Raw genomic sequence first — 72089 nt, 5'->3', positions numbered from 1 at the left:
CTTCTAGGATAATTTTTAACCATAATAGTTCACAAATTTCTTGAGCTATTACTTTAAACTTTGCTTCAACACTTGATCTGGTCATCATATTCTAATTTTTACTCTTTCAAGTTACAAGATTACCATATAAGAAAGTGTTGTAGTTTAAGGTGAATCTTCTATCAATTATCAAATCTGCATAATCAGCATCTGTATATGCCTCTCGAACTAGTTTTGAATTTTTTTTGAATAAGATACCTCTCCCAAGATTGGCCTTCAAATAGTATAGTACATGATAGACAATCTGTAAGTGCACTTCTTAAAGACTATGCATAAATTGACTTATCACACTCACAGCATATTCTATATTAAGTCTAGTATATGAAAGATAAATAAGTCTTCCAACTAATTTTTCTACGATAGCATCTTCATTAGCTTCTCCAAATTTATAATTAGGATCTATAAGAGTATTTGTAGGTTTACATGAAAGCTTTCCAGTTTCTTTCAAAAAATCAATCATATATTTCTATTGTGAAATGAAAATACCATGTCATGAGTGACCTACTTCAATTTCTGAGAAGTACTTCAATCTCCCTAATTCTTTTATCTTAAATTCTCTAGCCAAACACTATTTTAGAGATTCTCTTTTTTTATTCATCTTTTATTACAAATATATCATCAACATATACTAATAGAACTGTGACTCTCCTTGAATTCGAGTGCTTGATAAATAGTATATGATCTCTTTGACTTTGCCTATATCCATCGCTAGCATCACTTTGACAAATCTCTTGAACCAAGTCCTAGATGACTATTTAAGACCATATAAAGCTTTTTTTAACTTCCATATTTTGTTTGTTTCTAGATGACCTCCAAATCCTAGAGGAACCTTTATATATATATATATATATATATATATATTCCAAATCACCATGTAGAAAAGCATTATTGACATCAAATTGTTGAAGTTGCCAATCGTAAATTTTAGCCATGGATAACAAAATCCTAAATATATTCATCTTAGCAACTGGAGCAAAAGTTTCCTGATAATCCACCCCATAAGTTTGAGTGTAGCCCTTAGCCACCAACTTGGCCTTATACTTTTGAACAGTACCATCTACCTTTTATTTTACAGTGAAAATCCATTTACACCTAATTAAATTTTTTTCTTTAGGCAACTATACTAGTTCCTATGTCTTATTTTTCTCTAATGCCTCCATTTTTATTTTCATGGCCTGTCTCCATTTTTCATTAGATAATGCCTTAGATAATATAGTTAGAATATAAATAGTGTTTAGCTCATAAGAAAATTTTGCGAGATGGTGAGATTTTTTTAAATGATATAAAATTAGAGATTCAATATAATGAATGCTTAGTACATTCTCTGGTTCATGTTCAAATGCAATAGGCAAATCATAATCACTAGTTTTAGTTCTATGAGATACATGTTCATTTTGAGAAATAGAGTTAGAGATAGTAGTTACCTTATTTCCAAAATTAGGGTCAATTTTTAGACATGCACCAGTTCAAGAACTGAAACTTTCCTTCTCAAGTATACCTATAATTTCTTCTTAGAATCAAGAACAATATTATCCTTAGTCACAACTTCTATGTTTGAAATAGGTTCAGACTCAAATTCAGTGTTTGATTTGGACTCAAAAGAAACAGGTTTAGACTTAGAAGAATTAATAGGCAAAAATGTTGAAAAAGAAACAAGTTAAGACTCAAAAGAATTAATGGGTAAAAATGTTAAAGAAGAGGACAAGTCAAGCAAAAAGAAATCTTTATCCTTATCTTCTATGAATGAAATCTCTCCTTTAAGATAAGGTTGAGTAAAAAATAGTTTACCTTCTTCAAAAGTGACATTTACAGACATGCAAAATTTTTTAATAGGAGGATGATAGCATTTATACCCTTTTTAAGTTGATGACTACCTTACAAAAATACACTGAACTGCTATTAGATCCAACTTTCCCATATTATGACTGTGAACATGAACAAATGATGTACAACCAAATATCTTAAGCTTAAAGTTATTTATGGTATTAAAGTTAGGACATAATTGTAAGAGTAGTTTCATAGAAGTTTTAAAGCCCAAAACCTTTAAAGGTAACCTATTTATAATATGTGTGGTAGTGAGAATAGCTTTCCCCCAATAGGATTTGGGTATTTTTTAAAAAAAAAGTAAATCTCAGATTATGGCTAGTAAATTACTGTTTTTTCTAGTAGCCACCCCATTCTACTATAGAGTATTAACACGAGATGACTCATGGATAATTTTTTTTTTTAGAAATAGGTAGATAGACTCTAGTTGAAATAGTCTCTTACATTATTTGACTTTTGATTTTCATTTCAAATTGATTTTAGATCATGTTTTAGAAGCTTAAAACACACTATTCACATCTGATTTAGGTTTTAAGTAAAAATATCTAAGAGAATCTGGTACAATCATCTATGAATGAAACAAATAACCTTGCATAAAAAATATTAGAAATTGTAAAAGGACCTCATATGTCACCATAAATCAAGTTAAAAGAAATAGAATTTTTTTTGTTACTAATTAAAAAAGACACATTTATACTTTGCAAGTTCATAAACATCACAATGAAAATTTTCAACATTTAATCCTTTGAACAAATAAGGAAACATGTTTTTCAAAGTTCCAAAAGAAAGATGTCTAAGACAAAAATGATAAAGTCAAATTTTATCTTTATTGGGAGATTTTCAGAAAGAAATAACAAAGGTAAACTATTCTTGATATTACTTATGTTGCTTGATGTCTTCAAATAGTATAGTCTATCCTTCTCCTCAGCAAGTTTAATCATTTTCTTCAAACTTTGGTCCTGAAATTTATAATATGAGGGATAAAAACTCACTTTGTAGTTCATATCTCTAGTAAGTTTTTGTATAGATATTATATTAATAGACAATCAAGGAATATAAAGAACATTATTAAAAACAAATAAGGGATTGATTTAAAATCTCTTAATCCTGCCACTATAGTAAATGAACCATCTGCAACAACTATTTTTTTATTACTAAGACACAAGAAATATGTACTAAACTTCTGTAAGAAATGTGTCTTATGGTCTATGGCTCCTAAGTCAATAACCCAAAAACTCATAATAGGTTTAACTGAAATATTTAATCTATGAGAATTAACGACTTTACTTAAACTAGAAAGCTTACCCAAAGAATGTACCCTAGTAGGCTTTTTAAGGGTTTTCAATAAGCTTCTCAGTTTCTCAATCTTTTTTGTCAAACTCTCCTTGTTCCTGAGACATCTTTAGTATTTCGAAAGTTTAACCAATTAATGCTTCCTTAAATTGGGTGGTAGCATTAGTAAATTCTATTATCTTTGACATTGTTATCTTTCTTTGGATTGAAACAAGTCTTAACAATTAAGATATGACCAAAAATGAGTCTTAGAATGAAGGTTAAATAAAAAAAAAATAAAATGGCTATAAAGGCTTTAATAGGGTTCTGCAATGAATGCCTAAAATAAAAGTCAACAATGAAGGTTAAAAATTTTGCTTCCCAAGAAAAGCCTAAAACTCTGATACCATGTGAAAAAAACTAAAACTAAAAGTGAATGTATATTGAAAAACTTATCTCAAGAATTATACAAGCACATTAGGTTTATATACAACTAACTAGAGGATAAACTACGAAACTAAATTTTTCTAAAATTGATCCCTATAATTGAAGATTGTCTATCCTAATTTTTTGTTCTTAATTTTAGGGATAAAAATACTTAATTCTAAGGAAACAAATTTAAATATACAGATGAGAATCAGCTATAACTAAATGTTTTCTCATCCTTATTTAAACAAACTAGTAATACAAATTAAGGGCGGTAAAAAAGTTAACAATGAGCCTAAGTCAATAACACAAGAAAAACATAGAGATAAGACAACCATCCTTACACCATTGCCAACTATCTCCACTACCACCTCTGAACCACTGCTAGGGAATAACCCATATCACATAAGCCAATCACAACAATTCATATTAGTCCTCAATAAACACAAATTCCAGCCAAATCTAGTCATTAATAACCATAATTTCATCACTGCCATCTTCACATTAACACCAATTTATCATTATTAGCTGTAAACACCTAATTTTGTTCAAATGAATTTTGGCCATTTGTGAAACCCTTAAAATCCAACTTCGTTCAAATCCAACACTTTTTAAATTTTGACATGTTTTTAAAATCAAAATTGGGACCAATTTAACCTAAATGCCTAAAGGTCAAACTCAGTCAAACTTGGTCAAATTAGTTAAAATCAATCAAAATGGATGGTAATCGAATCAACTTTCCAAATTCACAACCAATTGGAATCAATATGGCTTGGAATTGAGATTTATGGTTTTAAAACATTGAAAAACTTGATTGCACTTCAGGAAAGGTAAAGTTACCAAAATACCCTTCAGGGGTTTTTTGTAATTTGGTCTTCTCAAGATTAGATTTTCATGAAAACTTTCATATCATAATTAAACATTATTTTATGATTTTTGATGTATTGAAAACCTTGATCGTACTTTGAGAGGTATAAAATTACTAAAATACCTTTAAAGGTATTTTCGTAAATTGATCTTCCCAAGATAGAAATTTCATGAAAATCTCCAAATCATGATTTAATATTATTTGATGATTTTTAGAATATTGAAAACCTTGATTGTACCTCGAAAGGTATGAAATCACTAAAATACCCTTAGGGATATTTTTGTAATTTGACCTTCTCAAGGTTAGTATTTTTCGAAACATTCCAGATCATGTTTTAAAATTATTTAATGATTTTTTGTATATTAAAAACCTTGGCAATACCTTGAAAGGTATGAAATTATGAAAATACCCTTATAGGTAATTTTGTAATTTAATCTTCTTTAGGTAAGATTTTCATGAAAACTTCTAGTTAATTTCATATTATTTGAGGATTTTTGATGTTTTAAAATCACAAAAATGAAGAATGAAATATTGTTTTATAAGAAAATGGCTTAAAAATTGAAAACTTTTTAATATAGGATAAAATGGTATTTTCACTTAGTTTCAGTAGTATTAAAAATCCAATCTTTGGTAGTGAGCATTCTCAACCATAAGATGATCTTAAGGGGCTGGATCTAATTGTGAAAGGTTGCTCCTTGCAAAGTAAACAAGGGGGAAATATCAATCATTAGATGATCAAAGGCAATTACTCATTTTGCATAAGATTTTTTTTTCTTCATGAAAGGGCTGGAATAGACATGAAAAAGGAAAGGGAGCAGCAATTGGAAACATGGAAAAAAATAAAGGTAAGAAGAGAAAAAAGTTCTTTGAAGAAAGCTTGGAAAAGGTATATTTTCTAGTTTCCTTTCTTACATTTTATTACATTTATCACATTTTCATAACATGTTCATACTGGTTTTCCATTTATTTTTCTATTTTCTTGGAAAAATTTATAGTTTTTTCATCTCTTTTAATCCAATCTCAGTTCAAAATTCATCCAACTAAATAATTGTTTGGATTGAAATCAAAAGAATTAAATAACAAAAAATTCAAAATCCACCATTGTTGGCCATTTTAAGGTTTGGCCAAACATACCATTCCACCATGGTTGAACTTCTCTTTGGTTCTCCTTTGATGTTTTTCTTACATCCAATAATGTTTATGATGATTAGATTGTTAGTTGTTATTTGCATGAATTTTGATGAGTTTAGTGACGTATGTGTGTTTGGTTCCATTATTTCTTCACATTTTAGTTCATTACATGTTTAATAAAATATCTCCCATGATGTAGATGCCTTTAAGTGGCGAATATTGTGATGTTCAATGCAAGCTTGAGTGAAATGGAATGAAAATGGGGTTATGGAAAGCCATGGGAGCATTCGGCCAAGCCTCCCATGCTTGAGCCAAATCTCCCTCTTAATTTTTTATGACAAAATGTTGGCTTATTCATCCTTATTTGCTTATGTTCTTGCATTTTTCTTCTTGTTTCCTATGTGTGTGATTTAATTTTCCATGAATAAATTGTTAGTTTAATAGGTTGTTTGGTGATTGTTATGTTTATTTGCACAAATTTCAAAAGAAAAAAAATTGGTGGAACATGTTTTCAAAGTTTGAAAAATTTTATGTTTGACCCATTGTTCACATGTTTTCACATGCACATCTTGTTTGTAATTTAGTTTTGTAAATGCTTAGATTTGTAATTAGTTTGTTCTCTTGTCATGCACATGTCACATACATAAAAATATTTACATTTTTTCCAATAACATTTATGTAATTTATTTTTGTCACATGCATAATTCCATGAAACCCCAAATTCTGATAAAACCTCAAATTTGAAACCCTAAAACATACCTTAAACCCTAAAACTAACCCTTAACCCTATTCATGCATTTACTTCACATTTTACTTTGTTACATTGATTTTTAAATTACCATGCATTCATATTATGTCATTCATGCATTCATTCATTTTATTATATCCATGCATATCGTATGTTTTTAAAAGAGTTTTTTAAAAGTAAAATATTTTTAAATAATATAATATCTCAAATAAATATAATCATCAAGATCTAGCCTAAATATAAAGGGACTCTTGATGATTAATATTTATGCAAAGTGTTATCTCGTATTTGTGGGGCAATTTAAAACCTCTTAAATTAGATATATTTTTAAAGCTTTACCTAATTATAGGAGAGTGAAAGAAATGTTTTGATACTTAAAGCATTTTCACTTTGATCCAAACATAAAATGTCTTGTTTTCAAAATTTTATTTGTTTCCAAAAAAAAAAAGAATTAATTTTAAACATTAACAAAATATATAACCATTTTTATCAAAATTCAAGGATGACTTACAATCAATTGGTACCGTCTTTAACGAGCACTATGGGGTGCTAATTCTTCCCTATACGTAATCAACTCCCGACCCTAAGCCTAAGTTCGCAAACCTCAATTGGTTCTTTTGATAAAACCTTTAAAAGACTTTTTATAAAACCTTTAAATCTTTTAAATGTTTTATTAAAAAGAACAAAAATTTTAGGTGATCAATCACACTCTAAAAAAATATTGGTGACATTTTTTTTTTATTTTTATCAAAAATGCTTTTTAGACCACCACTTTTCCCATTTATCTGGTGCTTGGGTCACCACCCCCGGTTCTGAAACATCGTAACACCAGCACTTCCATCATCACCCCAATAACATTAACTGTCGAACCCAGACACGCATGAATCCAGTAACCAACCCTCAAGCAATCAAGGAAACGACAACCCACCAATATTCCAACTCCATAATAAACCCAATTTCATAGCCCATAAACACCAACGCTAGGGTCAATCCAACCATAATCGCAAAATCAATTACATTCAACAAGAAAAAAAAGAAAAATGAAGCATGTGGCCTTTTTTCAATTTGTCAAGGGCTTTAGTTTAGGGATTTTTCAAGGATTGTTAGGTTATTGGGATATTAAAGGGTAGGAAAAAGGTAAAAAAGCCAAAATGTGAGGTAGTAGAGTTAATGCCGGTGATAGGAGTGGCAGCAACAACTACGATCGAACAATAGGGGGCACAATGACTGATAGGGATGCAATAACAGGCAATGGTGGCTAAAAATCCCAAAGGAAAAAAAAGCTTTAGTAAGAGAGAAAGCAAGAAAAGAAAAAAGAAAGGAAAATAAGATTTTTTTTTTTTATTTCTGCCTATATATAGCCCTTCAAAATGACATTTGTTTTGATTTAAAAAAGAGTGAGTCAAACTTATCTAAACTGGATTGAACTACTGAACCACTCAAACCGACCCGAATCAGCTTATCCTATTGACCAAAGTTGACTTTTACATATTTTCATTTTTTCTATTCTTTATTTCTAAATGTTTTCTTTTCTTTTGTTTATTTAATTTGATTTCTTTTCTTTTACATCAAAAGTATTTTAAGAAATTTGATTATTTGAAAACAAATAAAATTAAAAGTGGTTTAAAATTTTTTTGTGAAAGTTAATTTTGAGATGAACCCTATCAATATATTTGAGAATTTTTAAAATTTTTTAAAAGTAAAAGGAACAAAACTTTACCAACATATTACAAGGTTTTGAAATTTAAAAAAAAATAATAATATTCAAAAAATAAAAATGAAACCTTACCAACATATTAAAAGGCTTCAAATTTTAAAATAATTTTAAAAATAAAAATAAAACATTACCAATGTACTAGAAGGTTTTGTAATTTTCAAGATTTAAAATAAAATTTTACCAACATATTATGAAACCCTATTGATAAAAATTATATATTTTGAAAATAAATAGTTTTCTTGAATTCTACTTATATATTAGAGAATATTTTTTGATGAAAAATCTTACTAATATATTGAAAGATATTCTTTGAAGTAAAATATTAAATACTAATGTTTTATCACATCTTAATTTTTTTATAATAATTGATTTTGAATCTCCGATGATGGAATTACGCAAAACGTTTCAAATAGTCATTTTTATGTAAATTCATAGGTGAGAAATTTGTTATAAATTTTATCAATGCATTGGAGAATTTAGAAAAAATTTTCAATATCAAGATTTTCACATAATTTACATTTTTCATAAATAATATTTTTTAAAATATTAAATGAATTTGACGATAGAGCCTCTTCAAGTGTGACAAATAATCTCTTTGAATACTCTTGAAATGAGGGAATGTTCTAAAATTATTACCAATATATTTGAGTAATTTAAAGATCATTTCCAATAATTAATGTCATAACGTATAGATCCGGAGATCTATTGCTAGACATTGACTTAAGGGAGTCACCACCAATCTTTTTTATCTAGGTGTGATTGGCCACCTGAAGAATCTGTCCTTTTAGGGAACACCTAAGTTTAAGGGTCCCTAAAAGAATAGGTTCAGGTCTACTAACTAGAACAGGGTTCGAGAGTTCGGTTACGTGTGAGGAAGGTTATAGCACCCTCACAACGCCCATCAAAAGATGGTACCAGCTTAATTTTGTGTTATCCAATAAGCCTTAAAAATTTACCAAGTAATTAGTTGTTGGAAATTGTTCTCAATTAACTCTAATACTTTTAGCAAAAAATTGAAAAAATCTCCTCACCTCAAGAGTATACAAGAAAACTACTGTTTCACTTGCAGAGGTTCCATCGTCGGATTATTTGACATTAAAGAAAATTCAAAAGAGAAAAAAAAATGATTGCTTTTGTACAGGGAAAAATTGATACTTTCAACTTTTTCCTAAAAATATTCTTTTGAAACTTTAATTTTGAGGAAAATTGATACTTTCAATTTTTCCTTAAAAATATTTTTTGGAAACTTTTAATTTCGAGAAAAATTGATACTTTCAACTTTTCCCTAAAATATTTTTTTTATTTTATTTAAATAAAATAAAATAAATAAATAAAAAATAAAAAATAAAAATAAATAAAATCCTAATATAATAATAAATAAATAAAATAAAATAAAATAAAATAACAATAATATAAAAAAAACCTGGGAACGGCTCGGCTCGGCTCGGCCTGAAGAAGAAAAAATGGCTCAGAGCAGTGGCTCAGGGGTATCGGCTCGGCTCGGCTAACGACTCGGGAAGCGGGTCGAAGGCGGGTCGACGCTCGGGTCGGGTCGAATCTTGGCAAAACGCGTATGTCTTTTGGGTTACTTAACGCAAAAACGACATCGTTTTGAGAGGGTATATAAGGCTGGTTCCTTCGTTTTTTTAGCAGAACCCTTCTTCTCTTCTCTTTCTTCCCTTTTTTCTTCTCTTCCTTCTCTCTAAAATCCGGAGAACTCTGGTTGAATATTCACCGGATTCTGAAAACTTTCGTCGGAATCTGAGTTTTTGTCAGAAGTTCATCGAAAAGTTAGTCAGATTCTGGGAATTCTCATCGAAAACGAAGCAGCTGGCTGAAAACTTCAAACTTGGCCGAAATAGTCACCGAAAAATTCAATCGAAATCTAAAAATTTCCAAAAATTTCTAGAAGAAATTCGCAGAAAAAATCTCCAAAAATTTTTCATCGATTCTAAAGCTATTCTAACGCCTCTAAATGCTTTTTCAACTTTTGAATCTCTTCTGTTTGCTTTTTTTTCAGCCAGTAACCCTTTTCTCTATGTTTTTCCTTCTGTTCCAGTACCTATTTATAGGGATTGATCAGAAGAGTTTCTGATCAATCCCTATTCCTTTTTGGATGGAGATTCAATCTTTGAATCCAATTTGGATTCTAATTGAATCTCCATTCACGGTAGGATTTTCAAAAGAATTCAATCTCAGCTCAAAAAAAAAAGGAAAAAAAAATCAGATAAATAAAAAAAATATTAATAGATAATTAGAAAAAAAAAGATAAATAAAAAAATTACAAGATAAATAAAAATAATAATAACAGATAAATTATAATATATAAATGAATAAATAATAATAAATATATAACTAGATAAATAAAATACATATATAAATATTAACAGAAAAGAAAAAAAAAGAAAAAAAAAAGATATATATATTAATAAATAGTAATAATAAATAAATAAATAATAAATACATAAGATACAAAGGAAAATATATACATAAAATATAAAAGAAAAATATAAAATATAAAATAAAAGCAAAATTGGGCTTACCCATTTGAATCAGGCCCAATTGATCCAGTTCTGGACCAAATTGGGTGTCTACAGCTGCCCCTCTTTGCACATTTTCTGTGAAACAGAAATTGCGCAAAGACGTAGACACCCAATCACAGAAATTGCGCAAAGACGTAGACACCTAATCAAGACTCAACTCGACATTTTTTTTTTTTATTTTTTGTTTTTTTAATTTTTTTTGTTTTTTTTGTTTAAGATTTGATCAAAACTCCTCTAATCAGAGGTTCAACGACTTTGAAAAATAAATAAAGCTTCTCTAATCAGAGGCTCAACGACTTTGAAAATTAAATAAAGCTCATCTAATCAGAGGCTCAACGACTTTGAAAAATAATCAAAGCTCCTCTAAACAGAGGTAATTTTTTTACTTTTTTTTTATTTTTTGTTTTTTGTTTTTTATTTTTTTGTTTTTGTTTTTTTTGTTTTCTTTGTTTTTTTTTTAATTTGATCAAAGCTCCTCTAAGCAGAGGCTCAACGACTTTGAGAAACATAAATGGCTCCTCTAATCAGAGGCTCAACGACTTTTAGAAAAATGAATGGCTCCTCTAATTAGAGGCTCAACAACTTTGAAAAATAAATGGCTCCTCTAATCAGAGGCTCAACAACTTTGAAAAGTAAATTGCTCCTCTAAATAGAGGCACCATGACTTTGGAAAGTAAATTACTCCTCTAAATAAAGGCACCACGACTTTGAAAAGTAAATTGCTCCTTTAAACAGAGGCACTACGACTTTAAAAAGTAAATTGCTCCTTGACAATCATGTCCAAAGGAGTTGAAAATTGTGTTTAAAGGAATTTCAGGAGATTATGCCCAAATGCCTTATAAATCAACCCCGATACCAAGAGACATCCCATTTCAAGGATTAGGAATTACCTGACAAGCTTTTTTTTCTCAATTTTGAAAATGTCTTCACATCTATCTCCTCTATGTGGGATTTTGGAATACCCCTGCTTCTTAAATTTATGTAGTATATGTTATGCAATGTATATGAAATTCAATGCATGTTATGCAAATGTTGGCTAATTAACTCCTATTTAGTTTGTGGTACTCAAGCTTCTTAAGCTCTTTTCTTGGGCCCCGAACCCTTTGATTCTTCAAAAACTAGATTACGCTGCTCTTCTAAGATCGAGCCAGTGTAGCTCTCAATCACCTCTTTCGCTCGTAAAAAAAAAATTTCTTTCCAAATTCAATGTCTTTATCAAGAACTGAACATCTCGATTCTGCCTTTATCATTCGGAACCTCTTCAATGTAATGTAAAAATTCTTTCATGCCATTATTCATTTATTAGTCATTATTTCAAACTCAAAAAGTAAGAATGCATTTATCCATTTCTTCCATTGTAGGATATTAAGAAGAAAAGAATAAGAATAGTCGAGAAACAATCACCAAAAAAGACACAAAGAGTGAAATAGAATGTCTTTTATTAGCAAAATATTGGCAAATTTTGACCAAGAGAGAATTACAAGGATAAGTATTGGGACAAAGCCCAAAATGAACAATCGAATAATCATGATAACACATCTCAAGATTTTTTTTTGAAAATCCAACCCTCTGATGTATTTAACAACTTGGAGCTCATTCGAATTTGCTAGTCTCCATGCCAGCGGATTTTTAAATTCGATGCTATATTCTCCTTATCTAAGCTGCCTTTTCAGGTTTTCAACTTAGACACCCCCTATAACTCAAACCGCCCTTTTAGAGTTTTTGCCTTGAGTCCTCCTTTTTCATTCACTTTTTTTTCTTTTTCTTTTTTTCATTTTTTTCATTTTTTTCATTTTTTCATTTTTTTATTTTTTTTTTATTTTTTCTTTAAGCATAGTATTTCTTCACAGCATCAGAATTTATAGGATGGGTTAAATCATTTCCATCCATCTCAGTCAGTATCAATGCTCCACTCGAAAAAGCCGATTTTATCACATACGACCCTTCCTAATTCAGAGTCCATTTTTCTCTACTATCATGCTGGATTGAGAGAGTTTTTTCAAAATTAACTCTCTTTCTCGAAAGCAACGGGGTCGAATCTTCTTATCATGTGCCCTCATCATTCTTCTTTGATATAGCTGACCATGGCACAGTGCAGTCAATCTCTTTTCTTCTATGAAATTTAACTGCTCATAGCGTTCTCAAATCCATTCAGCATCTTCCAACTTAACTTCTTTTAGAACCTTCAGGGAGGAAATCTCTACTTCTACTGGTAGTACAGTTTTCATCCCATAAATCAAAGAAAATGGGGTTACTCCAGTAAAGGTGCAAACTGACGTTTGATATGCATGCAGTGCAAATGACAACTTCTCGTACCAATCTTTGTAAGTCTCGATCATCTTTTCCATAATCTTTTTTATGTTCTTATTGGCTGCCTCAACTATCTCATTCATTTTCGGACGGTATGGTGCTGAGTTATGATGTTTGATCTTGTATTAGGCACATATTTCTTGCATCATCTTACTATTTAGATTCTTGACATTGTCTAAAATAATTCTCTCTGAAAGTTTATATCTATAAATAATCTCTCTCTTTATGAACTTGCAAACCATAGATCGTGTCACACTTGCATATGATGCTGCCTCTATCCATTTTGTGAAGTAATCTATCATCACAAAAATGAATTTGTGCCCGTTAGAAGCCTTTGGGGTGATTGGACCAATGACATCCATGCCCTACATTGAGAATGGCCATGGTGGTGTCATAACATGTAAAGCAGATGGCAGAGCATGGATCTTATCAGCATATATCTGGCATTTATGGGATTTACGAGCATAATCAATACAATCATTTTCTATCGTTAACCAGTAATATCCTACTCTCATGATCTGTCTTGCCATCATATGTCCACTAGTATGTGCTCTACATATTCCATCATGTACCTCTTCAATGATTTTTCTCGCTTCAGTTTTACTTACGTATCTCAATAATACTTGATCCTAACTTCTTTTGTACAGAACATCTCCATCTAGGAAAAAGCTCATAGCCAATCTTCGGATGACCTTTTTATCATTTTTTGTTGCTTGAACTGGGTACTGCTGATCCTTAATATACTGTAGGATGTCATAATACCAGGGCTTTTCATCTTCTTCTTCCTCTACATTAGAGCAATAAGTTGGTATATCTTTAACATCTAACTTGATGGACTGAATGTCGGTATTATCATTAATTCAAATCATTGCAGCCAGAGTAGCTAATGCATTAGCAATCAAATTCTCTTCTCGATGTAAGTGGTCAAACTGGATATCTTCAAATTGTTTCGTCAACTTTAGAATATACTTATGATATGAAACGAGTTTTGAGTCTCTTGTCTCTCATTCCCCTTTTAATTGGTATATAACTAGAGCTGGGTCTCTGAACACTTTCAATGCTCTCATTCTTCTATCTATAGCAGCCTGCAATCTCATGACACATGCCTCATATTCAGCAACGTTATTTATGCAGTTAAAATTTAACCTTGCTGTTATAGGGTAGTATTGCTCTCCTGGAGAGATCAAAATTGCTCTAATTCCATGTTCTAAGGCATTGACAACTCTATCAAAATACATTCTCCAGTATTTTTCTCTATACTCTTTTTTTTCTAGTTGAGAAATAGTCATTAGGTCTTCATCAGGGAATTTTAACTTCATTGGCTCATATTTTTCAGTAGTACGGTCTGCAAGAAACTTCGTTATAGTGCCTCCTTTTATTACTTTTTGGCTCACATATATAATATCATACTCCGAGAGCATTACTTGCCATCTAGTAATTCTTCCAGACAAAAAAAGTTTCTCAAAAATATATTTAATTAGATCCAATTTTACTATGAGCCATGTGGTATGATAGAGCATATACTGTTTGAGTCTTTTAGCAGTCCACACTAATGCACAACACATTTTCTCCAATGGAGAATACTTAGATTCGTACTCTGTGAACTTCTTACTCGGATAGTAAATAGCTCTCTTTTTTTAGCTAGACTCATCTTGTTGCCCCAACACACATTCCATTGAATTTTTGCATACTGTTAAGTACAGAATTAAAGGTTTCCCTAGAACAGGTGACACCAACACTGGAGGGTTTGACAAGTATTGCTTAATTTTATCAAACACCTCTTAACATTCTTCATTCCATTTTCCAAGATTATTCTTGCGAAGAAGCTTAAATATGGAATCACATTTGTAAGTAAGCTGAGAGATAAACCGAGAAATATAGTTCAATCTCCCTAGAAAACCTCAAACTTCCTTTGGTGTGCTAAGAGGTGACAAATTCTGAATGGCCCGTATCTTATCTGGATCAACTTCAATTCCTCTTTCACTGACCATAAAACTTAGCAACTTCTTTGATTTTACCCCAAAGGTGCACTTGGGAGGGTTAAATTTGAGTTGAAATTTTTTCAAGCTCTTAAATAACTTTCTGAGGCTGGTGACATGATCTTCATCCGCACAAGACTTTGCAATCATATTGTCTACATACACCTCGATTTCTTTGTGCATCATATCATGGAAGAGTGTTACCATGGCCCTTTAATATGTTACCCCAGCATTTTTTAACCCAAAAAACATGACCTTTTAACAAAAGGTTCCCCATATAGTCACGAAAATGGTCTTTTTCATATCATCTGCAGCCATTTTTATCTGATTATACCATGAGAAACTATCCATAAAGGAGAAAATTGAATGCTTAGCCGTGTTATCTACCAGTGTGTCGATATGAGGCAAAAAAAAGTTATCTTTTAGGCTAACCTTATTCAAGTCTCGATAGTCTACACATATTCGTACCTTTCCATCCTTCTTAGAAACTGAGACTATATTGGCTACCCACTCTGGATACTTAGTCACTTGTAGAAAACCTGCATCAAATTGTTTCTGCACCTTTTCTTTAATCTTTAGTAGCATTTCGGGCTTCATCCGTCTCATTTTTGCTGAACTGGCTTACATTATGGCTTTAAGGGTAATCTGTGCTCCACTATCTCCGTGCTTAGCCCTGGCATATCCTGGTTAGACCAAGCAAATACATCTACAAATTCTCGAAGTAGGTTTGCCAATCGTTGTCTATCTCCTAATGAAAGTGAAGTGCCCATTCTGACATCTTTCTTATTCTCTTCATCTCTTAAATTCACTAAGTCAACTATCTCTTGGTGAGGCTCAATTGGCTTATTTTCTTGTTCAATCAATCTCATTAGGTCTAGAGGCATAACATATTTCTCAGAATTCTCTTCATTGTCAAGTTCATCAGTATTAATTGAATTCTCAAAGCTAACCTCTTAATTGTTATCATGATTATCTTCATGTTCATTTAAAGACCTGAAATTGGATGAAATGGGATATATTGGCAAGATGTGCTTGGAAAGATGGAAATAATGAAGACACAAGAAGAAATGAATGAAAATGCATCATTCTTATTTTTTTATTAAAAATAATAAATGATAAATAGCCCAAACAAGAAAGATCACCCCAATGCCTTGGACAATAGCTATTGGGATGTTACAATTACATTATATTAGTCTCAAAAGTCACATGCATCTCAATGGCACTCCAATTATTCAGCTCATAATTTGGCGGACAAAGGCGAACCCATTCCTCTTAATTAAGCCCCACTTCATTTTCAATAGTATTAATGGTTAACTGGGCAAAAGCATTTTCCACACTTTTTTCTGTATCTAGATACATGAATCCTCAAAGTCTGAAAGTCTCATACAAGTGTGAGATAACCATTAGTCTTGTTGTCTTTCCTACTGGCCTTCTTTTGACCTCTCATTCTGCCATCTCATAGCCTAGGCCTACTCTGTCACTATTGTCTATCACCGTCGGGGGTTCTTTTATTCCCTGTAAGTTCTTGCCCAACCCCAGTCCTGGATACCAGCCCTTATTGATGACTTGGCTCATTACTATCCTTGAAAAGGGCTGACTTTTAAATCTTTCACCTATAGAATTAACCAATTCAAAAGATCAATTTGAGTATTCTAATGTTTCTTTAGCAGCCTCTACATATGAAGTATTTAATGGTTGGGTCACTAGCATGTCTTCCTCCCCGACTACCACTACTAATTGACCTTCTACATTGAACTTGATCTTTTGGTGCAAAGTAGAGGGCACAGCTCCTACCATATGAATCCATGACCTTCCTAATAAACAGCTGTAGGATGGAGAGATATCCATCACTTGAAACTTTACATTGAAAGTGCATGGCCCAATTTGTAAGGGTATCTCGATATCCCTCAAGACTTCTCTTTTGATCTCATCAAAAGCTCTCATAATCATCTGACTGTCCTTCATATGAGAGTAGTCAATGGGTAGCCTTGCAAAAGTTAACATAGGCATGACATTAATAGCAGAGCCATTATCGATAAGGACCTTAGCTATGATATAGCTTTTGCACTTGATTGTGATATGCAGAGCCTTGGTATTTCTTTTTTCCTTTAAAAAAATCTCATCATCGCTGAATGAAATATGATTCAACATGACTAAATTTCTAGCCAAATGGTTCATATATTCAACAGATACATTATGTGCCACGTATGCCTAATTCAACACTCAGCAGGGCATTTCGGTGTGGCTTTGAGTTTAGCAGTACTGATAGTAATGAGATTCAGGCTGGCATTTTATTCAACTGTTCAACAACTAAATACTCACTATGTTTTACCAGCTTCAGAAATTCACAAACCTCTCTTTCTGATACCGATTTCGGATGATTTTCTTCAGGTTCTACTTCAGGATTATTCCATTTTTCTCTTTTTTTAACCTTCTCTCTTCTAGTCTTTTTCAATAATTTTGAAGTGTAGCACCTTCCACTTCGGGTAATACCTCTTACACTAGTTATATTGGAAGCGTCAGTTTTGGAGACATCCTCTTCTTACCCCTGAACCATTGTATCACAGCCATATCTCTAGGGTACAACTTTATCATCCTTGTATGAGAAAGGGGTCAGAACTTTAAAAGTTATCGACCTAGGAATAAGTTTGTCTATGATTGACTTTGGCTTTTTCCCACAATGAATTGTCACTGGCTTTGGAAACAGTTTTGTGGGCTTATCGGCCATGGACACTTCAACACTCTTTAAGTCTTTTATTCCTTCATAGACCTTCATCTGATATGAATCCAAGAGTTTTTACACCTCTTAGTGAAACTGCTCATAGGTTTTAATGGAATGGCTTATTGTCCCATTATGATACTTACAACTAGTACCAGTTATATATGCTCCATGATAGCTATGTGGACTTACTAGTTATATCATGTCAGCTTTTCGTAAAACATCAAACAATTGGCTGAGAGGTGTCTTAATATCTGTCACTATTTTCTTTATATGTCGCTCCTGTTCTTCACTTATAGCATTTACATTATGATTTGGCAAGGGATTACCACTAACATTTGGTACAGTCACCCCTCCTGTATCAAAGCAGATCATTTCATCCTTAATCAATCGTTGCACTTTGTGTTTCAGAGTGGTATAATTTTTTATGGAGTGATCAGCAATCCCATAATGGTAGTCATAATGGGCTGTGGGATCGTACCACTTGGGGTAAGGTGGCTTGAGGGGTTTCAATTTACTAGGAGCAATCAAATGACTATTGTAAAGCTCTTTATATAATTCTGTATAAGTTATTGGAATTGGGTCAAACACAGGTTTCTCACAGGTAGTTTGTTGCTTTCGTGAACCACCCATGGGGTTAGTTGGGCGAGTTTAGGGTCTTGGGGTAGGCTGATTGTTAGGATTGTATGTGGTATTTTGAGGCCTATGAGGGGTTTGATATGTTTGGGGGTAAGGTGACTGTACAAATGGTTGATATGGGTAAGGGAAAGTGTTATTTACAGTAGGGTAATATGGCAAGTATCCTGGTGGTGAGTAGGGTTGATAGCCCTCAAATTGCTATCTATCAAAGCTCATGACCTGAGCTTCAGTTTCTTTCTTTTTTGGGATTCTCTTACTAGATGCTTCATTTTCTTCCAGCTTACCATTCTTGATGGCACTCTCAATAATTTCTCCTGAGATTACCATATCAACAAAGTTTTTTATTGCATTCCCTATCATTTTTTCATAATAGGGAGGTTTCAAAGTGCTAACAAACAGCACTGTGGTCTCTTTCTCAGTCAGTGAAGGTTGTACTTGAGAAGCTATATCCCTTTATCTCTGGGCGTATTTTTTAAAAGACTCATTGACCTTTTTCTTAAGATTCTGTAAAGACAAACGATCAGGAGCCAAATCGATAATGTGTCGATACTGATTGATGAAGTCATGAGCCATATTGCTTCAAGAACGAATGCGGGTCCTGTCTAGCTGAACATACCACTTGGCAGCGGAACCAGTAAGGCTATCTTAAAAAACATGCATCAAGAGTTTTTCATCATGAGCATAAGCTACCATCTTCCTACAATACATGGTGATGTGGGTTTTAGGGCACTTCGTACCATCATACTTTGAACTTATGAGGAATGATCACATCAGGGACTAAGCAAAGCCCAGCAACATCAACTGAACCATAAAAACCAAATCCTTCTACAGCCCGTAGCCTTTGTTCTAGCATACTAATCTTGGAGCTTTCTTGAGTTTTCACTCTTATTTTTTTTTCTCTTTTTTTTTCAAATCATCTAGATCAAGAATTGGTTCTACTGCCTTTTCAGTAAAGACAGGATTTACATAGCTATTATAATACCCTGGGTTAAAAGCTGACGGTATTCCAGGGTATGTTGGATATGCGAAGTGTTGCGGTGGAACCTCTTGAGTAGACTAGGCTTGAAGTGGGCTAAAACCTGGAAGATACAAAGGGTCAGCCACTTCTTGCAATGGAGGAACTTGTTGGCTTGTATTTTCTTCAACTCTTTTTCCTTTATTCAGCTTATTGAGAGCATCCAGAATCTTGCTCAACTCACTTTCAATCTTCTCTTGTGCTTTTTCTATCTTTTTAAACTTGTGAGAACTTTCTTACTCTATTTGTCTGGCTCTAGATCTTGTGTTATATCGATGGGCAGGGTTCTTGTTAGATGGAGCTATCCTTGAATCTTGAGTACCATATCTTAGAATTAGTAAATTTGTATGACTATGATATGGTTACTTTATTAAGTGTAATGAATGAGAATGCAATGAATGAAAATGCATGTATGCAAAGAACATTTGCCTCAAAAATGATATTCAACTAAAATATTTCATTTATTCCAAAAAAATTTTGTCTACAATGAGTTTATCATCCTAGAATTATAACCATAAAATTGTTTGATCTGTTCATACTGGGCTTTGGCTTCTTTAATGAAGTTCAACAAACGCTTTCTATGTTTTCCTACTGGAGTCACCACTTGTTTCAATGCCTCTGCCTCTTCCACCATCTCTCTTGCCTTGCATACCCCTTTATAGATTTGGGTCGTTAGGTGCTCAATGTATTTTTATCATCCTAAGTTCTCTCTCTTACCACACCAGACTTGGTATGATAATTCTCTATATTCCCTAACCAATGCAGCAATGTGGTCTCCTTGTTCATTTAACTTTTGCCTTAACCTGCTTAAGTAACTATTTAGCATGTTATTCTCTGTCTGTACTTCGGCCTTTCTTCTTCCAATTCAGCATACTCTTGCTTCAATCTTGTATTTTCCTCAGTCAGCTCGACAATGGTTATCTCTTTGACCCTTTCTCTCACACATAACCTTTATGCTCTTGGTGTAGCTTTGCTAGGTCTTCAATAGCTGCATCACGTTATCTAGCAATCTTATGAACTTTAACTTCATGATTTTTTGCTCTATTTTTCCATTGATCTTTTTCTTCTTGAAGCTTCTGGATTTTTTGCTTTAACTTACCCTTTTCAAACTTAAATTCTTTTGTTCCAAGCTCTAATTCTGATGATGTCTCTTTGAGTTTTTCTTCTGTTGGTGGTTGAGAGATTTCATAAGTGAATACCATTTCTTGTCTTCTTTTTGTTATCCAACCAAGTACCCTAAGGTGACTTTATCAGTAAATGATCCAGGACTCACTCTTCGGGGATTTTTCCATACTTTAATCATCTCATTCATCCTCTGAAATGCTTTAGGCTCACTGTAAGAGAAATCTACCTGATGAAGCCCATAAGTCATAGGAATGAACTGTTCTCCCCTAAATTGCCTTCTCACTAGGAGTGGTGAATAATTTGTCTCTCCTTATAAACCCAGAAGTGGGACCACTGTACTATCCTCACATTGATACAACATAGGCTCACGATTCATCCATGGGGCCAACCATCTCACCTTGGCGTTGGTCAACCTTTGTAGGAAAGTTATCCATTCTTTTTTAGACCATCGTTCTGACCACCCATTTTCACAGAATTCCTTGATCGGAGCTCGATTACAGATATAAAGCTTCGAGAAAGCACCATTTTTTTGTTCAAAATGACTTTTCATCCATAAGTATAATAACTGTATGCAACCTATGAAGCGCCCTCCATTTCGACGACAATAACTCAAAGATCTGATAGTCTCTGCTAATATTACCGTTGAAAAATTACAGCCATTGATCACACTTTCGAAGAAGTCCACCACCGCTATCTTAATATAACCCAAAACCTTTGGGAAGATCACCATTCCGTATACAGCCAAGGCAAATATATCTAACCCCTGTTCTTCATTGGCATGTTACACCATAAACTCTTGAAAGAATTTCCAGGGTAGGCAAACCTGTTCTTGTTTCTTCTTTGTATGAGAATCCACAACTTCCTTATTTATCCCCATGAGTTGAGCCAGACCTTTACGAAATCCTGACTTGTGTTTTTTGATATATATCTTGTCAGGAGCCTTGAGGTGCAAACCCAGTAAAATAAAATATTCTTTAATGATGGGAATCATATCAGCTTCATTAAAGATGAAACACTTGTATGCAGGATCCCAAAATTATGTTACAGCTCTGATTAGTTGATCGTCAACAACTACTGCTAGAAGGTGTGCTATATGACCGTGTCTTTGACAAAACTGCTCTTATCTTGATAGACTTATCTTCTTCTAGATATCAACCAAATCCTCTAGATTATTCTGTTTAAGGAGGATATATGCTTTTTGAGATAGAGTAGAATCATATCCGATTGGTAAACAATCCTCCATCTTCAGTTGAATCTTTTCTGATTGGGCCCTTACTTCGTTGGGTGTCTCACAAGGCGTTAATATGGATAAAGAGCAAACTAGTTGTTCATTGGAGTCCATGAAAAAAATTTGTTAAAGATCTTCTTTAAGCAAATGTTCTTTATGCAACTGTATGATATGAGTATGAACCAATACAGAAGAATGGGAGAAAAGGTTAGTACACCCAGAAAAAAGTAATAAATAAATAACTGAGTAAATTTAAACATCACACAGAAAAAAAAGAATGAACCCTATGCTTCTGGTCAAATCTAAAAGGGAAGAATAGTGGTTCTATCTATAGGTTAGGCACTTCTAAGGTTCACAATATGTGATTTAAGGTCAAAGTCTAAAGGTTCCCAAATTGCTCCTTACATCCTTATCCATCACAAACTAGTAAGGCACCCTAATCCTCACCCATTACAGGCTCTAAGTGGAAAAGGTTCAATTTGAGTGGGAGTATTTCGCTAGCCACTGCGAAGGCATTAAACCTCACGAAAGTAATAGGTACTTTACTCCCTCCTAGAGGGACGGAGCTCGGGTGTTGAGCTCATGTTATGCACATGCATATGAATGATATAATTAACAAAGTAAATAAACATGAATGAATAATAACACATGTATACAAAAAGGTTCAATTTTATTAGGCTTTTGGATAACATAAATTATTTGCTGGCCTGACTCTCAGGATCTCCAGCGGAGTCGTCAAGCTGTCATAACATCTAGATCCGGGGATCTATCGTTAGACATTAACTTAAGGGAGTCGCCACCAATCTTTTTTATCTAGGTGTGATTGGCCACCTAAGAAATTTGTCCTTTCAGGAAACACCTAAGTTTAAGGGTCCCTAAAATAATAAGTTCGGGTCTACTAACCAGAACAGGGTTCGAGAGTTTAGTTACGTGTGAGGAAGGTTATATCACCCTCACAACGCCTATCAAAAAATGGTACCAACTTAATTTTGTGTTATCCAATAAGCCTTAAATATTTACCAAGTAATTAGTTGTTGGAAATTGTTCTCAATTAACTCTAATACTTTTAGCAAAAAACTGAGAAAATCTCCTCACCTCAAGAGTATGCAAGAAAACTAATGTTTTACTTGCAGAGGCTCCATCGTCGGATTATTTGACATTAAGGAAAATTCAAAAGAGAAAAAAAAATGATTGCTTTTATGCAGGAAAAAATTGATACTTTCAACTTTCCCTCAAAACCTCTTTTTTTTGGAAATTTTACTTTTAAGGAAAATTGATACTTTCAACTTTTCCTCAAAAAAATCTTTTTTTTGAAAATTTATTCTTAAGAAAAATTGATACTTTCAACTTTTTCCTAAAAATATTTTTTGAAAACTTTTAATTTTGAGAAAAATTGATACTTTCAATTTTTCCTCAAAAAAAACCTTTTTTTGAAAATTTATTCTTAAGGAAAATTGATACTTTCAACTTTTCCTCAAAAAAATCTTTTTTTGAAAATTTATTCTTAAGGAAAATTGATACTTTCAACTTTTCCCTAAAATATTTTTTTTTATTTTATTTAAAGAAAATAAAATAAATAATAAATAAATGAAAATAAATAAAAAAATCTTAATATAATAATAATAAATAAAAAAATAAAAAAAATAATAAAAAAAAAACCTGAGAACGGCTCGGCTCGGCTTGAGGAAGAAAAAATAACTCGAAGTAGCGGCTCAGGGGTATCGGCTCGACTCGACTAACGGCTCAGGACGCGGGTCGAAGGCAGGTTGGCGCTCGGGTTAGGTAGGATCTTGGCAAAACGCGCGGATCCTCTGGGTTACTTAACGCAAAAACAATGTCATTTTGAGAGGGTATATAAGGTTGGTTCCTTCGTTTTTTCAGCATAACCCTTCTTCTCTTCTCTCTCTTCCCTTCTTTCTTCTTTCCCTTCTCTCTAGAATCCGAAGAACTCCGGTTGAATATTCATCGGATTCTGAAAATTTTCATCGAAATCTGGATTTTTCATCGGAAGTTCGTCGAAAAGCTGTCGGGTTCTAGGAATTCTCATCGAAAATTAGGCAGCTGGCCAAAAACTTCAAACTTGGTTGGAATAGTCATCGAAAAATTCAACCTTCGCCGAAAAATTCAATCGAAATCTGGAAATTTCCAGAAATTTTCAGAAGAAATTCGCAGAAAAAATCTCCAAAAATTTTCCACCGATTCTAAAGCTATTCTAACGCCTCTAAACCCTTTTTCAACTTTCAAATCTCTTCTGTCTGCTTTTCCTTTTAGCCAGTAACCCTTTTCTCTATGTTTTTCCTTCTATTCCAGTACCTATTTATAGGGATTGATCAGAAGAGTTTCTGATCACTCCCTATTCCTTTTTTGATGGGGATTCAATCTTTAAATCCAATCTGAATTCTAATTGAATCCCCATTCACGATAGGATTCTTCAAAAGAATTCAATCTCAACCCCAAAAAAAAAAAAATCAGATAAATAAAAAAAATATTAATAGATAACTAGAAAAAAAAAAGATAAATAAAAAATATTACAAGATAAATAAAAAATAATAAGAACAGATAAATTATAATATATAAATGAATAAATAATAATAAATATATAACTAGATAAATAAAATACATATATAAATATTAACAGAAAAGAAAGAAAAAGAAAAAAAAAATAAAGATATATATATTAATAAATAGTAATAATAAATAAATAAATAATAAATACATAAGATACAAAGGAAAATATATACATAAAATATAAAATAAAAAAAAAAATAATAATAATAATAATAATATAAAATACAAAATAAAAGTAAAATTGGGTGTCTACAATTAAAATTTTGGTAATATTTTTTGAAGTTTTGGATAATACAAAAACAATTGGTACTGACCTTTGGATGGATGTTGTAGGGGTGCTATAACCTACCTTACACATATCTATACTCTTTGACCTAATTATGATTTTATAGACTAGAATCTACCTTTTAAAATTATCTGAGTCAAGCTTGGAAGCTATCTCTAAAATGAAACAGATTTAGTTAGTTGAATAAACAAAAAAAAAATTGGTAACGACTTTTTTAGTTGTGTCTAGCAGTAAGTTCATAGACCTATACATTATGACGGTTTGACGAATCTACAGAGGACAAGTTGAAAGTCAAGCTAGTAAATGAATTTGTGTAATCTAAAACTAACTTAATAAGTTTGAAAATGTCTTCTCAAGATTTTTTTTCTCTTATATTTTATTTATTTTCAACTATGTGATATTTTGTCATTCATTTGCATTTCATGACATGAGCCCTATACTCAAGTCTGTCCCTTAAGAGGGAGTAAAGTACTTATGCTTTTGTGAGATTTCATATCTCTATATAGGCTAGCAAAATACTCCTATTCAAATTAAATCCTTCTCGTTTGTAGCTTATGTTGGGTTAGAATTGAGGTATTTTACTAGTTTGTCATAGATAAGGATGTAAGGAACAATTTGGAAACCTTTAGATTATAAATCTAAACCACATGTAGTAAAACATAAAAAGCCAACCTTAAGTTAAAGCCATATCTACCTTTCATTAAAATATAACCCTAGATAGGACATATGAGTGGACTTTTCAAGTTTTATTTGTATCAACTTTATGCAAGGTTGAAAATTTTTATTTAGTCTCTTATTTATTGTTAAATTGTTATATGTTAGACTTTAATGTAACATCATTAGCATATACATTTACCTATGTACATAATGTGGCAAATATTAGCACATACATTCATTTATCCCTTTATACATTGTTATGCATACATTCATGTGTTAATGCAACATAATTTGTTATGTATCAAGCATTCAATGCATGTATTCATGCATATAAGATTCTTAAGCAAGTTAGGATAATCTTGAAAACTTCTTCATATAAATACTTAGTAACATAAGCATGCTAATTATGGTACACAAGGTTCAAGGATAGCTCAACCTTTAAGAATCAGATTTAGCCTACTCATCATCAACATAATACTCAAGCTCAAGCCAAACGCATGGAGCAAGAGAATGCCAATCACCATGAGAAAATGGAGAAAGCTCAATAAGAACTTAGATGAGAGCTAAACAAAATATTAAAGGCCTTAAATAAACTAAATAAAGGAAATATTGTGGAATAGGATTCCACTTTATAATACCATCCATCATAGGATGCTGTCGACATTTGTACCCTCTTGAATATGGCCTAGACCAAGCTCAGCCTTCTCAAGGAATTCCTCCCTAACAATTTATGATTCTTATAGGATATACCTACCCTCAGATGCCTTTTTCATCAATTAAAAGGTAATTTCAAAGCTTTAATAACCATGTCTTCACAAAAAAGATAGTTAATGAGTTCAAGTCCCTAACTTAGATGACCGAAAGGAGAAAAAGAATATGAAGTTAAAGTCAGTTAAGACTTTAAAAGACCCAAAAGTCGAATAGAAAATGAACTTGTCAGAGGAGAGATTACAAGCAATCGAAAGGATAGACTTTTATGACACTATAAAAGTAGTTGGCCTTTATTTGGTCTTAGATGTTATAGTCTTATTAAAATTCAAGGTCCTATAGTTTGAGAAGTTTGATGGTACAAAATATTTGATAACTCATATCACTAAGTACTACCAAAAAATGGTTGATTATACTAGTAATCAAAAGCTATTGATACAGGACTCACGTCACTATGTTCCTGGATAGCGTTACTAGCTCAACTTCAAAGTGATATGTTTAATTAGACAAGACTTGCATTCACTTTTGAAAAGAGCTTATTCAGGCATTCATTACACAATATCACCATATCATAAACTTGACTTATGATTGTCTTTCTTGATAGTGCATGAAAAAAAAGATGATAGAGTCATTTAAAGAACATGCTCAAAGGTGGAGGGACATAGTTGCTTAAGTCCAACCACTCCTAATTGAGAAAAAGATTAAGTGTTGTTCATGAGTACCTTAAAAGCACCTTATTATGAATAATTGATAAGAAACATAATAAAAAATTTTGCTAACATGATGATTTTAAGGGAGGTTATTGAAAATATCATAAAGAATGGCAAGGTCAAAAGAGGAAATACCAGTAGTACAAAAAAATATGAAATGCCCAAAAAAAAAAAAGATTGAAGCCAAAGCTATAAGTTTAGAGAGACAATAGTTTAACCATTATACTTCGTATCCATAACTAGTTTATCCTACTTAATACCCCACTATTAATAGTATTACACAAGCCCCTTACCAATCTGTTCCATAATCAGCTTACCCACCCGCTTACTAACTAGCCTTTCAAACACTCATATATGGGCCTAGTCCTATTATTACACTAATTACAAAGCCTAACAATCAAGCAAGTGCTTTGAAAAGATCTTGAAACAACCAAGAATGCCCACATTAATCTTATTCTTATGACCTACACTAAATTATTCTCAAAACTAATAAAAAAATAATTGGTATCTCCAGTTCATCTAGAACCATAGAAGGCACCTTATCTCAAATGGTATGATACTAATGTCATGTGTGATATCATAATAGAGAGGGGGTCATTCTATGAAAAGCTACCATGCTTTCAAGTGCAAGGTATAAAATTTGATCCAAGCAGGCTTCGTCAGCTTTAATAAACCAGAAGGGCCAAATGTTAGTAGAAACCCTTTGCCTAATCATACAGAAACATAATTTTATGAAGGATAAGAAAAGTTAAAGCTGGCTGGGATCTACTTATCATTTTAAAATTTCTTTTAGAGTAATATTAAGATTTTTTTTATGTAATAAGCTTTATTTTTTTTATTATTTTAATAAAAAATAACAATTATGATGCATTTCATCACATTTTCTTATTCATCAAAATCACTATTCTATACTTTATTATTTGTCATATCCTTTTTATTCCTATTCTTAGATTCCAAATGGTAATGTTTCGACAGTGATAACAATAGTCTTTAGTTTAATTTTGGAAACTCATTCATATCGATAAACTTGATCTGTGGAGATTTCTTAAGTAAAAGAAGCAAGTTGTGTAAAGAGAGTTAAAACTGGCAAGCAAATATTAGTCATGATAAATGAAATAGATATGTCTTGAAAGCATCCATAAGGCTATCTTTATTTAATAAATGGTCTTTAAAGAAAACATTCACCTTTGAGATGAAAAATGACCATTTTCTTTTGCCTTTCATGAAATCATCCATTGTTACCCCTATTAAGCCTATTATTATTTCTTGTTTTTAACAAACCTCAACAAAGGATCACCTTTCACACTGAAGGGCAAATTTTGGGAAGTGACTTATTTGATAAAAAGAAAGAAATAGAAAGTAAAAACTTATAAGAGATCTCAAAGATAGAGCGTAAAAAAGGACGGTTAGGCCTTTCACAAATGAAAAAGGCAAATGCCATAAATGATCTAAGAGGCAAGGGAAAAAATCATTTCAAAAGACAATTTTTCTTGGAAAGTAAAAAGAAGAATGAGAATGAAAAGGAAATATAAAAATGAATAAGAGTAGGGGGCAAAATGCCAAAGTTCTTTCACAGGATGATAAATGATCCTTTAGTTTAAACTCTTTAAACACATGTTTTGTGCATATTTCAGTGATATTTTTTATGACTCTTCATCGTAACCTATGTTATGTACCTTAAAAGTCCATTTTTATTAAATGCAAATGTTTGAATTGAAAGATTATATATTAAACTAAAGCATGCTTGTGAAAGGACAATGAGAACCTATTTTGTTTTTGTATTTTAGAGATTGATTCGAAACATATACAAGATATCAATAATGGATCAAGTGAAAAGAAATGAGAAAAAAATGAAAGATGTGAAAAAAATGAAAAAAGAAAAGAAAATGAGAGAAAAAGAATATTTAAATAAAAAACTTGAAAGGATGATTTAGGTAGAAAATATCTAAGTTAAAAGTAGAAAAGGCAATTAGGTAGGAGATCCCGCTAAATTAAAATAAGATTCGAATAATTCAAAATGATTTGGAAATTTAATGGAATAAGTTTTTGAAAATTTCAAGGTTAATATTAAAAATTACCTAAATATTCATTATTTGGATATGATTATACCATCCAAACACTTATCCAGTGGTATGCCTAGAATTTGTTCCCTTGCCTATTTGTTTTTTTGTCAAACATGTTCTTGTATTGATTATCTCTTTCTTACAATGTACCTTATTCTCTATCATTCTTGTATCCTCACAAGGAATGGAGGAAATGTATAATTGCATTATGTTTGTCATGAAATTGGAATGATAATAAATAAATGAATGATAATGTCCATAAAAGATTCTTCCATTCCTTTTAAAGAAATCTAAGATAATAGAGGTAAAAAAAATGAATAATGAAAAAAAGCATGATAAGATGATTTGAAAAAGCAAATGTGGTAACCAAGTGATGAATATGGTAATGGATTACTCAATATAACTTGTGAGTTGTAACCAGATGATGGAAATAACGTAGATCAGTTAATGGAATTTGTGAAATAATTCTAAAACTATTAGTGTTAAGAAGCTAAAAAAGAAAATATAATATGGTAGAGTCTTGAGAACATTATTACCATAATTAGAATTTCATGGCATTGATTTTAGTGACATCTGCATTACATGCATTGCATTTGCATTATTGTTTGAACCATACATGTGCATAATTTGGTGAGTATATAGATCATTGTTTTGAAAGTTACATTTGCATCATCGTTTGAACCCTGCATTTGCATTACTTGGTGAGTATATAAATCATTGTTTTGAGTATTGAATTTGCATCAATGATTGGATCATACATTTACGTTATTTAGTGAATATTTGAATCTTTATTTTGATAATTGCATTTGCATCATGGTTTGGACATGCATGTGCATCATGTAGTGAACATTTGAATCATAGTTTAGAGCATGGCATTTGCATTATTGTTTAGGACATGCATTTGTATCATTTAGTGACAATCTAAATTATTGTATTTGCATCATTTAGAAGGCATTTGCATTATTATCATGGCATTCATTACATATAAAATTTTGAATTTGGTGAGAGGTTAGGAATTTTCATGAGAAAAAATTTTAAACTTTTGAATCTTTGAATAACAAAAGCTTTTCAAGATACGATTTTGAATCCTCAAATAAGTAAAACTTTTTCTATATGAGATTTTGATTCTTTAAATGAGGAAAACCTTTTTAAGATGAGATTTTGAATTCTCAAATAAGAAAAATCTTTCATGATGAAATCTTTTAGACAAAGAAAACATTCTACACTTTTTTAGTTGTAAAGCTTTTGTCTAAAAGAGGTTTTTTCAAAGATATGCATGATTTATAAGACCTCCGAGAATAATCTAAAAAATTTTCGGGTACGATCTATAAAACCTCTGAGCATGATCTTTAAACCTCCGAGTAACTTTTCAAAATTTTAAAGTTATAATGCCTTTATTTTAACAAAGCATTTTCAATGTTAAGAATGATTTGTAAAACCTCCAGGCATAATCTCTAAGAATTTTCAAATGAGAATCTCTGGGTTTCAAATGCGACCCTTTGGGATTTTAAATACGAATCCTAAAAATTTTCTTGAATGTGAATCTTTGAAATGTTGGATGTGAATCTCTAAAATTTCTCGAATGTGAATTTTTAAATTTTGGATATGAATCTCTAAGATTTTTTAAACGTGAATCTTTGAAATTTAGATGTGAATCTCTAACATTTTTCAAATATAGATCTTTGAATTTTTTATGTAAATATGTAAAGTTTCTGGAATGTAAATCTCCAAAATTTTTTTGAATACAAACCTTTGAAGTTTGAATGTAAATCTCTAAAATCTTTCAAATGGAAAATTTTGAATTTTGATGTTAATCTTTAACTTTTTTTTGAAGGTGAATTTTTGAATTTTGGATGCAAACCTCTAAGAACTCTTGAATATAAATCTTTGAGTTTTTGATGTGAATCTTGAAGATTTTTTGAATGTGAATTTTTCAATTTCTAGTTGTGAATTTCAAAAATTTTCAAAATGTGGATCTTTATAATTGCAAAGCATTGAAATTTCTTTGTGAATCTTTGAAATCTTGCAAACCTTTGAATTTTTAGAAATCCTTGAGTTCTCACAAGTCTTTAAAATCTTGCAAACCTTTAAAATCTTACGAATTTTTAAATTCTTGCGAATCTTTGAGTTCTTGTGAATCTTTGAAATCTTGTGAATCTTTGAGTTCTTGTGAATCTTTGAAATCTTGTGAACCTTTGAATTCTTGCGAATATTTGAGTTCTTGTGATATCTTTGAAATCTTACGAATCTTTGAATTCTTATGAACTTTGAAAATTTTGCAAATCTTTAAGCTCTTTTAGACCTTACGAATCTTTGAAATCTTGTAAACCTTTGAATTTTAAAATGCAAACTTTTGAATTTAATTGCAAATCCTTAAATTTCAAATTACAAATCTTTATTTCAATTGAAAATCTCTGAGGGTTTTTTTTTTTAGTTAGACCTTGATGTAATAAGTGTCTATGTCTTTGTATAATTTTTATTTCATAAAAAATATACAAAAAGATACAACTACAGACACCATATTTTGTTCGGAATTTAAGTCCAAACTATTCTCAACCTTCAAAGGATTCATTTCAATCCATCCTTGGAATCTAGTTTTAACTTTAGTTGGGTTGCTATTATGGATTATTTTGGGCTTTAATTTTTAAGTTTTTTTTAGTCTTAAATCAATTTGGTTTATTATATTTTTATTTTTTTCTTTTACTTTTATTTTCATTTTTTACTTTTCATCTAGTTCAAAAAATTGTCTAAAAAATAAAAAAATCTTGAGATAATCCTAAAATATTCAAATTGAGTTCACTTGGTGATAAATCCTTTAGTGAAAAAATCATTCTTGAGATTGAATCAATAAGATTCATAACAGATGACCTAAAATCATGAAATCTTTATTTTGATCCAAGATCCTTGTCGAATTGGATTTATTCCCTATTTAAACAAACTAGTAATACATTTTAAGGGGGCAAAAGAGTTAACAATGAGCCTGAGTCAATAACACAAGAAAAACACAAGCGAGACTACCATCTTCAAACCATTGCTAGCTATCTCCACCACCACCTCCAAACCAGCAAGCTCAGTAATACGTATTAAAAATAATTTTAAAAATAAGAATAAAATCTTGCTAACATATTAAAAGATTTTGTAATTTTAAATATTTAAAATAAAATGTTATCAACATATTGAAAAATTTTATTGATAAAAATTAAACATATTACAAGATATTCATTAAAATAAAATATTAAATATTAATGTTTTATTATATCTTAATTTTTTATATAAAAATTGGTTTTGAATATCAAATGATGGAAATACTAAAAATGTAATAATAATTTCAGTGTAAGTTTTTATGAGAGAAATTCTTTCTAAATTTTACCAACGTATTGAAAAATTTAGAAAAGATTTTCAATATCAAGATTCCTACAAATTTTGCATTTTCATAAATAAAGTTTCTTTAAAATATTAAATGAATCTAACGATAGAGCCTTTTCAAGCATAACAAATAATCTTCTTAAATACTTTTGAAATGAGAGAATATTTTAAAATTATTACCAACATATTTAAATAATTTAAAGATAATTTCAAATAATTAATTATTTGATAATTTTTTTAGATTTTGGATAATATGAAATCAAGTAGTACTACCATTTGAATGGACATTATAGGGTTGCTATAACATTTTTTATATATAATTGTACTTCTGAACCTAATTATGATTTTGTAGACACGAATCTACCTTTTAAAAATATCCGAGTTAAGCTTGAGACTTCTCTTTAAAATATGACATATTCAATTAAGTTGTCAATCGTATCTAAACAAAAAAAATATTGGTGGCTAATCATCTAATTATATCTAATGATAGGTTCACGGACTTATATGTTATGACATGATGTCAATGTATGTTGTTATTAATATTAATGAAATTATATTTTGGCTGAGAAAGAAAAAATAACTAATGAATATTGATTATATCTTTAAATTTTGCACTTTTAAGTAATATTAATCTAGCATCATTAAATCTTGCATTCTAGACAATCTAGTACCATTTTGCAAACCACATTTAATGTCTAGTCAAATATAATTAACTTTCAATAACTTTTTTTAAATATATAGAAGGTCGCAAGCTAAAAATAAAAAAAGGGATTGCATGTGTGAATTTTAAATTTATTAGATGCTATACTTTTAAAGGATAACTTTATAAACCAATTGAACAAAGCTTCTTGATACAACTTCCAATAACTTTTTAACCCTTGTCAATCCAATTTTCAAAAGAAGTCAAATTCTCTTCACAATTTCCAAGTACTCCATTACTACAGGAAATCTAAACACATGTGAAGGGTAGAAAGAAACTGGTGTTGAAGGGACAAATATCCCAACAATAGTAAATCAATCTTCACTTTGTGGCGACCTTCTGGTTCAATGTTTGTATGGGGAAATTTCCTTGTTAATCATCATTGTTTAGAGACAGAATTTTCCTCCTTTTGATACATGGAGATCTAGACTTTTTTGGTTCCAATGCTATAATTGCGACACCGATATGGTATCAAATCTAAAAATCCATTTGCTGAAATGGCATAATCTACAGTGCTGTCAATCTATAGAATCGATCTAGCTTCACCGAAAGAAATATGTGAAAATTTTCCATCATATAAGCTCCAACTTCGTAGCAAGAATGATGTCCTCAAATTCCAAATTTGGTGAAGTTTCATAGTGAAGGTCAACCCCATACATAGTCTCCTTCACCACATCCCATTATGGGGCCTAACCCCTTCATTTCTTGTGGCAAATTTCTAACCTTTCCATAATCTTGTGGGACATCAAATGCTGCAAGATAAGCATTTTATCGACCGACAAATCTTTCAGAATGATCTTTGGATTAATCAAAGTTTCTGCTTGATTAGAAAGGCCTTGCATTTCAGGAACAGTTGAAAAATTATTCATTTCTTGAATTTGGACTTGGCTTGAATCCCACTAACACATTTTAGCACACCCCTCCCTTCAAAGGACACAGTTGTTGATATCTGTTATGTGGTGCTTCTTTTATCTGATACATATTACATGACCCTTTGTCTATTTGATTTGAAAAGGACGTAACTTTTGCTGCTCAAACAGGGAGGAACTCAAATTTCAAGTGGAAAAAAGAGGCACTATTCATTATGTTCATAGAAGAAAAAAACTAAGCAACCACCTACACATTAATCTTTTATCAAATTCAGACCTATTTAGTTTTCCTTTTTGGTAGTATATATGAATTAGAAAGAAGAAGAATCCAGCTTGAGCCCTCACCTGGTTGGATGTGGCAAAAGAAGTTTGTACCCAAAGTCCAATTATGAACTACTTAAGTTCTAGAGTTTCACTAGTAGGGCGGTGAGGGAACTATTTATCTTAGGCCGGGTCAACTTTCCATTAAGAAATTTGAGGTTTATAATGGTATCAATTTGAAGGTTCTTAAAAATGGTATTTACTATATCTCAACAATGGTACTTAATATATCATTTTTGTAATCAAAATCTATGCTGGACCGATTCTTTATTTATTTATTTTTAAATAATTGTATCTGACTCATATAAAAGGATATGAAAATAAAGATTTTATTCTCTAAATATATAAAAAAAAAAAAAACTCAAAAAATATGTTGAACGTATTCGTATAAGACATACTGTATTTAACACTAACCCTTGAATTTGAGTAACATATAGATTAAATTATTAACAAGAGACACTAACTATTTTTTATGGGTACAGAGACACTTATGCTATTTTTACTACTTATAAGGGTTGCAACCCATTCGTTTGATCTCTCAACTTTAAATTTTAATTTAAGGTAACAAAATAATTAAAACTTTTGTTAGTTGTTACGTGTATGCTTGCTTTTTGCAGTCTAAAAAATAAAAATAATAAAGTACCAAAAAATAACTAATGAGTACAATGTTATGTTTTAAATTATTAATACTTCAAAGACATTAATATTTGCTTATCTTTTTTTTTCTTCCAAAAACATAACGCAAGGATAGTAAAACAACGACCAAAACAAAACCTAATTCAAATCACGAGAACAAGGTGTACGAAATTCATCTATTATTTAGGTTCCAACCCTACAAGTCAAAGCTATTGATGAGAAAAAATAATTTCACATTGTTCATCAATGAGAAATGAGAATTTAAAAAAAAAAAAAAAAAACCTATAACAGAATTAAATTATTAATGGGGTCACTTCACTTTGGGATAGTGCTTTCTTACGACTGTAAGAAGGCTAGTTTGTGACACCCATTTGCTTTTCTTTTTTCCTTATCACTACTCTTTATAAGCAGCAAAATGCAAACAAAGAAAAGACATAATTTGCTCTCATTGCTTTTTCATGTTCATGTTGACCCTCACAAATTTGCGAGTGTAAAACCACCTAATAAAATTTTTGACCTATTTTGTCCCAGCACAATAGAAATAATTAGCTATTGATCGCTTTTCTTTGTTTGACTTGGTTGCCATGAGATCCCAAAACGGTAGCGTTTGTCAAATTGAGCCTACCCATTGCTAACAATTAGTATGTTTGTACAAACTTGGATCTTCACACACACACACACACACACAGCATATTTAGACTTTGTGAAAAAATAGTGTAAGTCAAATCATATCATTTGGTGTTCTTTTCCCATATGAAATTTATATGATGTTCATTTTCTTGCGGTTTACATGAAATGAAATTTATACGATGCATATGCTTTTTCTAATGTTTGATATGTAATATTACCTAGGTTTCACAATAAAAACTAATCTTCTTTACCTTGAATCTGGAATATCAAATTTCTTCAAAGAAACAGATATGTACAAAAAGTTTTTTTCTTAATTATGAAATACCCTTAAACTAATATATGGTTCTCTTTTATTGACATACAAAGGTTTTCAAATTAAAAAGAAAAGAGAAAAATATATAAGTTTTAGTTTTTTGGTACATAAAATGTATATTCTTGAAACATATATAAGTATTAATACTTTAATTTATAAATTGTTGTTCTCAATCACAAAAGTAACTTAATACTTAAACTTTTATTATTGTTGTGAGTTTGATTTCAATTGCAATTTGATTGTAATTACCTATCACAATCACATTAATGTTAAGCTAGGTCTTAGTGATCTAATTAGATTCACAACCATCAAACTGAATTCATTTAAAATAGTATATATACTATGTGGACTCAATTAAAACATTAAACCATTGGCAATATTAAAATTTCAATAAATTGTATGAACAGTATATGCCCATCTCTTAAAGATGGGCATGGACTCAAAGTTAATTCCAATTTAGTAATTACGAAAACAGAGGCTCAATCAAGAAAATAAATTACATAAAGCCAATGAGACTTCGATTTAGTGGCAAGAAAGAAGTCTTAAAACCCTGAAGTCTTAGGTTTCAGTTTCACTATATGTGAGTTTAGTTGAACCTTAAATTTAATTTGTCTAATTATGTTTTAATTTGTTGGTTGGTTTGTATTCAATAATTTCTTATATATAATATAATACTTTATTATAATTGTAATTTGTACTTATAACTTCATAAAAATATATGTACATATGAACCGCTATGAAGCCGCTTAATTGACGTCAATTTCACATATAATATATATATATATATAGATTATGTATTATTTTATCTTTGATGGAGATTTTAAACTAAGGATTAAAATATTACATATTCAAAAGAAGATTTTTCAGGCAAATAAGTAAGTTAATGAAATTTTTTTAGTGGGATAAGGTAGATGAAAATGAAACTGTAATTAGTCTAAAGGATAAAAAATGGATGACATATTCATAATTAGCCTCTTGGAAGATAGACTAGGATTTTGAAGGTAGTTCATTGTGGCGGCTGATCATGTGGGGTGGTTCGGAAAGGACGCAGGGAACAACCAAGAGGGGCCTATCTATGTGAGAGATACAACCAAAAGAAGGACTTGAAGGCCAATGAAGTGATAATTAGGCATCAAATAATTAAAGTGATGGGAATTTTGGAGGGCGTGTGGTTGAATGTAGGTAGAGAGAGAACCATACAACTAATTGAACTAGTACTACAAGAGGTAAAGGCTTTATCTAGTCAAATATTCCTCTTTCATTTCATAATCTTAACACTTACTATTACATTTCATACCTTTCTCCTAGTAAGAAGGATATAGATCGATTTGCCCTTTTAGCATCGAATGCGATTACATTTCTCTATCAATATCCTCGAAGCGCTAGCACGCTGACCAATAATAAGCTTGGTTTTTGCTGTTAACATCAAAGTCACCAATAATAAGCTTGGTTTTTGCTGTTAACATCAAAGTCGCAGTAAAGTAAATGTATAAATATATATATGGTACAAAGGAAATAACAGTTTCAAAATAAAAAAAAAAAAATTACAGATATTATGATTTGAATCAAATATTTGTTAATGTCATCTTTTAAGAATGGTTTTACGACTATTTGAGCTAAACTATATATATATATATATATATTTGACTTGTCCGGAAAAACGAGCTTCCTCGTATAGTTAAAATCATGATCTTCGTAATAAATGTAACATATATGCTTTCAAGTCAGTCCAATTATCTAACCATAGTTTTTTCGACTTCTTTTTCTCTTTTAACTTCTTCCTTTATCCCATATATATTTATTCTCCCGTTGCTTGGGAAAAATACTCAAGTGTTTCCTTATTAAGCAATGAACCTAGTTGTTGGGGAATGAGTTGAACGAAGTCATTGATCTCTTGATTCATTCACTCTGTCCAACTTCAGTTATATCCATGAGAAATTATACTATCAAACTATTTTATTATCAACATATAGATGAGATTTTGATGTACATATTAGAAGGGTGAATTTTCTACTTTATTCATTGGTAAAAGAAATGAAAAAGAAAAGACTAAAGTTTTATCAAATTAATAAGGGCAGTTAGGATTCAGAGTTTATCTTAAGAGTAGAGTCCAGTAAGTTTGGAATTTAAATGCAGCTCTTTTCCTTATACTCAAATTGCGATATCCTTTCTGCCAAAACAATACAGGCAGTTATAACCCATGAAATGAAATGAAAGACTTACTATGAGTCTATGACTCTTTTTTTCTTATACTTCTATATGCGAATAAAGTTCATTCGAGAACAATCAATTTGAAAGCAATTGTTATAACAGCACCAACATTAGCTTGGTTAGAGAACTCTCACAAAACTAGAAAAAGATAAAAAAAGCGTCGCCTTCTTCGGACTTCCCATTAATAGTAATCCATTGGATATACAACCTATAACACTAACATATATATTAACCAGTAATATAAGGCAAATACATAAGATTTGCCATAGCCTCTTGCAGCCAGTCATCCTCGTCCAGCTTGATCTGCAAAGCAACAAAAAAAAAAAATGACCCGACATCATTGCCTGAAGTGTGAACTAATTCCATTCAAATGGTAAATAATTGAATCTTTTCTGACATGCATGAGATGATCATGTCAACAACTATACATGTCAAAATTTATATCTAATTGCCAATAGTAGTGTAGCCATGTTGGTAGAGGATTCTCGATTTCAGTGACCGTTCAAATTCGGGTGGTTTCAAGTACCAAAAAAATCATAACTAATTAAATAATTATGCATTAATATATATGAAGAAAGATAGTGAGAAATTAAGTACCTGGACAGCATCACAGCAATACAAATTTTTGTCATTGAGTGAATTGTCATCTTCCTTTTTCATTACTATTTCTTCTTCGCAGAGTTCAGTGTTCCTTGCAAATCTTCCCCGGACTCTAACTCTTCTGTCAGCTAGGGTCTTCCGGCAAGCATACTGTTGATATATATATATATAAGCAATGAAATAGAGTCAGTGGCTGCACATTCGTTTTGTATATAATAACTGAAAACAGAAATGAAAAGGAAAAGACCTTAATAGTCTTGTTAAAGTTCCTCTGATTTCTCTTCTTTAAGTATCTTAGAATTCTGTCTTTCCTTTCTTCTACTGAATACCGCCCAACTTTAAGATTGTTGTCTTCCATAGCCGGCTGCATTCGATTGCCATGAATTCCCTGTCAAAAAGAATGTAAAGATAACAAAATTATGTTTACCCAAAACCCATTCATGTAAGCTAATAATTTTTCATACCTCTAATTATTCCTTTAAAAATTTTCATAAAATTGTACAAAACCAGCATGCAATGCAGAAAAGCAAGAAAAAAAAGTTTATTTATACCCAATTTTCTCCCAAAGTTGGATGAGCCGACTTGAAATCCTGATGAACAAATCCACTGCATTCCTCTCCAAACTCACAGACATCTTGTAACTGGCATCTGCTACCAAAATTTTGAATGGTTCCAATGTCATAGAACCCTGCAACGTTATTGTCATGAGGCAATGCTGTTGGGACAGCCAAGTCTGATGAAATCCCAATTAGCTCTGGAAACAATGCTGCTGGAACTGGAGGTGTTAAATTAGATTCTTGTTGAAAAACATCAAGTCCTCCGTTGTCTAAAAACATTGGAAAACTATTTTCTTCACCCCATGTTGCACCAGGAATTGCACCACCAGCAATAGAGTTTTCTTGGGAAATTAGCAATGGATTTGGAAACTGAGAAAAATCATTGGAAAATGAGTAGAACTGGGGAATGGAAGCCATTGAAACAGAGAACAAAAAAGAATAGGAAAGCTGGTTGAAAGGGAATTAATTAAATGCGGGGTGAGATTTTTGGACTTTTGATTTTGAGTCACTTAATGCTTTTAAGGCTTCCTATATATATAGTCATTGTGAAAGCGTACTGATTTTTTCTTGCAAGTTGCACTCAGATATTATTAGCAACTCAAGCAGCTTGGAAAGATAATAGTAACTAACTAATTCTTATGTTTTTAATAACGAATAACAAATAATTTGTCATTTTATTATGATTTGATATTTTGTCTGAGTTTTGGACAAAATTAATGGAATCGTACATCAAATTTTGCCATCATACTTTTTTTTGTCTGAGTTTTGGACAAAATTAATGGAGTAGTACATATAAAGTCACTTTGCTTTAATAAATTGACAGGTAAAAACATTAAAAAGAAAATGATTTAATAAAATAAATAAAGAAATTAAACCAAATCAAGGTATTTCATATTTAAAAAATTGAATCCAAATGAAAAAAAAAAAAAGTTACAAATGAACCAAATCAAATTGGAATTTTTTTTATTCATTTGGTTTCTTAGTTTTTTTTTTTTTTTTTTTTTTCTAAGAGGGCTTTTAATTAAATTTGAAATGAATCTTTTGTCTTACTTAGCTTGTTTGGATTTTAAAGGGAAAAAGTTTTGAATATCATGTATACATGATACAGTTAAAAAGAATTTGAATTAAAAAAAGTTCATTAATTACTCAATTCTATTCAAATTTAGACTAATTTAAAATCTTAATCAACATTTTGAAATCAAATATAAAAATTCATCCATTTCTTTTTCTTATTACTGCAATATTTTCCAGTTCATTGATCACCTCCATTTTATTTATGGAATCCAATTAGTAGTAATAGCGTATAGAAATGGTAGCAATTGGTACCATACGGTGTATTTGCTAACAAGAAAAAGTAATGGGTATTGTTATGAACCTTATTATCTTCAATAAAATATTTATGCTGGCTTAGCAGAAAAATAAAAAATAAAATAAAAAAAATTTGAACTTAACAAGTTTGTGTAAAAAAATACATACATCTACAATTAAGTCAAGTGATCAAGGGTGATTATCTATATTTTTTTGTCTACTTAAATTATGTATCCAAATATTATTTAGGTCCAACAAAGCCAAATTTGAATGGAAGACGCAAAGATCTTCCGCACCTCAATTATGTCATTTGTGTTGTTCATGTCTATATGTGGACAAAATCAAATGAAATAGCAATTATTACCAAATAAACAAAAACTGGCTAGAAATCAATTATATCCGATTGTGATTGTTGATATCCCATTTTATTTGAAGTCATTTTAAAAATTTTGGATTAATTTAGATTGGACAATTCTTTATAGTACTCATTTATTCAAGTTAATTTTAATCCAGGATTAGTGTTAAATTCAGCTTTCATATTTGTTTGTGCCAAGCTCCGACGTAAAGGTATTTCTAAAAGGATAAAAAATTAAAGGAAAGCGGTTAGATGCAAAGGTAAGAAATGTTTCTTGCATTTATACTTCCACATGTAAATCAGAGATCAGAATGAAAGAGGTTGGAAAGAGAGAAAAGTAAATGATCAAGACAAGATAGAACTTGAGATAATAATGCCTAAATACCTAAATTTATAGATGAAAGGTAGGGGACCAATAGGGGATAACAATAACGTGGATGAACTGATATGGTATTGAGTGTGTTAGATTTGCACAAATGTCTGAAATGCCCCTAGCTATCTGCCAAGGGCCCCTAATAAAGAAAAAGACCATTATACCTTTTGGACCACTAAATGCCCTTAACATTATGTCCTCTCACCAAGCAGTCTGAATATCGGACTGTTAGGTGTGTAGTTAATTCATTTCATATAGGTTGGTTGGCTTAAAAAAAGCCACGTGAAATCCAATCTCTTATAGTCAAGGTCGGCACAAAGGTCAGCATCAAGGGACAATTTGCCTTTTACTACTACCCAAGGTGCTGCTAGTTGGGTCAACCTCGTGTGAGTCAGATCTTGGCATGTGTTTTGGATTGAATGCATGGCTAATTTGAAAGTTACCGAAGTGTCATTATTTGAGATAACCCAAGTTTAGGATGGGAGCTCGTTTGATCGGTGTGAAACTTAAACGTTTTTTTCAAAAGTTGAAATTTGAATCTTTCTTTTGAATTTTGTTAGTGAACCGACCATCATTTCACTAGGGTGGTTCGACCTGAGAAGCCATTTGATCTGGTCGGTTTGACCAAGTCTAGCAATTTAAGTCGCATTAAATGAGGAGAAAAGTAGTTTAAGTGGTAAAATTTAGAGTGGGGAAGGCAAAAAGATGTCTTCCAATGGTGCTCTAACATGTGGCATAATCTGATATGTCTATCTGATTTAAGGCGCAATTATATAAAGGGTTGTTGGGACCTTCATTTTTTATTTTTCTATTTTTTTGCTCTCCATCCAATCTAAAGTTTCAACCTTAAAAGCTTTTCTTCTTTTTGAGCTTATTGTTCTCGTCCTTTTATTCATTCTCTCCATTTTTCTTGATACGTTTTTTTTCATTATGTTTTTTAGTTTAAGTTCTAGAGAGGTCAAGAGTTTCAAGGTAAAGCTTAGGGGCGGTCAACTCCGGTAAGATGATGACAACTTAATCCACTAATCTTTAAAGGTCAAGACTATCAGAATAGCACTTACTAGCTCAACCTCATGTCCAAGGAAAGGTAGCAATAGAACGATGAAAATGCCAGGCAAGAGGAGAGCGGTACTTGAACTCGAAAAAGCTATGTATTCAAATAGATTTTGATTTGGAGAATCCACCTTATTTCCCTATCTTTGAAGTCGATTCGTCCTTTATGGTCTACCTTTTTTCATTTTTGGCTATTTGCCCCTTTTAAGGTCTAATCTCATTAACTTTTTTCTTTTACTCTCTCACCTATAAATGCTCTCTTTGTCTCTTTTATTCCTCGTTGGTCAACTCTTGATGACATTACCTCCTCTCCCAAAAGGTCTCTTTCTCCCCCTTCTTTTCTCGAGGTCATAATGTTCTCAACCACTACTCTGTCTTAAAATCTTACTTCTGCTTAGAAGCCTAAGTCTTCTAGTGCTGAAAACTCTAACGACAATGAATGTTCCAAAGTGGAGTAGGAAGAAAAAGGTACCCTCACTCGAAAAAGTGATGGTGAAGAAGGGAGTTCTTCAAAATAAGATAAGTTGGTTGAGGTTCCTATATATACTCCATAGAACCTCAATATAGTCCCCAACAATGTAATGAGGGAACTAAAAGGTAGGGCCAATCCCAATGACTATCCTAATATGTGTTTAGCTCATCATGTTCGTGCTCTGGTGATGAACTTTCATTTTTTCAAGAAGGGGTATAGCATATTAATGTCGAACTCCTCATATCAGGTCACCGATAAACTAAAGCCTCATCGGCTCTAAGTGTATTAGGATTCGTTCATGGTCGATATGAGATTCCAACTTCATTCTTTATTTGCTTCAATTTTTAATTCTTATAATTTAACTCTCACTCAGCTCACCCCTAACTTAATATGGTACATAGTAGTGTAGACACCCATATGTGTCTGGGTCAAATAATATGTATTATTATTATTATTATCATCATCATCATCATTATCATCATCATTATTATCAGTATTATAATTATTTTTTATTACCATTACTATTATTATTTTTTTATATTGTTATTTTCTTTCTTTTTTTCTTAATCTGTGATTGAATAAGGAAATCAAACCAATCAAACAAGGGGATTTTGACTATATATAAAATCAAGAATCAAATCAGACATCTTGTTAAATCTAAGCCTAAAATCATATTTGACTAGAATCTAATCCCAAGATTCAAGCCTGGATTAATTCTCTTAGAGCCTTAAAGTTAGCACTGCGACTGGCTATAAATTTACCACAAAATTACAAAACAATTCACGAGTTAATTTTTAGAAAAGAAGGGTGAATTTTTAAAGATAAGTTAATTATTTGGAGAAAATATTTCCAGATTTAGGGTTTCTAACAGTGGATTTTTTGGATAAATTTTTCAGGGTTTGAATTTCTAGATTTTGATTTGAAGTTTGAAAATCTAGGTTTAGATTTAAGCTTTTGAAAAATTTTTGGAAAAATCTGGGTCTAGGTTTAAATTTCTAAAAAATTTCTAGAAAAATCTAAGTTTGGATTGAATGTTTGAATTTTTCATTGAATTTTTTGGCGGGTTCCTATGATATTTTCTAGAAACTAGAAAATTACCTAGTTTTTGATGGTTTGTTCTTGGTCTTTTAGATAAAAGAATGAAGGAATTTTGAGCTAGACAGAGAGAGGTCAAAAGGATTCTAAAAAGAGCCTGAAGGGCTTAGCTTTTATAATATGTTAAAACGATACCGTTCTAAATGTCCTAGATTCGCACATCAACCTTTTGACCCGCGCACGACCCGCATGTTTGACTCAATCTGATTGAAGGTTTTTTTTCTATTTTTTTATTTTTATTTTATTTTTTAGCTTTTTTCTTATTTTATTTTATTGTTTTTAAATTAAGTAATTTATTGCTTTTAATTTTTTTTGTAAAATTCCTTTTATTATTCTATTTTAAAAAAAAACAATAATAAAAAAACTCTTTTAAATACATTCATAAATCTTACCAAACTATTGGATGATTTTTTAAAAATTTTATAAATTCTACCTAACTATTGATTAGAGGATTTTATAAAAATTTTATAGATTCTACCTAACTATTGAAAAATCTCATAAATCAATTTTATAAAAAATATTACTAATAAAATATCTTTTCGATCCTACCAAACTATTGGCAGATTTAATACATTTTCTAAAAATAAATTTACAATAAAATTTCAAAAAACTATTGAAAAATCTGCATCAAAGTAAATCTTACCAAACTATTGGAAGATTTTACTAATTATTTTCTTGAATAAAAATATATTAATTAATCCAACAACAGAGCCTTTTCAAGGTAGGTCACTAGTATTCATGAATACTCTTAAGGTGAGAAAATTATCTTAAATTGCTATCAAATTATTGGAGTAATCTTAAGATCAATTTTCAATAGTAAATATTTTGGTAAATTACAAACATGATTAAAGTTTGGATAATTTAAAGTCAAATCGGTACCATCCTTTGAATGGGTACTGTAAGGGTGTTATAACCTTATTCATGAGTAACTGCACTCCCAAATCTAAAATCTGGTTTTATGGACTAAAATATACTATTTAAAGATACTTAAGTCAATTTTGGGATTCTTTTTTAAATAGGATAGATTCAATCAGGTGGTCAATCACACCTAAACAAAAAAATATTGTGACGACTCCTTTAAATCATGTCTAGTGGTAGGTTTACGGATTTATACGTTATGATAAGTAGGTTTTATTATTTTTTGTCAATACTTTGATATTATTCTCTATTTCCTTTTATTCAAGGATATTTTTATTAAAAAATACTCTAGTGATAGGATGTGGTACTATGTTACAGCTTGACCTAGTAAAAAGCTATTTGTTGATTGCCTAAGCTCTATAAAAAATTGAAAGCCGCACTTTCTCCATCTTAAAACACAAAAAGAAAATAAGGATGACAAGACCAAGGTCGGGGTCGAGGCCTAAGAGATAATAAATGAGCCTAACAAGTTTATAGATGTGCCTGCTGCTCTCTTCATCTTTAACCTATCAAATTAAGATAAAATAATAGAGTATACCCATAGGGGGAGCTCATCATAATGCCTATAAGCTAACCATCTCTGAAATAGTAAATGAGATGAAGTACTGAGGTATGTGTGAGCTAACATCATAGGATCTTTTTTTTCGTATGATATTTTATCTAACTTTTAGCTCGATTTTGCAAAGATATTTTCTAATAAGAACTTCAACTTCTCCCTCTTTCAACATGAGCTTAGGCTTAAAAAGCCCAAAGTAATAAAATTCAGCTCGATGCCCTTTTTAAGGAGGAATAAAGTAATCAACCCAACAGTAGGTTAGCCACCATGGTCCTCAGCTCAGCATCCTCCTACCACTAAGAAACACAAAACCACTGCACATAGAAAGCTCTCCTCAGTAGCCTTCCCTCATGTGCAGAAGCTGAAAACCAAGGCTTTCTCTTTTACTTTGGAGAATCTGGAGTCCAAGGTGTTAAGGCCCAACTCAAAAAAGGTTTGTACAAGCCTATAATACATTTTAGTTGATAACCTAATCGAGAACTTAGACGTGGCCAAGAGGTTCTATGAAGTCATAAACCCTTCCACTGATGAATATTGTTTAACTTTAGCTCAACTCTTTCATTACTCTATTTTTTATATTGCTAAGTTTGAATTCATTTTATGCAATCTATCAAAAAATCCCTCTTACACCCGTTGACAACATTAGCTAAGCCCTTCACTATGCTTATCTAGCCATGGCCCACCTGCTAAAGGTCAAGAAAAATATGGCCATCCTAAGTGATGAACACCAGAAAAGATCAAATGCCTTGTGCAACATGAAGTCCAGCCTCAACAAATCTCATAAGAAAGAGGCCACGTAAAGAAAAAAGATCAACAAGCTTATGGCTAAGTTGAAGAGTGTCTATATCGATAAAGCTTCAACAAAGTACATGAAAAAATAGGTTAAGTTGAAACTTAGCGATACCCAAGCTAAAATAGCTAGGCTAAGGTCCAAACTCGATGCTAGAGAGAAAGAGAAATAAGAGTTGAAAAAAAATCGTTGAAGAGTTTAAAGCCTACGACAAATTCTTCAAGCTTAAGGTGAAGTTCTCCAAGGAGAATGAACTTAACATTTTTGAGCTAGCAAAAGATGAAGTGTAATTCAAATTTGCCATCTTTAATGTTGATATCTTTGATATTGACTTGAACAATATCAGATTAAGTCCTCCTTCAAATCAGTCAAACAAGGAAGATAGAGAGAGAAAAGCTAAAGATGATGCACTGAATGTCGAGCTCAAGGCTATTTTAGGTGCCAAGGTCATGGGGGTACAACTAAGGATAAACAAGTCGATGTCACTGTTGCTACTACTAGGGATATTGATGTTGCTACCATTGCTACTAATGTTTAAGGCTTCTTTTCTTTATTCTTTTTGTTAACTTTTGTAAATTTTTGTTTAAGTGTGAAGTCAGGTTTTTGTTATGACCTCAAGGAAAAATCACTCTATACAACTTTTGCCAATGACAATTCTTTTTATACTGACCTGATCATTAAATGATAAATTTATAATATTTTCTTTCAAAAGTTTCAGTTTAATTTTATTTAGTTTAAATTTTCCAAGTTTGAGCTCAAACAACCACTTACAAAATGGCTTCATTATTTAAATACTATGCAATTAGCTCAGACAATTTAGAATAGTTGATTTAATTGAAGTAATTTGAAGTTTCAACACAGCTTGAGTGAACTTAAGATTCACCTAAAGTCTTAGGTCGAGTTTCAGTAAGTCAATTTATTTTTGAGTCCAAGAATTAAGACGAACGTTATCATGTTTTGAACTTAAGTTTCAGGTTAAACATATCAGGTCAGAAACATTGTTTTAGAACTGAGCAATGAATATGATCATCAGAACTTTATTGGCTTTTGGATTATAAGTATAAGCTCGATTTAATCCGAGCTATTGATAACATACTTTCAAATTATTTGTAATCCATGTTCTCGGCAAGTAATTATCATTCATGTCATGTAATATATAAGTCATGTCATGGATGACCTCCTTAACTACATATGATCCTTTCTAGGTCAAAGCTAGCTTGTCACCTTGATCACCCTAAGGCTTTAACCTTTTTAAGTACCAAGTTACCCTTCTTAATATTTTTATGTTGGACTTTTTTATTGTAATAGTTGGATACTCTCTACTATAAGCCGTTATTTTTGTTAAGGCCATGTCTCTCTATTCTTTAAATAGATCTAGGTTGGTTCTTAGGGCTTTTTCAGTTCCTTCCTCTGACCCTAACTTAACTTTCAAGCTCGAGAGACTGACCTCAATAGGCACTACATCTTCTATCCTAAATGCTAGGTGAAATAGGGTTTTTCTTGTGGAAACCTTAATGGTCATTCTTAGAACCCATAAAACCCTAAGGAGTTCATCGACCCACCTTCTCTTTGCCTCGTCTAATTTTTTTTCAAAGCCTCTAATATTATCTTATTTGCAATCTCAGCTTATCTGGTGGACTGAGAGTAGGCAATTGACATAAATCTTAAGTTGATGTGAAGGTTTAAACACCATTTTTTGAATCTTGAATTTTTGAATTATTTGTCATTATCCATGACTATGGACCGAAATAAGTTAAACCTATAGACTATATTCTTCCACATAAATTTTTTTACTTTGGCCTCTATTGTAGTGGCTTGGGCCTCATTTTCAAGCCAGTTCATGAAATAGTCTACTGCTACTAGAACAAAGCTTCCCTGGCCTATGATTAGGGTGAATGGTCCGAGGACATCCATTTCCCACTGTATGAAGGGCTAAAAGCTAATAATAAAGATAAGCTCAATCAATAAAAGATGTTGTATATGAGAGAACCTCTAGCATTTGTCATATCTTTTCACCAGGTCAGTCGTATTCCTTCTGATAATGGGTTAGTAGTAGCCCTCCTTGAACATTTTATAGGCAAATGATCGAGGTTCGAGGTAGTTCCCACATATCTTTTCATGGATTTCCCTCAAAATGTAATTCGTTTCTTCATTATCTATTCATCTCAAATAAAATAGGCTAAAATACCTTCTATACAGTTTTTCATTAATCATCGTGTATCAAAAAGCTCTTCTCATTAATTTTTTAGCTCATACCCTATCCTTGGGTAGTTTTCCCATAGTTAAGTATATCTTGATTAAAGTCATCCAAGTTTTGTTTTCCTCGATATATCCTACGACCTTCTCATCGGTATTTTTTTATAACAATTTTGCCACTAGAACTAGGTCTGAACTCTTTGTCATTATTCTTAAGTTGAGTTTGGACGATGAGTCTACTAGTGAATTTTTTAACCTTGGTATTTTTTCCCACCTTAACTTTTTAAAAACTGGCAATGAGGGCTAGTGCTTTATCCAAATATCTCTAGATTCTTTTTTTTCGGGCTTCAAACTAATCATTTGTCTAACCAACCACTATTTAAAAATCACTATATGCAGTTATATACTAAACATTAAGCTTAGCTACTAGTCCTAAACTAACTATCAGTGCTTCACATTAAGTCTCATTGGTGGATGCCTTGAATCTAAACTTCAGGGCATACTAATACTACAAGCCTTTTGGGCTTATCAAATGAGGCCGGTTCTGCCACTATGACTTATGGTCGATCCATTAACAAAAAGTTTTCACATTTTTTTCCTGTAGCTTTCTTATTCTCTTCAGGCTATTTATTAGAGTGGGTCGACATGAGCTCTCCAATAAAGTCTGCCAATACTTAGGACTTCAAGGCTAATCTTGGGAGTATTTGTAGGTTAAATTCACTAAGCTCTATCACCTACTTAATTAATCTTCTTAACAGTTCTAACTTTTGCAAAACCTGCCTCAGTGGTTGGTTAATTAGTATGTGGATCATGTGGGCTAAAAAATATGACCTAAGTTTTTTGGCCAATGTAACAATCGTATAGGCTAATTTTTCTATCTTGCTATAGTTTATCTTAGACCCCATTAGTACCTTACTCATAAAGCAAATCGACCTTTACCTCTTTTCTTCTTCACTGACCAAGATCAAGCTGATGGCCTGGTCTGTGGTAGTTAGATACAAGTACAAGCTCTCGTTGAACTTTAACTTAAAATAATGGGTGGAGAGGATAGAAACTCTTTAAGTTCATCAAACACTATCTGACATTTAAGAGTCCACCTGAAATTGAAGATATTTATGAAAATTTTTAAAAATGATAGACATTGTTCTACCAACCTGGACATGAACCTACTCAAGAGGGCTATTATTCAAGTTAACATCTATATTTCTTTTACCAAAGTTAGTTTTTTCATATCTAAGATTCCTTGAACCTATTTTGAGTTCACCTTTATCCCATTTTTGTTGATCATATAGCCAAAAAATTTACCCGACGTGACTCTAAATGTGCACTTACTTGGGTTAAGCCTCATATTATATTTTTTCAAGGTATTAAAAGTTTTTTGGAGGTGTGTTCGACCAAGCTCTTACTATTGACTATCATATCATCCACATTTACTTTCATATTGTGACTAATCTTATTTTAGAAAACCTTATTAACCAGCCTTTAATATGTCGCCCATACATTTTTTAAGCTAAAATGTATCATTTTGTAATAGTAAAAACCCTTTTCAATGATGAAATCCATTTTTCTCATATCTTTCAATATTTTAATTTGATTATAGTTAGAATAGACATCCATAAAGCTAAAGAGGCCATGCTTGGCACTATCATTCACTAGTCGATCCATGTTAGGGAGAGAAAAATCATCTTTTGGGCATGCTTTATTAAGGTTGGTCAAGCCAACACACATCTTTTATTTTTCACTGTGCTTTTTAACCATGACTACTTTGATTATCCATTCATATAGTAAACCTTTATGATGAAACATGCTTGCAATAATCTATGAATCTCTTTTTCGATAGCCTTTTGTCTTTTTAGGGCAAAGGTTCTCTTCTTTTTCGAAACTGGTTTCATGTCCAGGTTGGTGTGCAACCTATGGATCACTACCTCAATATTAATTTTATGCATATCAGACAATGTCCATGCTAACAAATTGGTGTTATTTCTCAAAAGTTGAATTAATTGTTCTTTATATTCAAGTTTAGTTTCGATCTAAATGTTTTTTTTTTAAGATTTTTTCCCAAAATGATATAGACAAAACATCTTTCATTGGCTCCGATTGATTTTTGCCTAGATCAAGTCTTTGGTCAATTATTTCTTTCTATTAAGTCAAGTCAAAACTATTTTTTGTGAAAACAAATCCCGACGTGACAGTTAGTATGTTATTATTGATAAGTGGTCAAAACATTTAATTGAATAAAATGTGTTTCTCATTTTAATTTTTGTTTTGACGAACATGTTAGCTCAGTCCAATTGACATGTAAATATTTATGTTGGTTTAAAAGCTCAATCACCTTCAAAGCCAATTTAGAAGTTCAAAAAATGAAACAAAAAGTGTATCTTCTATTGGAGCTTAAAAGCTCAAAATAGCTTAAGAATGTGCTTTTGTCAGGTCAATTTTATATCATAGGTTCTTACTCCTATTTGCTTCTCTTCAATTTTTGTTACTTGTCTTTCTTCTTCAACATTCTTAGTCTCTACTGAACTATCATCCTACTTTTTAATCATTCTTTTCATTATCGTGACATAACACTATCATGCCGTGGACTTGTCTTCCCTTACATTTTCAACCCCCTAAAGCATTGAAAACTTTACTTTTAAATGGAGAGCTGAGCTTATAAGCTGCATAACAAATTGGCTAGATCAACCCAATATCATATTATAGGTAGATGTGATATCTACTATCATAAATTCTATGATCGAGGTGACTATTTTTGGTTTCACCTCTAAAAAGATCGATTGTCTGATAGTCCTTTTCACTAGTACATATTTGTTCCTAAATCTTACTAGAGTTGTGATGATTGGTTATAACTAATTTTCCTTAATTTCCATCTTTTTCATAGTGGCGGGGTATATGACATTAGTCAAACTTTCATTATCGAATAGGATCCTCTTGCCCATATAATTATACACCACAACTATGATCACTATAGTATCATCATGGGCATGTTGAATTTCTTTCAAATCTTTCAAATTGAATAAAATTGATTTGTCTTATCAATTTTTTTCTTTCTTTGCTGAAGAGTTGATGGCCATGATCAAACTTGGGTTGGATTTTTTTTTGGCTGAGTTTGAGCTCCCTCCAGTGATCACATTAATTACTCCAATAATTGGCATGTTATTATCAGCTTAGATTTATTCCTACCTTTGATCATTTCCTCGAACTTCTTTCCTGGTCTACATTCCCTACCCTTTGTGGGCTCTCTTTGATCCCATTTGTAGTTTGATCTATTTTGTCCTCCTCTTTATTAGTCTACAAACTTGCTTAGTTAATCTCTTTTGATCAGAGCTTTAATCTTATTTTTGAGGTTGACACAGTCCTCAATGTTGTGACCTATGTCTTTGTGAAAAATGTACCTTTTGGTAAGATCTCTCCTCGTATTTTATCTTAGTGGCTTTGGTCATCTGAGCTTTGGGTTCATCTCAATTTGCTTCAAAATCCTCTCTCGAGAGGTATTCAATATGGTATAGCTTCTTTCTCCACTAGGGCTCCTGACTCTATGTTGTCTCCCTCTTAGAAGAGGATCATAAAATCATAACTTTTTTTTTATCGAAGAAGAAAGACAAACCTCTTTAATCTCGACCACTGAAAAGGGAGATAAGTCTCTCTCACCTTAGCTATTTCTCATTGTAGCTTCAGCATTTATGTATTTTTCAACTATAAGTAGGACGTTAGCCAAATTCTTAGGTGGCTCTAATGATAAGGTCAGCTTTAGGTGGTACTCTTTGTCATTGAGTCCACTTGTTAGGGTGGCTACAATGGCCATTTGTTCTAGGTTTTTCACTTGTAAGGCTTTCACATTAAAACATTGACATAATTATTTAAAAATTCATTATAACCTTAGTAAATTGACATTAGCCTTAACGTTGTCTTCTTCTCACAAATTAGGATGGAAATAAGTGACTAAGCTCTTTAAATGTCATGATCAACCTTGATTTTAGATCGTTGTACCATGAGCAAGTTGTACCTTTAAAAGTAGTAACAAGGCCTTTACACATCAAAGCTTCATTTGCACCTTGCATCATCGTGTTAGTTTTATAAAGTTTCAGATGATCAAAGGGGTCAGAAATACCATCATAAGTTTCTAAAGTAGGCATTTTAAATCCCTTTGGAGGCATAGCTCTGTCGATCTTTTCAATGAAAGCTGACATCTTAAAAAATTTAAGCTCATCCTTATAAACCACTACCTTTGCCTTTAGCTCTTTCTCCATAACTTGCATCCAAGTTTCTAAGTCTTTGTTCAGCTGGGATTTTTGGTTAATTTGTTTTGATTTTAAGTCATGGTGTATATTGAGTTATGACTAAAGTAGTTGTGAACTAGAGTATCATGCTCTTCTTTTTTGGAAGCCGAAGAGGTTTCCACCTCTTCATAGCTTGGTTGCTTTTTCATAACTTATCAGTTAAGGGTAACTAGGTCAGGTACCTTCAAAGCCTGTGATGGGGTTATAGTCTGTAGCATCTGTTTAAAAGCTTGTATCTGCTCAGTCAAAGCCTAAAACTGCTCCATAGTCAGACCAACCTGTTATTAGGTAGGTCGGTCCTAGTGTTGGCTATTATGGGTTTTCGTTCCAGCCAAGACGATCGTCTTTCCTTCCTCAAAAATTTTCTTCCTATATGGCATTGTCTTATGCTCAGCTAATGAATAGAAAACTCTCTTACCTAGTGTGCCAAATGTTTACCGAGCTTCAACATAAAGGTATTCTTGAAAGGACAAAAAACTAAAAAATAGTAACTAGATGCAAAGGCACAGAGTGTTCCCTGTATTTTCACTCCAATGCACAAGTCTGAGATCAAAATGAAATAGGTCAGAATGAGAGAAAAGTAAGAGATCAAGACAATATGGAACTAAGGATAATAATGCCTGAATGCCTATATTTATATATGAGAGGTAGGGGGTCAATGGGGGATAATAATGATGTGGCACTAAGCATGTCAAGCCGACCTGACATGCTAAGTAGACAAAAATGTCCAAAATGCGCTTGACTGTCTGTCAGGGACCCCTAATAAAGAAAAAAATTATTATACCCTTTAGATCACTAAATGTCCCCAATAATATTCATGATTAAATTTTAATTAAGCCAAATTTAACATCTACATGCAAAACTTAACTAATTAAATCATTAGTGGCATGAAGAATTTCCATTTAGATTAAATTTGATTGGACCGTAATAATAATAAGTTGAAGGTTTAATTGAATATGAAATAAAAATATAGGAGGAACTCAATTGCACACTTGACCTGAGTTAAAGGGCATTTTCTAACTTTATGCATGTCTCACTTTTTTTGCGTGTGAAATTATGCCTTTCTCTTTTCTTTTTTTATTTTTTTCTCTTTCCCTCACCATTTTTGTTTGCACAAAATTTTATTTCGAGGAAGAGGGAATTTGAAAATGGAAGGAAAAGTGAGTTTTATGTTCATCAGTAGCTTGATCAAAGTGAAAGGGAAAGGGGACCCCAAATAAAGGGCCAGCATGAGATTACTATTCCTTATACTGTTAAAGCTGTACACCACAAAATAGTACTAATGCTCTAGCCTACTTATATAGCCACAGAATCTAACACATGGCTTGTAAGATTTTGCTTTCAAATTCAAGTACATCAAAATATCCCATATCCCCAACCCGTCAATTTTTTTTTTAATTTCTTTAACCTCTTTAAACCTTTTAAAGCAATAGCCCATGAAGTAAATTGGCATATCTATCTCTTCTCAAATCTGAATAAGGTAAAAATTTTACATTCTTTTTTGTTGGTATTATGGAATGAACTACTAAGTACCATTCGCTCTTTTATACCTAATATATATATATATATATATATAGAGAAGATTAAGATTCCTCAAACAAGCTCTTATTGAGATGCTTTTGAGACGACAAGTTGTTGGATGGAACATGTCCTATTGATCATTCACCAATACAATTTTGAGAGGGAGAAAGGTTCTCGTTGAGTTCCATGTGCTTGAATTAAAGCTCTCTGATCACTGTAAATTCTTTTACTTATCTCTTTTCCTTAGTTTTGTGCAAAAATTCCTACTGACAAGTGCTGTTTAAGTGTTGGAAAATTAAACGCAATTGAGAATGGAACACAAATTGTAAGAAAATTTAGTAACTTTGTGTAGAAGAGGACAAAAACTAATATAATTTGGTAGGAAAAAAAGATGAAAAGTTCAAGGGAAAAAAAAAAAACCTTTTGCTTGATGTTTGTTTAGTAGAAGAGGACCAAAACTAAGATAATTGATTTTATTTGAATAAATCTGTCATTTTTCTCCTAACTTTGTGTAGTTGTAGAAAAATGTAAATTCATGTGTTTTCTTCTTTTCTCCTATTTCTTCCCTTTTATCAAAAGAGGGAATATAATGCTTTCTAGCTTTTTTGCTTCCACCTTTTTCATTCCCTCCTATATATCCAATTAAGGCAGCATAAATTTCAGGTACTAAAAAAAAGAAGCAATATATAGTTACTCTTGTCTCCATTGCAGCAGGGAAGAAATGTTCTATCCACACTGTGAACATGATTATATATATTATTGGCAGATGTCACTTTCACCCTGGATGCTGAAAAATAACAAAGTTCCGAAATTTTGGCACCAATGAAAATGATCATCATTATCTAAAAACCAGGTTGGCCTGTCCAAAACATCACAAGGCCCTGGAGAATTTTGACAGGACTTCCATATCAAATTCGTATTGTTCAATTGTTGATTACCCTTTTGGAGAAACCTGAAAGTGTATTAATTTATACCCTTTAGTTATTAGAATTGAAAGGGTTATTCTTTGTTTTTCTGTTTTTGCTTTTTCGAACTTTATTCCTGAAGTTGAAGCTTTGTTATGAATTTGAAAGGGTATCTGGTTCAACATGATCTATCGCAAAAGGTATTTATTATCTTAAAAATGATTCCTAACTACCTTTCCTTATCTTATTTTCCATTAAACCCTGTATAAATGCAACGCTGAGCATAAGGGAGAAATTATTATGTAGGTCTTTTTATCGTCTCAATTATACTTACAACCAGTGCAAATTTGACACCTCGAAAACTGTCACTTGAGTATATACGTATTCAGACATTTTTCATTAGCATGACTCAAAATACATCCAAATGACTATTTCAATTGCCAATTGCTATTTTTTACGTGCTCTCGTAGTAAAATATTGAGTTTTTAATTTTAATAATTAAAGTTTAAATCTTTGATAATTTTAAATATACAAAAAATAATAAACTACGTAGATGCATCTTGATTTGTCTGATTTATCATTGATATAACGATCTATACAATAATTTCTCGAGTAAGGGTAATCTAGAAAATGCCTCTTACGCAAATATTATCTTGGGCTGGCCTAGTTGCCTGACAAAGGGAGAATTTAGTTAGAGGCAATGGAAGATGTAGAGGCATAGTAAGTATCAGGTACCTCTGGCTCTGATAAACCTTCCCTATCCCATCACTCAACTTAGCAGCAGCCGAAATTGAGATTATATTTCCCACTTGCATTGCATCTACTAACAACGGTTCTCCCCCCAAATCACTTGTTTTCGTCTAAACCTTTGTTAGTGCTTCTTTGGAAATGACTACTTGGATCTATCCTCCCATTATCATGCTTCTTTGGACTCTAGTGTAGGCCAATTATTCTTGGTAATTGAAACAAAAAAATTTTTGGCAAGATTTCTTTTGCTTTTAACTTCGAAGAATTGTCTTTCAATGTAAGGACAATTGTCTAGTTAAATGTATTGTCTCTTTGCATAAAATAATAAAAAAAAATTTTAATAATGCCGTTATTACATACTTAAAACATTGATCAGCAAAACTATTTTTATAAATGAAATCCTTGTTTGAAAATAAATTAAAAAAAATTATAACTTGCAATTATTAGAATTTAAATTTTGAATCTGTTAAATTTTACATGTTAAACATGCATAAACCTGGGTTTAACAAAGTCCTTTTTAACCCACTATAAAAATAACTTTAAGACAACAAGCCCTTGGTTATAAAGGAACAAAGTTGGCAAAATATTCAATTTCAAAACTTCAAAGTGCAGTCAACCACTACAGCAATTTTGATCTTTGGCTACCTACTTTATAACAGTACTGTTAAAAGTCTTTTTATTAGCTGCACTCCTTTTACAATTTTATTAACAGAACTTTTATCAATTTGGCTGTACCATAGGAATTTTTTTTAATTTTAATAGTATTTTGAATTAAATACAGCTGAGATTGCATACACTGAGAGTGACTAAGCCTTTGCCATTGACGTTAAATGTAAGGAAAAAAAAAAAAAGTGCAATTGAAAGTTTAAATGGCATCACGTTTTAAGTTTTTGTTACATAAAAATGTATGCTACACCAAATAAATGTAGCTAAAATTTAAATTTGTAGAACAATTATTACACTACAATTAATCAATTATAATTTAAAATTATATAAAATTCATCATAATACTACGTGAAACTCAAAATATTTATAAATGATGAACCTTACACAATTTTTTATTGTTGTTAAATAATTACAAAATTAAAATAAAAAAATTACAAATGAAATGCTCACGAGTTAATTGCAACATTACCTTTTTTTTTTTCCTTTTGATCCTAAATATTTATTTGTACACCAAAAAAAAGTCTTAGATAGGTCTTGAAAAAGGTGGCGATCAGAAAATGAATTTTTAAGATGACAATGAGGTCTGTAAGCTTGCAGCCTCAAAATGACAAGATATAATACTTTCTTTTTGCTTAGATATTATATATATCTTGAATTAACTCCAAATGGTATCTGGTCCAACAAACTCATGTTGGTGCATGTTGCTCAGAGTGAATCTTAGCTGATTTTTATAGCATATGACCACTACAGCACTTTTTCCTTTTATTATTTCAATTTCTTCAATTTTTACTCTTTAGAAAATATTCTATGTTCTATATATAGTACACTTCTTTCATTTCTCTTACCAAGTTGAGAGATTCTTGTTCAAAGATTTGTCATGCTTTTCATCTACATCTTCACTTCTCTTTATTTCGATCAGGTTACCTTTGCCTCCTCCCTGTTCTTAATGAGAAAGATGTGTTCAAACTAGAAGACGATTAAGATACTATACCAATAACTTAATCCAACTGATTTATATAATCGCTTTAGGTGGCATATGATAGATTTAAAATTTAAATTCCAATAACTATAATAATTTTCCCTTTCCTCATACTCCTCTTTTATACCAAAAAAAATACTTTATTAGGCACCCAACAATTTGTTTGGAGAATATGGTGACATCAACTAAACTCAATAAAAATCAAAGATTATAGTTAATAATTAAGTTTTATATACAAGTACTCAAATTAATTCTAAAGCTAAATACTACTCGAGAATCTAATGTTTATAAAATTTTTCATTTTAGGATCTAATGTTTATTTTTAATTGAGAATAATTGATAAAATAAACCAAAAAATGCAGAACCGTAAATTTTAACTTATAATAAATGAATTTTCTGAAAAAAAAAAAAAAAGGGCTAAATCTACCTAAATAAAGAAAATTTGATAACTCTTGGCACCATGAGTTTTATAATTTGTGATCAATTTTCCTCAATTAATCAAAGTTAAGAAGCTGAAATCCTAAATTCTTCAAAAATAAAATGTTAGATTATGAAATGATAATTTTTACAAATGTTAAATCCTAAAATAAGTATTTAGCCACATTTAAAAGCTAATAGCTGTCACCTTCAGAGATAAGGTCTAAGGTTTGAATCCATTTTTCCTTCTAGATTTTTCTCATATGCATCGAGAAAAAAAAAAAAGTTAAATTGTTTCCCGAATTCACATGTGCTCTATGTCCCTTTTGTATGTGCATGTGACCATGTACAAGGAGAAAACAAAGTTAGCAATGAAGAAGAGGGCACACCAAAAGAATCCACAGCATGCTTTTGAGTGGTAGTACACAAAAATGCAGGAAAGCAGATATATGCCAGTCACAGTCTTGAGATATATATAAACATGAATATATGCAAGAATCTGTGAAGATATTGTGAAATGATGTCCAAAGACTTAAATAGTGAGTTTGAAAGAAAATCTCATTTTACTTTACACTCTTTTTTTCTTTGCTCCAATAAGATTACTTTCGAATATGGGCAAACAAAGGATCTCCAAAGGTATTAGCTAATTTTGAGAGTCTTCTAGGATATGTTTGAATACATCGCTTATATATTGACGGCAAAAATTTGAGGGCAAAACTAAGAATTCAAAGCAAATAATATATGTTACATGGATGTAATAATGTATTACCAATAGATCTATCCATGGGATCTATCATGGATTGAGTTGAATTGGATTAAATCTTATTCGCTTTAAAAAATTTTCAAATCGTACAACTTATTAAAATTGATTTTTTTATAAAATATTTCAAATTTTTTATTAATTTTAAATATTTTAAATAGAATTAAATCAAACTCGAGCTTCAAAGCTCTTGTCTACAGATCTAATTACAAAGTAATTAATTAATCTAGTTTGGAAAGAGATACTCCTTTTTTGTCAACCAGAGTTCAATTTTTGTGTGAATACACTCCAAGCATAAAACCTTACATAAACTAGGTCCATATGGAAGAGGCATTTTTAACATCAAGTCCAAAGAGAGGATTAAAACAAGGCAAAACCTGAAAAAACCTTTAATTGAAGTACCAAAAAAAAAAAAAAAAGGAATATATTGATGTTCAAAATTAAGTTGGATTTCATCCCCCTCAACTTAGATATCTATATTCCCTATTTAACTTGACAAGGAAAAAAAATGACTTGCTTTAATTTTTAAAACTTGTTATGCTAAAATTGTGAAATTTTATAGAAAATTTGATAAATAAAAATTTTGACAATAAAAGGTTAAAAGTGAAATAAGTGCACAGTATTGACCAAAGGTTGAAGAGAAGAATGTTTTTCCTGAATAGAGATCGCACATTGTGGATAAAATATTTTCAAGTGCAGAAATCTAATACCAAATTTTGCACAGTAATGTATAACCATGTACTCCAAAAGAGTTTCTGCACTAAGCTAAATTTTCCCGGGAATTGATTGAGTAATTTTAGCAATAAATTTTTATGAAATATAAAAGCAACTGGTCTCACAGCATCTGGTTCACGTTAAAACAGCCATACATGAACGTTAAAAGGCTTAATTTCGTCAAGACATCAGTTGTAATTTAAGAAAATCTCCTAATTATATGCAAGTTGATGTCCAAATCTTGCAATGGCAACTTTACAAAAGGGATTGCAAAGGCAGAGAAATTATTTGCACACCATTCCTGCATGAATGTGATACAATTAAAGACCGAAACACCCTACTTTAATCTGCTCAAACAGAAGCTGATCAAATCTATATATCGATCACATACAGCAAATCTTCTGTGGAGAAAACCATCAGCAGAAAGCAAATGAGAATAAGTTTGACAAACGACCTGCCAAATAGTGTACTTCAACTCCCTAGACCAAAAGTAAATTACCTAAATCAATCAACCCTGTCCGTATAAAAACAGAGGGACATCTTGAAATATGATGTATTCATAAAGTCATTTTTAAGATAATGCAACTCTTGCTTCGACCTAATCATAACCTCCTAGATATGGTGGCTTTAAAAAATAAGAATCATTTAGTATAAAGAACCTTTTTCCGTCAATACAAGTGAATACATGCACAAACACATGCCTACATACAATCACCTATTTATTCAAATATGAAAATCTATAGACATGATTTCTGAGCACCAATACACATGCACTTACACACAATCTATAGACATGCTTATCTATCAGGCATTTAAGCATGTGAACCTACAAAGAATATAGGCTCCTACAATTCATGAACTGATATCAGGTCCCATATCTATTGACTTTATGCCAGGCTATTATATAGTTAAGGGTGCACCTCAAGAAAAGTGATGCACTTAACCTTATAAAGGACAAGTGGATCACATATGGCCAATGTTATGAATAATACAAAAGCCTCACAAATGGTGAGTAGAACTAGACATACCAGTATTTGTAAATCATCTCAAGAAGAGATAGTTTAAGATCTAGTGAATGTTGCGAGTTAGCAATCCTTGAAATGATAGAAACAGATCTTTATTATCTGTCCCAAAAATCTCTTCTGCCTTCCTCAAAGTTTCCTGAAAAGAAAAAGTTAAATTAGTTCAGGGCACAAAAAGTTTAAACACTAAACTAGTGTAGAGGTCTCCGATGAGCTTAACAACTCATTACCTCTCGGGTTTGCTTCTGAGCATTTAGCTCCTTGATGTTAGCCAAAAATGCACTAAACTGCTCATAGGAAAGGCGACTCCTAGATTACAAATATTTCAGATCAGTTTGTTAAGAGCCAGGAACTTCTTAAGGGGTCATAATTGAATATATTTATGCACTCTCCCATAGGTACAAACAAATGCAAAGAGATAGAGAGAGGGATAGAACTCAAACAATAAAATTTACCTGGCCTGACGAAAGAATTCCTTTCCATCAATTCGAGGTGTCCGTGCTAAACATTTTCAAATACAAGAAAAAATGGGTTAAATGAAAAGAGGAAGAGGTAATTATTCATAGAAAAACAAAATGAGATCATCTATCAGAATAACAGCAATTCTTGCAAAACCTGGCAGTGAACGCCCACGAGGAGGAGAGTTAGCTGCAGACGACTGCTGGCTAGACAGGTACCATGAGTGTGAAGTCCGCCCATCATATTGAGGCCTTGTTGGAGAAGCTGCACCAGAGGTTCTCTGGGGGGACACAGCAGCAGAATAACCCCTAGGGGACCCACTTGTGGATATAACCTTTGGAGTTCCACTAGGAGTAAGCCGCGGTGTGATATATGGAGTTATAGAAAATCTTTGTCCAGCATGTCTTGAGGCTGTTGGGAAAATATCAGTTCAAAATCCATATCAAGATAAAGCTTTTTAATAAAGTTAATTTGTTTTCCCAGAAAACTAATCAGGAATGAAATATAGATCCTTTTCCATCTTATGGCAAAGTTAGTGAACAGGATCATTTCACTAACTTGTTAATGTACTTTATAACAAGTAAAAGAATGCATTCAAGTATTAGAATATACAGCTTTATCTGCATAGATTCAAGAAATTTTGTCTTCAACATTTAAATAATTCAGGAACAACGGTCATTTACTCCCATAATCATATCTGCATTTAAAAAGAATTTAGAAACCAGTTATTTATCTCCCATAATCATAGTTCCTTTTATGCTTCATTGAGGAGCCCATCAATCACAGGACTTTATTTTATTTATATTTATTGTTTTCTAGCATCAAAATTATGCTAAGATAACACCGAGTGTGAAGATAAAGTAATTAACATAGTTCCAGATCAGCCGGTCATGCTAGGTAATTTTGTCAGGCCAATTTGAAGAAAGGCTTTCACGTTAAATTAAGACTATTTGATAAATATAACACATATGTTAATAAAACTCATATAGTTATTTGCATAATAACTTTCAATGCAACACATTTAAAAGCTTTTTCTTTTGTTTTTCTTTTAAGAAAATACTCATCCCTAAGGAAAGTTCATTGTTGACTTCTAGCTATCAAACTTTTTCACTTTTGATGTTTAATTTTAGAAATTCTAAAAGTAAGCATTAAGCATTAAAGCTTTAAATCCAAAGCTTTTCAAGTATTTTGAAAAGTCAATAAAATATTTAAAATATCAAGGGTCTAAAACAAAATGGTACTGTAGTTATTTTGAAAAACTCTAACCATTATTCATTACAACGTGTTGCAATATATCTGTTTTGTTTTATCTCCAATTTTTATAACAACGTGTTATGCACTTCCAACATTGATGCCGATCTTTTAAGCTCCTCCTACCATACATAAGCAAAAAAATGCTCCAACAAAAAACAAAAGACAGACCGAAAGAAATAAAGAGAAACTAGTCTAATTACCTTCATCAATTGTGCTTCCCATGTCCATCGAACCATTGGATGAACGAAGTGATGTGTAGTCATTCATCCCATCATCTATGTGGCAGTTGGTATAACATAGATCAGAATATTGGCAACAAGATAGAAGTTAGTGGTGGAAAGAAAGCAGAAGGTGGAGATAGGCTATTGTTGAATTTCTGAAGTGAGAAATTATGAATGAATAGGGAGGAAATCGCACAGGAAAAAAAAAAAAAAGCAATAAGTGAGCTTAATAATACCCTTGTCAGGATAGGCTTTAGGGACTGACTGGTCACAAGTCCCAATATCAACCGTTTCAGCTTGCTGTTAAGAAGGATTGAAAACAAGGTAAAAAAAATTTTGGATTCCTCAAGTATCTGAACAAACAGAAACTGAACAGAGAAAATAAAGTGCAGGTAAAGCAGAACAAGTTTTCATTAGGAATGACAGAAATATACTTGAATCATAAAAAACATAAAAAACAAGAATGGCTAAATATGGAAATCTTACAGATGCATTGTCATCACTTAGAGATTGCATCAGTTGTCGCTTAAAAGTCTCCAACTGTTAAATATTAGAATATGTTATTCTTTATCTTCAAATTTCAAAATAGAATAGATATGAATATAGAATGATGATGTGCCAGTAAATATAAATTAGAAAAAAAAAAATGAGAAACAGACTAAAAGAAAAGGGAATAATGAACAAGCATGATTATGAAAGAACAGATCAAAAAGTAGGAAAATATTATCTGATTTCTTCAACAAAGGCATGATGTCCAAGAAAGCATTCAAATCTAAAAGTACAAAAACTACTAGACAGAAGCAAAGCTAAAAATAGATCTGGTTGAATCAAATTTTAAATGTTCAACACATTCAAAATGGATTGATCAAGTAACCTAAATGCAACAGAACATATATACAGAATGCAGTCTTAAGCCTTTAACATCATCATGTCACACAGCAGCGCCGCAAGATACTCGAGAATTTGTTTTAGTAAGAACACTACTCGCTAGCAGCATTGAGCACAAACTGACTGGAGTCATAATTGTGCTTGTGAAAGAGAAAACTCCTTAGATTTCTTTAATTAAAAAAGTTAACTAACAACTCAAGTACCAGTGAATGAGTATATTAATATAAGCATGCAATACACTAATAGAATTGGATAGCTGACTGCATATTAAAAGGAAATGAAAACAGGCACTAAAACTCTGTTTGGTTTCCAATTTCAAACCCCTGTTAACCTCCCAGCAATTGGAACATACTAAATGAGCAAATAATCTTTTCTATGATTAAAATTTTAAAATGGCACCTGGCCCTGAATTTTACACATTTCATCAGAAAAACATTAAAGAGGCAGGATACTTCATGGCTGAAGTTATGGATCTCACGAATAAAGAGGTTACTTCACAGATAAATTGCAAAAATACATATTCCAAATCTCTACTTTCTACAAATATGGAATTGCACTAGTTTGAACAAAAATGAAAAAATGAAATTCCTTGTAATATACAGATTTCATAAAAACTTTGTTGATTTTATTTTAAATCTATAATTTACTAAACAATTAGGAATTCACCAACCAACAAATTTCAAACATAATATTTCAATTTCAAATGAACTATATGTTAATTATAAATTTCATTTTTTTATCGGGATCAAAGTGGTACCTTAAGATAGTTTATCAGCAAACTATTTTGTAAGAAGCAATTAAAAAAAACCAACAAAGTTAACAGTATCTGTTCCTCAATCAGAAGAATTTTTGCCCACCACTGCTCCTCTTGACTATAACCTTTAGCAGAAGCTCAAAAATTGGTAATATCAACCACTAGTATGAATCTTAAAGAACCTATCCACTCACCATATTTCCATAAATACATTGGTGAATTGAGAAAAAACATAATTAAAATTACAATCTCACCTTTGATAAATCACGGCTAAGTTTCTTTGCAGTCATTGCCAAGGAATCGCGCTCCTTTGAAAGCTTAATCTTCAAAAAAAAAAAAAAAAACCAACAAGCAAGCATCAAAATCCTGAAAAACAATACCCACAAGTTTATCTGAAAATAAAACTGAATTTGTACCCAAAAAGAGTTCCTCATTTTCTCAGTAAAACCCCAAAAGCATATATAAATAAATGATAAACACCCACAAATGTAATCAACAAGCAAAAAAATTCAGAAACCAAATTATAAAAATCCCTCAAAAGGAACGGAATTTCTACTTATAACAGTATTGTTGGTTAATAAGGCAAAGAAAACAGTAAAGATAGAAATAAGGGACAAAAAAGAAAGAAAGAGAAAGTAAACAAAAAGGCATCAAAATCAGATCAATCCCAAAAAACAACGCACGACAATTTTCACTAACATTTCAAATTATTTCAAAAACAACTGTAAAATCCTTAAATAAATTTTAAGAAATTAAAAAAAATTTTAAAAAGAGACTAACATTTTCATCAAAAGCTAGCTTTAATCTAGACTCAGCGTCATGATTTGCTTGCTGCAATCTTGAGAGTTTCTCTTCCAAATCGTAAATAATACAATCCTTTTCGTACATTTTTTCCCTCATCCTCCCCATATCCTCTTCCATCTTCGACACTCTCGATGCGATTGCCATCGACGTTATCTTACGCGCCAGATCCAACTGCTCGTAAGGGTCCGTCGGTATCACCGCCAGAATCTCCTCCGCCAGATTGAACTCCATGCCTCCTCCGCCACCGCCGCCCTGCGACATCGCTGATGAAGTCTCTTCTTTCGTCGCTTTAGGAAAAGAAAACATCTAAAATAGAAGAGACAAAGAAACGGAGATAATAAAAAATAAATAAATGCTGGTTTTTTTTTTTTTTTTTTTTTTTTGGTTGGTTGGTGGAATTGGGAATTTTTTTGCGGCGATTTGTCTAAATTTTAAAATTTTGGAGGGATTTTCCCTCCAAACCCAAGATAAGATGACAAAAGGGGAAAAAAGAAAAGCTTTCTTTGTCAGCAATTAAGTTCAATTCAGTTTTTTTTCTTTTTTCTCAGAACTTAGGTTCAATTCAATTTGAACCATGGATATCAGATAGGATATGTGCTATTTTTGAAGTATAAGTATTTAGGGGTGTTTATAATTGAGTTTTAATTAAATTAATTAATTGAATTGATTTAATTTAATTAATTAATCGATTAACAAAAATAAATTTAAAAATTTTTAATTTTTAATTTTTAATTTAAAAATTGAATTAATTGATATTTTAAATGAAATATAAAAAATTCAAATATAAAATGAAAAAATATAAAATAAAGTTTTATTTAATTTATTTAAAATATGAGAAATTAAGATTTTAAAATATAATTTAATTTAAATATATTTATTATTTGATTAATAAAAAAATTAATTGAACTGATTGAATTAAATTCAATTCGATTAACAAAAAAAAATAATATAATTTGATTAATTTATTTTTAAACAATTCAATTAAAAATTAATGGAATCAATCAAATAAATATCCCTACAAATATCTAAACTTGATTATTTATCAAGATATCCAAATCTGATAATTATCCTCATACTTTTAATTTTTGCTACCTAAATTTTACTCATACAATAAGAAAATAAGCATTAATTATCCAAACATGTTAAATACTCATTTATTAAGTCGAAGTTTGATTTTTAAATTTAAATTTAAATCATTTTTAATACATATTGTTAAAAATTTTAAATTAATAAATTAAAATTAACTTATAAAAAAGAAATTAAAATTCTTTTTAATTTATTTTTATTTTTTAATAAAAAAACATTTAATAACAAATATATAAATATAATATTTATAATTCATACATTTAAAACTAAATAGTTCTTTTTTAGTTTACAAATTTTATTTAATTGTTTGAAATTTGAATTAACTCGTGTAATTTTATTATTATATTTTTAATTTTGAAGTATATTTATATTTATATTTAAAGCAATTAAAGAATATTTAGTAAAAAAAAATTTGTTAACAAATACTTTATAATTCAAAACATATAAAAATGATAGAGAAAAAAGTCAAGACTAACTGAAAAATTATGATAAGGTAGTAGAATGAAATAAAAAAATGAAAAGAAAATTTTAGATGATTATGTGACATTACATTTAATAAAAAATACCATGATAAAGAAAAAATAAATAAAATAAAATTTTAAATTTTGCTTCACGGTTTTTTTTTTTTTACACTATTATATTATCTTTAAGATTTTTTTTATTGTAATATAGTTTTAAATAATTTTTTTTTTACTGAATATTCTTTAATTGCTTTAAAATTTGAAGTATGATGGTAAATTTGCTTTCAAATTAAAAATATGATAATAAAATTACACCAATTGAACTATTAATGATAAATTTGAATCATAATCATAAATATACTGGTAAATTTGTATCTTAACATTAATTTTGTTGTTTAGTTTCTCTATCTAAATAATTTAAAAACAATTGATAACATTTTTAAAGTTTGGCCTTTTAATTTGGATGACCTAGCACTAACATTAATTAATATTTTTAAAATTTTTCATCTACCCCTACAACCATCTATCATTCCATGCATAAATTCATTCAAATTTGTAACCTTCAAATACTAATTTCAATATCATGTCAATTGATCCAATAAACAATCAATAAAATTTATTAATATTTGGATACATGACACATAGGAATAAAAAAAATATCGTATTTTATTTCAATTAAATAATAAGTAATACTTTTTAAAAAATTTATTTTTATTGAAAATAAAGTTTTTTGGTCTGTGCTATATGATTAAAAAAGTTTAAATTAGCATATTACGTCTCATAAACAAACATGCCATATAATCGAATTTAATTTCAAATATTTAATATAATTAACAATTATATTTAAAAAAAATTTATATAAAACTAGGTTTTTTTATTCATGCTTCGTAAAATTAGTCTTTTATATTTGAAAATATTTAAATAGTATATATGTGTGCATAAATATGTATAAATATACGTGTCTATATAAGTTTTTTAAATTTTAATTATTTCTATTAAAAATATATATATTCAACTACTTTATTAAAATAAAAATTAAAAATAGAAACAAATTAACTTTTAAAAAAAGAAATGGATCTAAAAATTAAATTAACAATCTTATTAAAGAAAAAAACTATCATGAAAGACAAAAGAATCATACTACCTAAAAAATAAATAAAAGTGAAATATCATTAAAATTTTTTTAATTTTCAAACCATCAATTTTATAAAATATGTAAAGATTAAAATTAATATAATAATGATTTATAATTTTTCGTCTCTCTACCATTAATTAAATTTAAACGATTAGTAAAAGATTAATTTTTTTAATTAAGGTTAATTTATATTTTTTTCTAAATTTATTTTCAAATTTTTAAATAATGAAATTTGAAATCTGAAATGGAAAGAGATCCATTTAGACATGTCTAAAACTAAATTAATTTTACACATTTTCATGTCTTTTTATATAATTTATAGCTTGTCAATCCAATGGTTGAAATTTATACGCTATTCATGTAGATAAGACGTATCAAATTTCAAGTAAATTTAAAATGTATAACTATTTGTTTAATAATAATAAAATTTTAACTATTAATATATATTAAAAAATATTATTTTCAATCGAAATGATAAGATTATTGAATTGATGTAAAATTTTAGGTGGATAATAGCAAAAAATAAATTGTTAAATTTAACAGTCGATTTATAAAAATATTTATCATATATGAAGTTATAAAAATATGTATAACAAATTAGTTGTACACTTGTATAATTTGATCCCTCTTTTATTAAAATCAATATATAATTTATGTGAATTTTCATATCTCTATCATAATATGAAAAGTTTTTCAAAATAAAATTGATTATGAATTTTAATATAACTATATTTTATAGAAATTTCTTTTTTCTGTAATTATAATTTGCTTTGGTGATAGAAAAGTTTGAAATTTGGTTTATATATATATATATATATATATATATTTCTTTTAAAATATTTATTTTTAAATCATTAATTACTAAAATATGAAAACATAAAAATTTAATAATCTAACATTTCATATTTGACTTTTTTATTGCAAATAAATAATTAATTAATAGCTTAATATGTAATATATATAAATATAAATATATATCACTAATAAGCACATTTATTGTTCGAAATTTAATTATATACATAGATAAATATACTAACTTTTTGTATTCTATTTTCCATGTTAATTTATTAAAAAAACAATTAATACAAGAAAACATTGAAATTTATATGATGACTGTTCCTATTATGATTTTTTTATTTAAACTAAATTATATTCAAAAAAATAATATTTAATATTTGTATTTATTGTGTGAAAACCTAACATTACATAAAAATAAATGGAGAGTAAATTATTTTTTAAATATATGAAATTAAATAAATAATAAATGTTTTCTACTTTGTCTCTTGATTATGTATTTGTAATCTCTAAAACGTATGAATATCATTAAAAGCTTGTGTTTTAAAAGGATGAGTGGTTAGAAAAAAAAATAAAATGAATCATTTTCATTAATTAAATGAAGGTGATATTTGACAAAATTAGTTTGAGAATAAAATCAAAATAAATAAATAAATGCATTTCGATAGTCATAAAGCTTTATTAATTTGATATTGAACCCCTAATATTAATTATGTTTGTGTATATATGTAACTAGAAGTGAAAATTTATATGAAAGTTTTATCATAATTGTTGTCCTTGAATTGATTACGAATTTTGATTTAACAAAATAAAAATTTGCCAAACTTGTTTCAATCTTGTCTTAAGCTTAAATTGAACATTTTTCCACCTTTCTATCTTGCCAAAATTCATTTGAGAACCAAAACAACTCAAATTCTCGAAACAAAACATGATTTATGCAAGTTTTGATAGAAGGGATCGATCCCCTCAGGGAAGGGATCGATCCCCTCAATTACCAGATCGATCCCCTCTATTACCAAATCAATCCCCTAGCAAAAGGATCGATCATGTTTTCAACCAAAATCGAAAGTTCTCAAGATTTGGCAAAAATCGATCGATCCCCTCCCTGCAGGGATCGATTGGTTAGTAGAACGAATCGATCTCCTCATTTAAGGGATTGATCACTTTTTCATACAAAATGATTTCCTCGTGCAATTTTCCAGAAAAGAGATCGATCCCCTCTTAAAAGGATCGATCGGTTGTTCAAACAGAATGTCCCCCAAATGTGGAAACCCAGAAAAGGGATCGATCCCCTCATATAGGAGATCGATCACCTAAAAGAATATATCGATCTCCTCAAGCAAGGGATCGATCGAGTAGGGAAAAATAGGCATAAAATCGAGTTTTCTCAAACATGAACCAATCGATCCCCTAAGGAAGGGATCGATCCCCTGAAGGCCTGAAACTTCCAACGGCTATTTTCTATCTAAAATTTTTGCAAGTTTGAACCATTAAATGCAATCCAACGGCTCTCAACTTCTTCCTAACTATAAATCAAGCAATCTATTGCAGACTAAGAGCAACAAGAGCTAAAAAAACTTATTGCTATTCACCTACCAATCTGCTTAAGCATTGAAAGCTGTAAAAAAAGAAAAAGTGAAGAATTCATATAAGTTTTTCTCTACTTTTTTATTTATACATTTATGTACTTCAACTTAGCAAACACCTAGCCTTTGTGAGGTTCTTAAAGTTTGCCAAACACTTCTGAATTTTTTGTATTATGAATGTGTAAGCTTAAGGGGGAAGATAACCCTTAAAAGTGTATGTTGTTGAGTTGAAAAGCTTTGTGAAAGCTTAGTTGTAATCTTCATCAAATAGTGGATTGAACTCCTTAGCAAGAAAGGCTAAGGGAAAGGACGTAAGTGCCTAAGAAATGACCGAACCTCTATAAATCTTGGTGTTAAATTCTCTAACCATATCTCTTGTTTATATTCATCTATTTTTTTTATCTATTTTGATAATTTATGGTTATTGAATATTATCTTTGAAAATTTATTAAAACCAATTCACCCCCCTCTTGATTTATTCCAAGTATTTGAGCTAACAATTGGTATCAGAGCCAATACTCTTTTTATAGGTTTAACAGCCCAAGAGTGATCTTGAAAATGACTCAAAGAAATATGGTAATCAATGTGGAAAAACTATCCTCAAGCTACAACAACTATACCTGCCAACAAGAAGTGTGTCTCATGGTAAATGAAACAGTTGCAACATCTCTTGGAAGTGAAGGGCATTCAACTGTTAGACTCCTTCTCTGCTGGTGACAACTACTTCTATTGAAAGACTAGGATGAGGCTGTTCATTCAAGCAAATGATTATGAAGTCTGGAGGGTAATTGTAAATGGTCTTCAAAGTGCAATGAAGATGGTGGATGATAAGGAGGTGATAAAGCTAGAGAGTGAATGGGATGTCAATGACATGAAGATGGCTCAACTCAATGCTAAAGCAATGCACACACTCTTTTGCGCATTGAGACCAAGTGAGTATAATAAAGTCTCCTTGTATGAAAATGCAAAAGAAATTTGGAATAAGCTGGCTGTCACCCATGAAGGTGCAAACCAAGTGAAAGAGACAAAAATAGGCAAGCTTACTCATGATTATGAGCTGTTCAAGATGAAACCTAATGAAACCATTAGTGAGATGTCAAACCGCATCACCGACATCATTAATGATTTAAAGGCTCTTAGGAAGACATATTCAAATGTGGAGATGATAAAAAAAATTCTCAATAGTCTACCAAAGAGTTGGGAAGCCAAAGTGACAGCCATTGAAGAGTCCAAAGATCCTCATACACTTTTTTTAGATGAACTAATGGGCTCTCTCCTCACTTATGAAATGAATATAAAAAGGGGACAAGAACCAGTCAAAAAAGGTGGCATTGCTCTTAAATCTACCTTTTAAGAGGATGAAAAAAATTTTACTCAAAAGGAGGATGATGAAGATGAAGAGATGGCCATGTTTGCAAAGCGATTCAAGAAGTTCATGAGAATGAACAAGTTCCCAAGTAAGAGGAGACCACAAAGGAAGATGACTAAAGAAGAATCAAGTAGAAGAGAAATGGATCAGATTATTTGCTATGAATGCAACAAACCGAATCACATTAAAATTGATTGTCCTTTATGGAAAAAGTAAAACATGACCAAGCCAAAGAAAAAAGCTGTGATAGCAACATGGAGTGATAGTGATTTCTCCGATAATGAATCAAATGAAGGGGAAATAGCCAACCTATGTCTCATGGCTCTTGATGAGCCCAAGGTAACCTCTAATCCATGTGATTCAAATTCATGCTCATTTGATAAACTATAAGATACCTATGATGAATTAGCTATAAAATTTGAGAACATGAGCATGAAATATAAGAAAATGATCAGTAGATTGAAACTAGAAAATGAGTCATTGACTAAAGTAAAAGAAGACTTAGAAAAGAAAGTTGAACTCTTGAAGGTAAATGTCAATGACTTGACTAAGAAAAATGAAAATCTGCATAATTCATTTTTTAGATTTTATATGGGTCATCAAAAGCTCAATGACATGCTAGAAACACAAAGAGCTTTCTTTGATAAAGATGAACTAGGTTATAATGGTGACAACAAAGAGACTCACTTGAAAATTTTCATTGTTAAGCCAAATGATTCATCTAGCATGTGTGCACATTGTCATAAATTGGGTCATTCCATACAATATTATTCCTTGAAAAAAGTCACTTATAGAGGTAAGCTCATTAGGAGAGTGTGGATTCCAAAAAAAGTTAGCACATCTCAAGATGAGGCTACTAAAATGAAGTGGATTCCAAAAGGCACAAAAATTATTAGTACTAACTTTCAAAGACCTAAAAAAATTTGGGTACCCAAAACAAAAATTTAATTATGTTTTTATAGGTGGATGAGCATTGCTACAAAGCAAATTCCAGCCAGAACAATCAATGGTACCTTGATAGTAGATGCTCAAAACACATGACCAGAAACAAAACTCTCTTTAAAGACTTGAACGCTAAAAGTGGAGGAGATGTTACATTTAGTGACAACTTAAAAGGTCAAATTGAAGGGATTGGCTCAATTGGTAACAATTCCTCTACTTTTATTGAAAATGTTTTACTTGTGAAAGGTCTCAAGCATAATTTACTTAGCATTAGTCAATTATGTGATAAAGGATTTAGGGTTGTGTTTGAATCCATGTGTTGTCAAGTAATTGATATCAAAACTAACAAGCTTGTTTTTGTTGGACACCGTCAAGGAAACATTTATGTAGTGCATCTAGATGACCTATCCTCTAAAAATGTTTATTTTAT

General features: G+C 30.9%; 3 protein-coding genes across 8 annotated transcripts; 1 reads left to right on the top strand and 2 right to left on the bottom strand.

The window, feature by feature from the left end:
- Positions 1-37520: 37520 nt before the first annotated feature.
- ASML2 (activator of spomin::LUC2) lies at positions 37521-39297 on the bottom strand. The gene is made up of 4 exons (XM_022862361.2): positions 38773-39297; positions 38469-38609; positions 38219-38371; positions 37521-37924 (listed from the first exon to the last, which is right to left on the bottom strand). Exons 1-4 carry the CDS (start codon positions 39193-39195, stop codon positions 37850-37852), a joined length of 792 nt encoding a protein of 263 aa, XP_022718096.2. The 5' UTR covers positions 39196-39297; the 3' UTR covers positions 37521-37849.
- A 19658-nt stretch (positions 39298-58955) lies between these two features.
- Positions 58956-64844, bottom strand: LOC111276054 (interactor of constitutive active ROPs protein). Of its 6 annotated transcripts, none has more exons than XR_002688469.2 (11): positions 64262-64838; positions 63736-63804; positions 62326-62379; positions 62076-62139; positions 61819-61893; positions 60521-60775; positions 60361-60406; positions 60136-60214; positions 59912-60044; positions 59275-59362; positions 58956-59184 (listed from the first exon to the last, which is right to left on the bottom strand). XR_002688469.2 is itself a non-coding variant. In XM_022861793.2 (10 exons), the coding sequence occupies exons 1-9, from the start codon at positions 64589-64591 to the stop codon at positions 59952-59954; spliced, it is 1065 nt and encodes a 354-aa protein (XP_022717528.1). In that variant the 5' UTR covers positions 64592-64844; the 3' UTR covers positions 58956-59184; positions 59912-59951. The 6 variants fall into 6 exon arrangements, 4 of the variants coding, with proteins under 4 accessions (XP_022717528.1, XP_022717524.1, XP_022717526.1 ...); XR_002688470.2 differs by having other exon boundaries at positions 59275-59337; XM_022861793.2 differs by lacking the exon at positions 59275-59362 and having other exon boundaries at positions 64262-64844.
- Positions 64845-70090: 5246 nt separating this feature from the next.
- LOC149511590 (uncharacterized) lies at positions 70091-70702 on the top strand. Its single transcript, XM_089754351.1, has one exon. The coding sequence runs from the start codon at positions 70091-70093 to the stop codon at positions 70700-70702; it is 612 nt and encodes a 203-aa protein (XP_089610477.1).
- The last annotated feature ends 1387 nt before the right edge of the window (positions 70703-72089 follow it).

Source organism: Durio zibethinus, chromosome 25 (genome assembly GCF_047325235.1).
Source record: "Durio zibethinus cultivar Kanyao isolate XHJ-2024 chromosome 25, ASM4732523v1, whole genome shotgun sequence".
NCBI classification, from domain to species: domain Eukaryota; kingdom Viridiplantae; phylum Streptophyta; class Magnoliopsida; order Malvales; family Malvaceae; genus Durio; species Durio zibethinus.
This window is presented reverse-complemented; position numbering and strand designations above follow the sequence as displayed.

Coding starts and splice junctions, on each gene's coding strand:
- LOC149511590 (XM_089754351.1), top strand. CDS start 70,091: ATGAGGCTGTTCATTCAAGCAAATGATTATGAAGTCTGGAGGGTAATT.
- LOC111276054 (XM_022861793.2), bottom strand. CDS start 64,591: ATGTTTTCTTTTCCTAAAGCGACGAAAGAAGAGACTTCATCAGCGATG. Junction 60,776..61,818: donor GGGAAGCACAATTGATGAAG/GTAATTAGACTA, acceptor TTTTCCCAACAG/CCTCAAGACATGCTGGACAA. Junction 60,407..60,520: donor TCGTGGGCGTTCACTGCCAG/GTTTTGCAAGAA, acceptor GAAAATGTTTAG/CACGGACACCTCGAATTGAT.
- ASML2 (XM_022862361.2), bottom strand. CDS start 39,195: ATGGCTTCCATTCCCCAGTTCTACTCATTTTCCAATGATTTTTCTCAG. Junction 38,372..38,468: donor ACTTTAACAAGACTATTAAG/GTCTTTTCCTTT, acceptor ATATATCAACAG/TATGCTTGCCGGAAGACCCT. Junction 37,925..38,218: donor ATTGCTGTGATGCTGTCCAG/GTACTTAATTTC, acceptor GTTGCTTTGCAG/ATCAAGCTGGACGAGGATGA.